At 37.7% G+C, this 72,089-nt stretch overlaps 2 protein-coding genes, 1 long non-coding RNA gene and 1 other non-coding gene across 10 annotated transcripts in view; 1 reads left to right on the top strand and 3 right to left on the bottom strand.

Moving 5' to 3' along the window:
• The first annotated feature begins 32,918 nt into the window (after positions 1–32,918).
• LOC114262437 (uncharacterized) lies at positions 32,919–36,851 on the top strand. Its single transcript, XR_003629352.2, has 3 exons — positions 32,919–33,162; positions 36,061–36,094; positions 36,323–36,851. It is a non-coding gene; the product is annotated as an uncharacterized LOC114262437 (transcript).
• Positions 36,852–37,760: 909 nt separating this feature from the next.
• LOC114262438 (uncharacterized) lies at positions 37,761–48,518 on the bottom strand. The gene is made up of 3 exons (XR_003629356.2): positions 48,062–48,518; positions 40,531–40,588; positions 37,761–38,056 (listed from the first exon to the last, which is right to left on the bottom strand). It is a non-coding gene; the product is annotated as an uncharacterized LOC114262438 (long non-coding RNA).
• Positions 48,519–50,087: 1,569 nt separating this feature from the next.
• On the bottom strand, positions 50,088–59,194 carry LOC114262439 (PWWP domain-containing protein 1). Of its 2 annotated transcripts, none has more exons than XM_028202788.2 (4): positions 58,200–59,194; positions 56,880–57,983; positions 54,493–54,772; positions 50,088–51,568 (listed from the first exon to the last, which is right to left on the bottom strand). In XM_028202788.2, the coding sequence occupies exons 2-4, from the start codon at positions 57,766–57,768 to the stop codon at positions 50,413–50,415; spliced, it is 2,325 nt and encodes a 774-aa protein (XP_028058589.2). In that variant the 5' UTR covers positions 57,769–57,983; positions 58,200–59,194; the 3' UTR covers positions 50,088–50,412. The 2 variants fall into 2 exon arrangements, with proteins under 2 accessions (XP_028058589.2, XP_028058590.2); XM_028202789.2 differs by having other exon boundaries at positions 56,880–57,905.
• Positions 59,195–62,337: 3,143 nt separating this feature from the next.
• The window catches only part of LOC114262440 (uncharacterized), a 15,408-nt gene continuing 5,656 nt past the window's right edge, over positions 62,338–72,089 (bottom strand). For 4 of the 6 annotated variants that reach the window (XR_003629357.2, XR_014333771.1, XR_003629358.2 and 1 more), the window contains one exon: positions 62,338–67,759. Coding sequence is in view for 1 of the 6 variants with exons in the window: in XM_028202792.2 (XP_028058593.2) it covers positions 67,358–67,444; positions 67,560–67,759 (287 nt within the window). In the remaining 5 variants the exon portion in view is untranslated. The remainder of the gene's footprint in view (positions 67,760–72,089) is intronic. The other 2 variants (XR_014333773.1, XM_028202792.2) reach the window with 1 other exon arrangement.

Here is a 72,089-nt window from a genome sequence, read left to right as displayed (position 1 = left end):
ATTAATATGCATTTGTTTTGTCTTTTGCAGGTGAAATTAGTAGTACAAACAAAGTTTGAGTTACAATTGTTGTTTGAGAGAGTGTTTCCCAATTACATTCAACTCTTGGCAACTGCATTAAGAAATCAAAAAATTGAGCTGTTTGATCCTCGATCATAGAAAATAAACAGGTTACAAAAATAGCTTGTAGTATTAACAAATCTGATTATTAATTGTGCTTGGTTCCTTGCAGGAGGAGCATGGCAATGGGACCCTTTCCCTTTCTATGGTTCGACATAGGGTAGCGAATGGGACCCCTTCCCTTTTTACGATTGGACATGTTTAGTGAAGAATATTGTTTTACATAAAATATAGATAAAATGATTGGATTGGACATGTTTTAATTGGATCTGTGTGTATGATTTCTTAGATTCGTTTATATTTTTTGTTTGTTATTTTCTCTTTTACCATTTTTGGTTGTCTCATGGTAGTCATATTTCATGTTATGCTGTTTGCTTACTTTTGTTAATACTTTGTCAACCTTTTGTCTGTTTGCTCTATATGTAGCAACTATTCAAGCTATAAAGTGGGTTCTTTGCAAACCAAACCAAACTTAACCTTGTGTTTTGATCAAGTAAGATCGACTACATGGTCTACTTTGCCTTTTGAACTCAATGACTTGATGTTACAAACATTGAGTCGCATTTTTACCATATAAGTGAACTTAAATACCTATCCTCTTGATGTTTTCCACACCAAATCGTTTGCAACTACAACTCAGATAACTAGTGACTTGGCAGTGTCCTTGCACGCCACCTAGTTTTAGATTATTTCTAAGTGGGAATATTCACACATATAACTTTCACAGACCTGGCTGTCTCCAATCCAAATCTGGATTGGACTGTCTAGATTTTTGGAGCCCGTTTCAATGATCTGAACCATTTACATTTTAAGATTCATTGAGTATATCATCCCTGCAAAAAATCAAGTCGATCAGATAACAGAAACTATGTGTTCAAATTAATTTTGTATGAACAGTTTATTTTCTCACCGTTTATTTTTTTTATATACAAAACTTATCCAAACATGTGGTTGCCTTTATCTGATCAACTTGATTTTTTTTAGGTGTAATGTACTTGATGAATTCTAAAATGTGAACAATTTGGATCATCGAAACGGAGTCCAAAAGTGAGCCTCAATAGGCCCAACTTTACCTCTCCAACTTGATAATCGAACTGGAGAGAAGCCAATCCCAATTTTCACATTCTCTAAAAATTAAGAAGGGAATAAGAAAAGAAATAAAATCAATTAAGTGCATGCAATGAAATGGACAAAGGAAATGAAAAGATTCATGTTGGAGTGAAGCTCACACTACACTTCTTGGACAGAGCTCAATGGACAGGATGTAAAAATTGGGTCTTCACAACCATTGAGTAAGAAGTCAGCCAAAATAATTAGCAAGAATACATGGCATATGGAAAAATTAATGGAAGCACTAAGAAATTATGTTGGGCGTAGAAAGTTAGAAACTATAATAGTTGAAAAATGAATGTACGCTGATTTTACATTGGCAAAAGTTTCATGTGTGACAATGTGAAATAAGATTAGTTATGCACTAGTATAGCCCATTAATAAACAACTCCAAAACCATAATGATCAAGCACATAAACATCAAACAAAAGACCAATTAAGGCTCGTGACAATTGATGGTCCTAAGAAAACTTTTGCAAACCATTTTCAAACTTGTAATCCTTAATTTTGACTTATCTAGTTCAACAACCACTCTTATAACCTTCAGTAGCATTGTGTCATATAAGAATGAAAAGCACAAGCATTGATGACACTAATGGCTAACGCAGAAGCAGAACTAACAATTGGAGCAAATTCATCAATTCCCGAAATAAGAACAATGAACCAACATTTGTTGATATCTTTCACTGAAGAATTAAATTTTTCTTTTTAAATGAATACAATTAAGAAAAATAAAAAAGCAACGCTAAAGAATATATTGGGAAGGGTAGCAAAGTAAAATCTAGCCTGAATTTCTATAGGTACATATTGGAAATTTGTAATACTCTGAAGCCAAGCTATAATAAATTGTTTCAAAGTCCAGTGAAATACATTAACCAAAGGAAAAGAAGTTGAATGCCAATTAACAAAGAGAAAATTTCATTTTGCCTCCCAAACTATCACTTGAAAATCAATTCAACCCCTAAACTTTCAATTATTTCAATTTTACACCTAAACTATTCAATTTTGGATCAATTTCACCCGTTGTCAGTTATAGCTGGCAGTTGTAGCCATCTTCATTTGAGATTTCATTTTACCTCCCAAATTGTCTCAAAATTTTCATTTTACCCCCAAACTACCCCCAAAATATCAATTAGACCTTTAAACAATATGAAGTTTGGGGGTCTAATTGATATTTTTGAAATAATTTGAGGGGAAAAATAAAATTTCATATGAAATTTCGATGCCACGTTAGTAACTTCCATTTGATTATAAATGGCAACTAACAATAGAGGTAAAATATATCCAAAAATCAAATAGCTTAGGTGTGAAATTAAAATTATAAGAAGTACAGAGGTTAAACTGATCATCGAGATATAGTTTGGAGGGTAAAATGAAATTTCCTCATTAACAAAACCCTCGTCAGCTTTATACATAAGATGGCAGTGCTTCTTATTGATGAAACACTTGCAAGACTGCATAACCAAAAAATGTGGAATAAATGGCACACACAAAATTGAATATAAGCCATCCACTTCACCAATTATGAACTTCAGCTCTCCACCTCTCCAATTCTTGTAAATTAGGAACAAAGCTCAGGTCCCATCATGAGCAAAGTGTAAAGCTCATTGGTTCGAAAAAATGAAGAGCAAACTGAAGGTGGAGCTAATTTTGGTGGTGGTGTTGTCGGTTATGGATTAGAAAGAGTCTAGTTGGTATACCATTAAAAGTCTCTTTGGTGATCTGACTATGAACTTTGAAATCCCCAACTAGCTCTGTGAGATCAGGCTCCTCATGCATTATCCCTTTCTTTGCTACACCAAAACAAAATCTCCAAGTTGAGTAAATGTGTATAGGTGAAACTGAACTTAATAGTCATAATTTGAAATAATAATTAAAGAAAAATATAATATACAGACAAACCAAAACTATATGTTTACCCAAACACAATATCTTAGTTCCAACTGAGATAGGGAAAGCAATGGCGGAATACAAAAAATAATCTCTCTTGGTTGCTATTAAGGTTTTGTTATTGGTAATCCCGTTTGACAAAACTCCTTTTACCTATAACTTTATTCGTTCTTTTATTTCAGTGAGACTATGAGTATTTAGATACGAATCCAACCCGAATTGTGTCTATGTAGAGGAGTTTGTGATCTTAATCATATCATGTTTGCTACTTCGCTAACTATGTTGGGGATCGAGAGCTCGAGCGAAGAATCTTTGGTCCCAGAAGTTTTTACTAACTGCAAAAATACTAAGAAGATGCATTTCTTCCTCGAGCGACACTTTGGTGGCTCGAGCGAAGACACTTGGAAAAACACGCGTTTTAGTCTCCTCGCTTGAGCGAGCATCGTGGCCCTGGTCTCTTTAAAGCAATGATTCAGTCTGTTTCTAAGGCACAGCTTCCAAATCTTCTTCTTGGGTATTAGGGTTTTCATCTGGAGCTTCTTTGCTTGTTTCCTTTGATATCTGTGAGAGTTTATATCATGAATTGAATAGATTATATCAAAGAATTTGTTTATTTTGTTTTATTCAAAAAGAGAGATAGTTGTTCTTCAGTGGATTCCAGAGAATTTGGGCCTGAAGCTTTGGTGGATTCCGGAGTGGCTCATCATCATGATTCGACATCGGCGTTGTAGATTCAACGTTGGACAAGACAATTCCAAGGTAAAGACGGTGTTGGAAAAGACACATGGAGGTCGGTTCAATTCGGGCATGGATTTGCTGGGTAATTGAGAGTACACTTGTATAATTCATTTTTGTCTTCTTAGTAGATTGTTTTGTGGCTTTGGCCCATGGTTTTTTTTATCACAATTGGAGGCGCTCCAATTGTGATTTTTCCATGTTAAATCGTTGTGTTGTTTCGTCTTTGATTGTTTGATTAGGACTGTTATTTATTGTTTAAAATTGATACATAATCACAAATCTATATTTCCGGAATTTTAGATTTTTCAGTTGCAATAAACACTATGAGAAGTGAAACTTTACAAAATAAAGCTTCAATGATTTACAAAAATTTCATTGAAAATGTATGAATGAAAACACAGTGAAAAATGTTCACCGTCCACTGTTCTTAACATGACAATTTTGACTGATAAATCAACTAACATATTAACCTCATAAAACCCAACTACCTATTCAAATGACTCAAAATAACAACCTGCCTCATGGCTTTCAAGCTCCAATCCATCCCCCTTTTAAATAGTAACAATATGATTGAAGCTATGGGTGCTGGTAAGTTAACCATGAATTCAAATTTATGCACATGGAGAAGTTTAGCAGGCAATTCGGGATGCACTCCTTACATACTACAGTAATAAGTTTTGATCTAGATTGTCAAATCTTTTAGCTAGACATGGCAACCATACTTAGAATTTACATTAATGATTCAACACAATAGCAAGCCAGTTAATATATTTCTATATTTCTTTGTATTGGAAGAAAGCTAATGGAAATGAAAAGAAACAGAGATGAATGGAAGCCATTTTGTTACAAGTTGTGTTACCTATTTGTCTTCCAGTGAAGATAATTTTTTTCCATCCTAAAAACCAAAAATTAAATAAGATAAATGAATAAGATGCATCCCATTATTAAATGAATATCAACAGAGTCTGCATTGCAAGTTAAGCAGTACTTTTTGTGGTAAGCCTTCTACTTTTCTCTCACATACATGTGGTAGTTGAAAAGCAACATGCTCTTGAGAAACCTTTTTCAACAAGGTGAGGATCTTAATCTTTATGTTGAAAGATGTTTACTTATGGTATTTATGGCTGCCAATCTGATATGTCCTTATCTCACTGGATTGTTTTGAACTACAAACTTCATTCAGAATCTTTTAGTCTAAAATTAAACTTTAATATGAACCACTGGCACTGGTATTGATCCAGGGCCAACTCATACTCAAATCCCCAATCAGGGGTATCCCAATCATTCAAAGCACAATAATATGCCCATTTAGACATTTGTTCCTTTTTAACAATAAGAGATGAACAAATATCAAGTATTCTCCATTATCGTGTAGATAGAGTATGTATGTGTGAAATAGCATGTTTTCAAAATAGAATAACAAAGAGCTATTAAAGCTTTGACAACTAATAAATCTCGTTTCTTTCCTTGAGCTTCAATTTGTAGTTGCAAGTGTCTTTGCACCTAAAAAAGGAAAATTAATATATATATATATATATATATAAATCTTGTTTGATTATCTGTTAGGGAATTTCGAAGACGATGCCTCAGATCGAGTCCTACTCATTCGAATCTATCTCAGCCTAGATTTTTATGTAGAATGAGGGAATTTTATGCCCAAATTGTTAAAAAAATGGAGGAAATAACAAAAAAAGGAAAAGGGGGCAAATTAAGAGCCCACTTATTTAGTTAGGGGATTTTGTATGTTTTTAGACTTATTATTTAATAGGTTCTATAATAATTAATGATATTTTTTATTAAATATTATTAAAAATATTATTAATTATTACAGGGTATATGACACCCTAAATATTTAATTAATGCCACAACAAATCATGATAATAATTACAATAATAATAATAACAATAATAGTGGTAGTACTAGTAGTGAAATAAAATATTTGATGATGGTATGTGATAAAGTATAATTTAAGTTACATTTGGGGTCATTGTGTAAAAAAAAAGAATATATAAAAAATAAAATAAAAAAAGGGGATGATAAGGTAATCCACCTTGGTTTAAGGGCCAAGGTTATGCAAACATCTAGATTTTAGGTAGCCCTAGGTTGTACAATTGGAATAAGAGGGAACTAATAAGAAAAGATGGCAATTGAGTGATACACCACGTGGACTTGATGGAAACAATAGGAAATTGGCAATTCAGTGAGGAAACATGTGGACTTGATAGATGACTCATTAGAAGTAAGCTCGGGTATATTTATAGGAATGGCAATGGGGCGGGGCAGAGCTGGGGATGACACTCTCCGTCCTCGATCCCTGAAGATTAAAAAATTCCCATCCCCGGCCCCAATTCCCGACGGGAAACGCATCATCTCCCCTACCCCCGCCCCTAACGGGGATCGGGTTTTCCCGACCCCGAACAATCCCTGACAGATCTGTTCAACACACATAGATCTGTTCAACACACACACACACAGAGATCTGTTCAACCAAAAAAAAAATTCTATATGTGGACAACAATCAACAACAGATCTAGAACACACAATCAATAACATATCTAAAAAAATTTAATCTATATATTAAACAACAGATTTGGATAGATTTGTGTATATGGACAGATTTGTTCATCAACAACAAGCATCAAAAAATGTAATCTATATATATAAACAACAATCATCAACTTAAAAAAAAAAAAAAAAAAAAACATTTGTTCAACAACAAAATATATATATATATATATATATATAAAGAGAGAGATAGAGAGAGAGTTGTTCAGATCGGTGGCTTGATGGTTCACGGACCACGATCTGTTAGATTGGTGGCTTGAAGGTTCAGATTAGTGGCTTCACGTCGGTGGCTTCACAGTTCAGATTGGTGGCTTCACATCGGTGGCTTCACGGTGGTGGATCTGGATGATGATGATCAGAAGTGAGAGTGAGAGAGTGAAAGAAAGAAATCAGAGTTAGTGAGGGAGGGAGAGGGAGGGGGACAGAGAGAGTGAGAGACGCGGTAGGTGAGTGAGTGTGTGTGTGTGTGAGGGGAGGGTTTGGTTTTTATGTATATATAAAGAGAGGGGTAAAATGATAATTTCAATTTGGGACCAACAAGGACGGGGACGGGGACGGGCCGGGTATGGGGCTTGGACACTTATCCCCGTCCCCAGCCCGAAACTGATCGGGGATTGATTTTTGAATACCATCCCCGTCCCGTCGGGGATATTTTTCAAAAAAAAAAAAAAAAAAAAAAAAAAGCTGCTCAAATCAGGGTCAGGTCTCCGTCGGGCCGGGTTTAAATTGCCATCCCTATATATATATATCATGCTAGGGAACTAACAACAAAAGATGGCAATTGAGTGATGCACACGTGGACTTGATGGAAACAATAGGAAATCGGCAATCCAATGAAGAAACTCATTTTATTATTTTTATGAATTATTTTATGCAAATCATGTTTTCATTAATTTTATGAGCTCTGTTTGTTTAAAATTAAACTCATGGATATGTTTGTTTAAATTTTGAAATTTATTTGACAATAAGTATATAAACGTTTATTTTTATAAATGCCACCACAGAGATCCCATGCTTTGGGAGACTTAAATAATCATTGGCCTCTGAATTGTCACTTTAGTGATCCTCTGACAGTCTCATGCCTTGGGAGACTTAAATAACTATTGACCCTTTGATTAGTCATGTTGTGACCCTTTGTTCTGTTCTGTACTGTGGTTATGATTATTTTGCATATACGATTTTTGTATTATATGTCTATTATTTCAAATAATTTATTCAAACCAAACTATTCATTGTTTAGCCTAAATAATTATTCATGGCGATTTGTATACCTTTATACTCTTAGTATAATATTATTTATTCAGTCATGTGCTTATAGTTGTTAAAACCCCTTTCAGGTGAAGAAACTTAAAGAAGATTGATTTTACCTCACTAATTAAGACCCAGATTTGAGATGAACACCATGTTTCTTTTTTTTTTCTTTTTTTATGTCTACTTGCAATTATTATCTGACTTATGTTAAAATAATTCTCATGTACGCTTCAGATATTTATCTATATATAGCGACCCCGGTCTTTTCCCTTTAGAGTATTGTATCCGGACTTAGGTTCCGTGGATCCTGTCATTATATTGGTTGTTGTTGTCCTTTAATCTCTTTGTATTTTGAGTTATAGGATGTGTTGGGCGGGTCTGTTACAGGTCGGTTGAGTTTAGATGCCAAAACTAGTTGCCCAGATTTTGACCGGTCCGCTCGAGCGGGGAGTTTGACGCTCGAGCGGGGATTCTTTTGTTGCTTGTCCGCTCGAGCGAGGGTTTTGGTGCTCGAGCGGGATTATCACCCATCCAGTATTTCCTGTGCAGTGTTGGACGCTCGAGCGTGGGATTGGACGCTCGAGCGGAAGTGTGTGAGTGCCGCTCGAGCGGGGAGTTAGACGCTCGAGCGGGGACCTGGTTCTGCAAAAGTACTGGGAGTGCGTATTCGACGCTCGAGAGGGAGTTTGGACGCTCGAGCGGGGAGTCGACTACATCAGTCCGAGATTTCACTTTTGGATCACTTTTTGACCTACTTTTTCTTTCTTAACTTTTTAAAAACCGCCCCTTGAGAGTCTCTCTCTCTCTCTCTCTCTATCTCTATCTCTCTCTCTCTCTAAACTTGTCTTCTCTCTAAGAATTGATCTACCTAGGGTGAGTATCTAACCTTGGTCCTTTATTAAAAAGTTAGAGTGGGTTGAGGGCTTCGTTTTAATCTGAGAAACTTGGGATTTGGAGCACGTTGGTCTTTGGTCATCATCTCCATTTGAGTTCCTCACTTCGAGGTAGGGATTTCCTACTCCATATTATAGGTTTTGTTCTAAGTTTTGGTATTTTGATATGTTGGGGGTTGTTTGGTAATTTTAGGAAAAACCCTAGTTGTTGTAATAAATTAATTTATATAATTAATTTAGGGAAAATTGGGGAATTTAGTTGAATTCATGGAATTAATGAATTTATTGATTAAGTAGTGTAGTTGGTAGTTTAATCACTCACCTATGAAAATGTTGGAATTATGTTAGTTGATACATTTATTTCCTGTTTAGAAATAACTGTTTTGGGCTATCAGTGGAGGATAGTCGTGATTGTTGTAGACATTGCATGTGGATTAGGGAAAACTGAAACTAATCGCATTGGTTAAGTCATTAATTTAGACTGTTGAATTAATACAGAAAATACATGTATTGATTGTGTGTTGTATATGACAAGTGTTTAATACATTGTATATGCATTTTTGTTTGGGAGGAGATAGGGGATGTACTCCATGGTTTAGGGGAAGATAGGGGATGGACCTCTAAACCGGATTTTGTTTGGAAGGAGATAGGGGATGGGCTCCATTAGCATCACTATTGTGTGTGCTTATTGATATTGAAGTGTTTTTACATGTTATTGATACAGCACTAAAATGTGTATCAAACGAGAAGTATGAAGTGTTTTGATATGAGCCTGGGCCTCATTTGTTTTGTTGATATTGAAAGTAATGTGAATATGATATATAGTTCACTGTTGTAAGTTTGGCCAGGTTCTAAGCCATGTTGATAATAATGGAAAGTGAAATGTGTCTTAGACATTAGTGTCATGAGACTGTATAATGATAAAATTGATTATCTTGGTTAACCATCTATTGAATGCTATTGCTTTATTCAATGCTTATATTTGGTTTAGTATATTTCTACTGGGCTGTGGCTCACCCTATATGGGAACATCATTTTTCAGGTTCAGGTAATAAGCTACCTCCAAGGACTTAGTTTGGAAGGATTTGACTTTTGGATTTTGAAGACTATCTTCAGTTAGTTGTTTTTATTTGATAGTACATGTAAACATTCAAGCCTAGGGCTTTACTTGTATTTGAGTTAGAACTCATATTTTTGTGTCCAAGTGTTGACTTGGAAAGATGTAAGCCCGTAGGGCATTTAATTTGATGTTACATGTGATGCTTTTATTTAGTAATACTCTGATGAATGAGATAATGAATTGTTTTCTTTAAATATTGCATGTCAATGATAAATATATAATGGGCTTATTTTGAGGACGTGACACTATATCTTTTATTTTATTCCGTTGCATTATTTAATTTAATTACATAAAATTAATCTTGAAAATTTTAGAAATTAACTCGTTGCGAATCCAGCCCTAGGCACAAGGTGGGTTATGATAGGATCGAACTGGGTTGAAAGTATAAATCTCAAACCTAGCCCATTAAAATTAGAAATATATTAACTATCATAAAAATATTATTATTAAAAAAATAAAAAATAAAAAACATTTTAAAACCTCACTCACTCACTCACTTTAAATTTTTTTTTTTTTTTTTGAACTCACTTAAATGATATCTCTATTTTGAAATTGTTCAAATTTATGTTGTATTATATGGGAAAGTCTATAGTACATTTTGTTCAAAAAATGTACGGTACATAGAAAATCAATGGCTAAGATTGAGCCACATCGTTAAAAGTGACCGGCTAAACAGGTCACTTTTATAGTTATGAGCCAAAATCATATTTCTTCATAACTATAATCAAATTGATCATAACTTAGTTATAACCACATCTCATAACCAACACCATTTTGTTCATAACTAATATCACATATTTCATAATCATAATCACATATCTCATAACCAACACCACTTTGATCATAACAAATATCACATATCTCATAACCATTGATCACATATCTCATAACTACTACCCACATAAATCATAACCACATCTCATAACCAACCCCTTTGAGTCATAACCAACATCACATATCTCATAACCTCTAGTCACATATCTCATAACCAACACCTTTTTGTCATAACCAACATCACATATCTCATAACCACTAGTCACATATCTCATAATTAACATCTTTTTGCTCATAACCACACCACTTTAATCATAACTAACATCGCATATCTCATAACCACTAGTCACATATCTCATAATTAACATCTTTTTGTTCATAACCGCACCACTTTGATTTTAACCAACATCACATATCTCATAACCATTGATCACATATCTCATAACTACAACTCACATGAATCATAACTACATCTCATAACCAGCCTCTTTTAATCATAACCAACATCATATATCTCATAACCACTAGTCACATATTTAATAACCAATATCATATATCTCGTAACCACTAGTCACATAACCAATATCTCATAACTCATAACCATTAATACGTATAGCATAACCAAACACCCTTTGACACCACTTTGTTCATAACCATTACCCACATAACTCATAACCATTAATACATATAGCATAACCAAACACCCTTTTACACCACTTTGCTTATAACCATTACCCACATATCTCATAACCACTAACACATACAGCATAACCAAAGACCCTTTGACACCACTTCGCTCATAACCATTACCCACATATCTCATAACCACTAACACATATAGCATAACCAAACACCCTTTGACACCACTTTGCTTATAACCATTACCCATATATCTCATAACCACTAACACATATAGCATAACCAAACATCCTTTGACACCACTTTGCTCATAACCATTACCCACATACCTCATAACCACTAACACGTATAGCATAACCACACACTCTTTGACACCACTTTACTCATAACCATTACCCACATATCTCATAACCAACATCACATATATCATAACTACTAATCACATATCTCATAACGACATCACTTTGATCATAACCAACATTACATATCTCATAACTACTAATCACATATCTCATAACCAAACACCCTTTGACTTATAACTATACCACTCTGCTCATAACCAGAATCATATATCTCATAATCACTAATCATATATCTCATTACCTTTACCCACATATGTTATAACCACATCTCATAACCAGCACCCTTTGTTTCATAATCAATATCACATATATCATAACCACTAATCATATATCTCATAACAACTACCCACATATAGGGGTGTAAATTTGGCCCACGAGCTCGCGGCACACCCCAAGTTCGCTCGTGCCCTGGGTAAGCCCAACCAGGCTCGAGCCTACGCCCAACCTAAGACCCTAGGCTATGTGTTCTAGAGCCCGGCCTGTCCCGGTCCTGGTGTGTTATGGAGTGTGACCCATCCTGTGAGCTCGGCTCGAAATTTTCTTCCCCATCTGGCTCAACCCGACCCCAACGGCTCCCTACCCCCTCTGTTAGTGCAATGGTCAAAAATTTAAAACAAAACAATTTGAAAGAGTCATATAACTATTAATTCCACCAACAACCAACTTTATTTTTTATTTATTTATATATATATATATATATTAACCCTTCTCTCTTAAGTCATATAAATACCACCCTTCTCACATTTTATTTCTCACAAACAAATCTGTCTCTCAAACTCATATTCTCTTTGAACTCTCAACTCTCTCAATTAATTTTGAAGTGTTATCCCTAAGTAACAATTGCAATTGATCACCTGTCTCTATTTTAGATTTATTTTTAGTCATAGTATCTTCATTAAAAATAATACAAATAATAATATACAAATAGTATGCTTTTTAAAATATCTATATACACTTATAGACATATATATATATATATATATAATTTAACTAAATTTTAATAAAAAATATGCTGAAAAAAATTATCTATGACGTGATTTTATTTTATTCTACTAATTAATTTTTCTCCTAAATTTTTTTCTCAATTTTTCTTCATTTTTTTCTCCACTCAATTTTTTGTCCCTTGATTTGTCCTAGTTGTGCCTAAGCTCTCACTACAAGAAAAGTGGGCTTAAAAGATAGAAGCATTTGAGAGGCACAACTTACCATCGCAAAAAAAGTTAGTTTTTGCGACGGCACAACTTGCCGTCGTGAAAAAAGGGAGTTTTTGCAACGACATTATTTACTATCGCAGAAAAATAAAGTATTTGCAACGGCAGAAAATGTTGTCGCGAAAAATGAGAGTATTTGTGACTGCAGAAATTACTGTCGCAAAAAATGACAGTATTTACGACGACAGAGATTGCTGTCATGAAAAAATAAAGTTTTTGTGACGGCACCAACTGCCGTCACAAAAAAAAAAAGAGTTTTCTGCGATTGTAATAGGTACCGTTGCAAAAATAATAATAATAAAATAAAATAAAATATTGTGTCTTTCAGACAGCTTCATAAATATATAGTCACAAAATGGTTTGAATAAAGACAACGGTATTTTTTTGTTGCAATTTTTTTTTAAAAAAACGACGTCGTCTTACTCTTTTGATATAACATTTATCTCTTCACCAATTTTTTCATCTTCTTGTCTCTCTGTCTTTTCACTTTCTCTCTTTCACTCATCACTCTTCTTTCTCTGTCTCTGTGTGTGTTTGTGTGTGTTTTTCGCTCATCTCTCTTCTCTCTATCTCTTTCATCTGTCTTCTCTCTCTCGCTCATCTCTCTATCTCTCTCTCTCTCTCTCACTTATCTCTCTTATTTCTCTTCTCGCTCATCTCTCTTCTCTCTATATCTCTTTCTTTTTCTATGTCTCTCTCTCGTTCATCTCTTTTCGCTCTCTTTCTCTCTCTTTTTGTCTATCTCTTGCTTATCTCTTGTTTCTTTCTATTTCTCTCTCTCTCTCTCTCTCTCTCTCTCTCTCTGTGTCTCACTCTTTTTCACTCATCACACTTCTCTCTCTCTCTTTCTCTCTCTGTCTACTTGTCTATTTGTCTGTCTATTTGTCTATTTGTCTCTCCCTCATTGTGTTCACCTTGCTCACTCTCCCCCTTCCCTTTTTTCTATTTATCAAGCTCTCTTTCGATTTATTGAGACACTACAAGAAAATGCACTTTTAGTGACACTTTGTCTCTTTCTCGCTTATCACTCTATCTCTGTCTCTCTCTTTCTCTATCTCTCTTCTCTGCCTGTCTCTCTCACTCTCTCTCTTACCACCCATATACTTTACCACCTTCACCACTACTACAAATGCCATTCTGCTACCACCACTACTACCACTGTTGCCACTCTACCTCTACGACTATCATTACTACCATAATCGCCACCACTTCACTACCACCATCACTACTACTATTACCTCTCCTCCACCATCGCTACTCTATCTCCTCTACGACTACCACAACTTCACTACTAATCTCCTTCGCCATCACCACCACCACCACCATCACCTCTTATCCACTACTTTCACCACTACTGTCGCTCCCTATCCTCTACCACAAAAAAATTAGTTCCTGATTTTTAGTAACAAAAAAAAATGGGTCGTAGAAAAATATTTTTCATTGACCACAAAAAATTAACTTTATTTTAATAAAAAATATTTTTCATTAAAATATTACCCATACTTCTGCCAAATAAAAATAATAATAATAATTTTTTATTCATTAAAATAAAAATGAAACAAATAAATTTTCAATCTTAGTAACTAAAAAAAAAAATCATTAACTATAAAAAAAAATTATTTTAACAAAAAAATAGATTTTATTGTCGTCTCGTCACCAAAAAAAAGAACCGTTTTACTGTTTAAAAATTCATTTGTGATGGAAATAAAATATATATATATATATATATTCCCATTCCCCCCTTCCCTTTTTTTTCATTCCCGCTCCCAAAAAATCCAAAATCCCCAATCGGGTTCCCCCCGAGAAAGAGTGAGCGAGAGAGAGATGAAGGGTTCGGTTTGTGTATAATTGGTTTCTCTTTTCCTTCTTCTCTATTCTTTGGGTTCAGCGACTCTTTGCATACCATCAAACGCGAGGCGTCCGTCGCTTCAGGGTGAGAAGTTGATCAGAGAGCTCAATTTCTTCCCAAAGGAGTCCATCAACATTGTCGATCCCAATGATGTCTCTGCTGCACCTGTCGCTCCCAGGATCATCGAGAAGCGTTTCAAGTTTTCCAATTTCGCTGACCCCGATGTTTTCGCCGAAGACTTGGGTCACCATGTTGGCTACTACACGATTCAACATTCTCATGCTGCTAGGTATTTTCAAATCCCTCCAATTTCGATTTTTATTACTCATTTTTATGTCAATTTGTTTATATCTATACTATACTATACTAGTGGTGTGTGGTGTGCTATTACAGGTAATAAATTTTGATCTCAATCTGAATTTGGATTTCATTAGTTATAGGACGTTTTGATCTGGGCAATTACATGAAGATATTTTGGAAAGGAAAAAAAAAATGTGGCATCTACCTCAATTTTGGCCTTCCCTTTTAGATATAGATATGTATATACAAAGGAAATTGAAATAGAGAAAGACTCAAACAATTGCAAGAGCCATGCACATGTTATTTTAGAATGGTCAGTTGAACCCTAGGAGGTGCAGAGGCTCTGGCACTATGTGCTACCCCATTTTAGTTGTATTTCTTTGATTTATCTGAAATTTGTGAATTGAACTTGACTCTTTTCTTTTTCTTTTTTTCTCTCTCTCTCTCTTCTTCTATTGAATGAAGATGTATTAAAATTTTTATCAATTGAAAAGTAGTGTTCCTTAATTCAATTTTTATTGACTCAATCGCAAATTTTTTTTTTTTTAATTTACACACGCATCGCGCCTTAACCGCTAGTATTTATTTATTTGTTCTTGTGAACTTCTGTTAATTTTCAAGTTTTGCTTGTGAAAATTCTTTGACTGAAATATGAATTTCTGTGTGGTTCAAATTTTATTCTTTGGGTTTGGTTTGTTACAAATCTATGAAATAAGAATGGGTTTCTATGAAATAGATATGTTATGTTATTATTTGGCTTTATATATTTGGTGGTTTAGCATTATTAGTCCTATTTTGTTCTTAGTTAGTTAATTTTAAATTTTAAGTTGTTATGGGATAGTTTTAAATTTTTCATTATGTGTACATACTTTTTAGTCCTATTTTTCATCCTTTTTGGCCTAGCAATAAATAAATAAATAAAACTTCAATTTACACCTATCAAATGAATTTCAGTTTATTTATTAGTTGAGTTTTATAGGCATGGCAGCATGGGCTAGATTCACGCTAATTGGTAGGCTCCTATTGATTGTGATACATGCTGCTGATTGTGATTTTGAGCAAGTCTCCATGAAGGGGGAATTTTTTTCTTACTTATTTTAGCTCATTTTTTGTATTAATAACTGTTTGTTTACTTTTTAACAAACCATTAATAACTGTTTGTTTACTTTGGTTATGAAGTGTCAGTTTTCATGTGCATAAACCACCCTCCAGCAAACAAACATGGGCAATTAAGCTATATATATTTTACTCTTTTTGTTTTTATTTTCTATTTTTTATCCTCAATATTTGAAATTGCAGAGAAATTTTATGCACTTAATTAGTCTGCTTTTCTAACATCTTGTGCTTTAGTGTTTTCCAAAACTAGCATGGAAGACATTCATAATGTTTACTTGTAGTTTTCATTTTTGGAATGTCAGTATGGGACACTGATTTTCTTGAGGGTTCTGGGGATCTTTGCTTAGCTAATCACAAGAATTGACGATGTGGCCTGCATACCCGAGGTATATTTTGTTATCATTGTGATAATTTGTCCAGAAGGAAATATTATGTAAGCTTTTTTATTTTTATTTTTTAAAAAAATTGTCCGGAAGGAAAAGACACTGGACTAAATTTCTGTGTGATTTAAAAGAGCAAGCTTGATGAGAGGGAAAAATATGGTCTGGATAGGGCCATGGTAATACCAGGCAAATTGTGGGCCGAACACATTTGGGCCGTGGTATCCCGAGTCCACCCAGAAGCAATTTTTGCTCGGCAATGGCAAGGGCATGTGGAACAGGGCTACTTCACCTTGTCGGCACGGAGGCCGGTCAAGTAAGGGTTCCACGGTTTATGCGTTGTGCAGTTAGAAAGCACGCATCCATAGCTCGACGTGAAGGCTCATGTCTGAAGCTCGGCAGGAAGGACTTTGGTTGACCGGTATGACCAATCTCAAGCTTGGCTTTACCGGAATGCAGTTGAGCATGGCTGGAAAGGAGCTCGGTTGTTGGGCACCTGGGCACGAAACGCAGCATGGCCGTTGACAGCCGAGATGCTACAGCCCGACTGCCGAGCTCCCAATGCAGTGGGCTGGCAGTCGGGTTAGGTGATGTTCAGCAAGATTTGTGCTAACATATGGGATAGCAGAACCATATGTCAAGAGATCACTGGAGTAGATTTGGGGTGCAGAAGGTATATAAGCATGTCTGCGGCCCCCATGCTGGAGACACGAACATTCGGTAAGAGAAATACTTACACTCAACCCAGTCCTCTCTCTCTCTATCCCTGTGTGTGTGTCTAACTTGATCATCGGAGGGGTTTTCCGGCCACACACCGCCGGGTAGCTCACTGCTGTTGTGCACGCAGGTGATCGGACTGAAACAGAGCTTAGAAGAAAGGAGTGCGGGCTTGCCTGAATATTTGCTCCCCACACAATTGGCGCCATCTGTGGGAATCTTGCAGATAAAACCTTGTCTTCCAGGCTTGTTTGATCACCGTCCATGGCGAACAACGAAGAGATTCCGCTGTCCGCCGTCGACAGAGTTACCCCAGAGTCGGGCAGACGAAGAGAAGGGCATCCCACCATCGTTCCTCCGATGGCGGACCTGGAGACTTCTCCAGGAGGACATTCAAGAGATACGCGGGATAAGCGCGAAAGAAGTTATGGTCATTCACAGAGTCCAGACGGTCATCGGCGGCGGGGAGAATCACATGCCAGACGTCTGGAACACAAGTTAAGGGACCAGGACGCCGTCATTCGGTGAATGGCGGCGGAGATGGAAGAGCTGAAGCGGCATGTTAAAGGGAAGGGTGTAGCTGGAGTGGCAGACCACAGTGAGCGCACCCAACCCCGCCGTTCAAGCAGTCAGAGTCAGCGACACATTGCATCCATTTCCATCACCAGAAGTTACAAGGTTGGAGAGTCTGACCTGCATGAAGGGAAGTCCAGCGTGCAAGACAGCACCTATCGACCCTCACGTCCGGCGACGACGTCGAGGTATTCTTGTTCCGCTCGTTCAGAGGATTTGTAGGCATTCTTGAAGGAACGAGCTCTTCGGCGAGAGGCTCAGAGGGTGCCGGCGTTTCAGCGGCTATCCTATGGGGTTCACGCCAGTGAGGAGGTCAGAATACCTCTACCCCGCCAAGCAGCGCCACTCCTAGATACAGACTTGGCAAGGCTGAGCGCCACCCCTTTCTCCTCGGAGATAGAAGCGACACCGCTTCCGGCAGGCTTCCATCAGCCTAAATTCACACTCTACGACGGGAAAACCGATCCCTACATGCATGTGAGTCACTTCCGACAGGTCATGGCTGGGCATAGGCGGAATGACGCACTTATGTGCCTTATCTTCCCGTCAAGTTTAGGCGAATTGAGCTTGAAATAGTTCGAAAGGTTGCTGGAGGGGAGCATAGAAAGGTGGCATCAGTTGGCTGAGGCCTTTGTGACGCGCTTCAAAACCAACACGAAAACACCGAAGGAAGTTGACCACCTACTGAGTGTCAAAATGGAGCGGTGCGATACATTGAAGGCATACAACTCCAGATATTGGGAAACCTTCAACAAGATTTTGGATTGCCCGATCAACCTTGCAATCACACAATACAAGCGAGGTCTCCTGGTCGGACATAGACTGCGGGACTCGCTTACCATGTACCAGCCGACATCCATGGGCCAGCTAATGCAGCGCATCAATGAACACATCTGAGTGGAGGATGATGCGTCAGCATCTACCGTGAAGGCAACTCCGGTAGCAACAGACAAGCGGTCAGCTGGTAAAGTGCATGCAGTCGGGCAGGAGTCCGGTCGATCCAGCGATCGCGCTGAGGAATCAGACCGTAGCACTAATCGCAAAAATCGGGGTAGGGGACGTCGAAATGACCGAGATGACTACTCCCGGGATGACGTAGCTGATGCTAACAGAAGGTTGAAAGCAAGGACAGGCATCACCACGGTCTTTAAGATTCCAATCTATTGCATACTTAGTGAAATCCGTAATGAGGAGTATGTCCGGTTTCCTGCTAAGTTAGGCGACGGACAGAAGGGCTTCAATCCGCGGTACCGTTGCACGTTTCACCGAAAGCGAGGCCATCGGACAGAGGATTGTTTGCCTTTGAGGCAACACTTGGAAGAGCTAGTCACAGCCGGACACTTGGACCTTTACATTGATGGCGGCGTGAAGGCCAATCAAGCTCCAGTTGACCCACGGGGACCGGATGACCGAGATACGCCTCCCTAAGGGGTTATTAATGTCATCCACGGCATATTGGAACCGGCGCGTGTATACGAGCTCCGAGGAATGATCAAGAAGGCAGAACACATGAGGGAAGTTTTGTCGGTTCAGCCTGCGATCAAAAGGGGGAAAATCGAAGAGAAAGACATGATCAGTTTCTCCTCAAGAGACCTAGAGCGCATTCAGACGTCGCACAACGATGCCCTTGTGGTAACACTCCGCGTCAAAGAATTTGATGTCAAATGAATCTTGATCGATCAGGGAAGCTCAATCGAGATTATGTACTACGACGCTTTCAAACAGCTCCAGTTCCGAGATACAGATCTGGCCCCGGCAACTTCGCCATTGGTTGGTTTCAACTCACAACCAGAGTGGCCTATGGGAAAAATTATCTTGCCGATCAAAGCGGGATCCATGGTCAAACAAGTGGAGTTCTGGCTGTTACAGGTGCCATCCACTTACAATTTGATCCTTGGAAGGGGATGGCTTCACGCTATGCAAGCCGTAGCGTCAACCTACCACCAGGTGGTGAGATTCCCCTCGATTATGGGGGCAATCGAGGAGGTTTGGGGCGATCAAGTCATGTCGAAGCAATGCTTCGTGGCGGTCAACGGGAGCCGAGCTGCTAAAGGCTTCGTTCAAATGATTGAGGGACCGAAAGACCGGGGAGTCCTTGACGACGTGGGCACCAAGGCCGAGGACAAAGCTGTCGAGGAGTTGGTGGAAGTGCGCATTGATACAGAGCATCCGGACAAGTTCTTCTTGCTCGGCTCAAGTCTTACAGCCCAAGAACGGACAGACATGGTTGAGTTTTTGATGGCCAACATCGAAGTTTTTGTACGGTCACCTTACGACATGCCCGGTCTCGATCCAAGTTTTATATGCCATCATCTCAATGTCTTCCCCAGCGCCAAGCCGGTCATTCAGCGAACAAGGAGATCGGCGCTGCATCACGCCGAGGTAGTTGCGGAGGAAGTAAAGAATTTGCTTGAGGCGCAAGCAATTTAGGACGTGCATTACCCTCGGTGGATTTCAAACACAGTCGTGGTGCCCAAGAAGAATAGGAAGTGGCAAGTTTACGTTGACTACAAGACCGTCAATCAAGCTTGTCCAAAAGACAGCTTCTCTCTGCCTAGAATACACTAGCTTGTGGACTTAACGGCTGGACATAACAGGCTCAGTTTCTTGGACGCCTACCGCGGCTACCATCAGATTGCCATGCATGGGCCCGACCGAGAGATCACCTCGTTTACTACACCAAGGGGACTATTCTGCTACCGAGTCATGCCTTTTGGTTTGAAGAACACCGGGGCAACTTTTCAAAGGATGGTGACCAAGATGTTCGCTCCTCTGCTAGGCCGGGCAATGGAGGCTTATATTGACGATATGGTGGTTAAGAGTCGGCATCAAGCAGACCATTTGTCCGATTTGGCCGAAATGTTCGCCATTCTCAAAAAGCACAAGCTACGCCTGAATGCGTCTAAGTGTGCCTTCGGCGTGGGATCCGGAAAATTTTTGGGTTTCCTAGTCACAAACCGAGGTATTAAAGTAGACCCTACACAAATCCGAGCTGTGCAAAAGCTAAAGCAGCCTAGCTCGGCTAAGGATGTGCAGCATCTGGCTGAATGGCCGCCGCACTTAACCGATTTATAAGCCGGCCATCAGATCGCTGCCGCCTTTTTTTTCAAGCCTTGAAATCAAAGTTCTCATGGGATGAAGAGTGTGACCGGGCTTTGGCCGAGCTCAAGGAGTATTTGTCTTCCGCGTCGTTGTTGGTCACACCGAAACCCGGAGAAGAACTTTACATTTATCTAGCCGTATCACAGCATGCAGTCAGTGCAGTGCTTGTCCGGTCGGAAGGAATCAAACATCTACCCATCTTCTACGTCAGCAAAACCTTGCTACCGGCAGAGTCGAGGTACTTGCCCCTGGAAAAACTTGCGTTAGCATTAATGATGGCTTCAAGGAAGTTGGCACACTATTTCCATGCCCACACCATCATCATCTTGACCGAGTTCCCTCTCAAAGCTTTGTTCGAACGGGCAGACTTTTCTGGTCGGATCCTTAAGTGGGCGGTCAAATTGGGACAGTTTGATGTGAAGTTCTAGCCGCGCACAGCCATAAAAGCCCAGACTCTGGCCGATTTCGTTGCTGAATTCTCACCTGAAACTCATTCGGTATGCCCGGTCGATATTGCCATGGCAGATGACGAGGTGAATGCAAGCTCGACCGAAATACCACAGCTTGGCGGCATTGGCGACGCGGAACTTGCGCGCCCCACCGAAGCCCCTTCAGTTAATATGATACTACAGCCCAGTGATGCGACGACGAAGTTGGCTATCACTGACCAACCCACTTTGTCCAACACCACATCACCGAGGAGGGAAGAAATGGAACCGCTCAGCACAGAGCCTGCGGCCAGCATAATACCGCAACCTGGCGATTCGCCTACGGACTTAAGCATTTTGGGTTAACTTGCTGAGTCCGGCGCCGAATCACCAAGGGGGGCTGAAGTGGAACCGCTCAGCATGGGACCGGAAGCCGAACAACTGAGCAACCGTGTTCCCATCGACCTTCAAGCTTCTCAGGACCCCTCAGAGTGTTGGAAGCTCTTTGTCGGCAAAATGTGGAAACTTTTTGTTGATGGAGCCTCGAACCGTCACGGTGCCGGGCTGGGTATAGTTCTGATTTCGCCAGACGGACTAACTATAGAACATTCTATCACTCTTGGCTTCCCAGCATCCAACAATGAGGCCAAGTACGAGGCGCTATTGGCTGATCTTAAGAGCGCGCTTCAGATGCAAGCATCCAAACTAATGGTTTACAGTGATTCCCAACTTGTGGTTAACCAAGTTTCTGGGGTTTACGAGGTAAAGGATGACAGAATGATGAAGTACCAAGCTCTGGTCAGAGACCACATCAAGTGATTTCAGGCGATCAGGGTCCAACAGATTAGCCGAGAAGAAAACGGCCGAGCAGATGAGTTGGCCGACATTGCTTCTATGTTCGACGGCATATCTCCCAACCCTCTTTTGATTGAATTCCTTCCGAGGCCCAGCATTGAGGAAGCCGGGTAGACAGAAGTACTCTGCGCCGAGCTAGCTCCTTCTTAGATGGACCCCATAATCCTTTTTCTCAGAGAACGGACCCTTCCAGCTGACAAGAAAGAAGCGCATAAAGTGCGGGTGAAGTCTGAGCGGTTTTGGCTCTCTCCATCAGGCGCTTTATACAAGAAGTCTTTCACCGGCCCCTACCTAAAGTGTGTGCACCCTAGCAGCGTGGAAGCCTTCCTTTGCAAGATACACGAAGGCATCTGTGGCAGTCATATAGGGGGCAGGTCCTTGGCCTACCGAGCTATTTCGCAAGGCTACTGGTGGCCGTGCATGCAAGCCGACGCCCAGAAATATGTTCGCAAGTGTAAGAAATGCATAAATTTGCCCACCAGATCCACCAGCAGGCCAGGGCACTCCTTCTTCTCACTAGCCCTTGGCCTTTTGCGATATGGGGGCTAGATATAGTGGGGCCGCTCCCAACAGCACCAGGTAACCGGAAGTTCATCATCGCGGCCACAGACTACTTCACCAAATGGGTTGAAGTGGAGCCTTTGGCAACAATCAAGGAGAAACACGTGAAGCGGTTTGTCTGGCAGAACGTGGTCACGCGGTTTGGCATCCCCAAAATTCTGATCTCTGATAACGGCACCCAGTTTGATGGTCGCCTATTCAGAGGGTTTTGTGAAGATTTAAAGATTGAATTCTATAACTCTACTCCGGCTTACCCACAGTCCAACGGACAAGCCGAGGCTTCGAACAAGACCATTCTTGATGGACTGAAGAAGAGGCTTAAGAAAGCCAAAGGAAAGTGGGCCGAGGAACTCCCCAGTGTCCTTTGGGAATACCGAACAACCCTGCGGCGATCTACCGGGGAAACTCCTTTTGCTTTGGCATATGGCATGGAGGCGGTCATCCCTTTGGAAGTTGGTATGCCCACCCTCAGAAGTGAAAGTTTTGAGCCCGAGCTAAACGCCGAAGCCATTGCCTTGGAATTGGACCTAGTGGAAGAACGCCGGGAAAAGGCTCTTATCTATGTGGCCGCCTACCAACAAGAGCTTTCAAGGAAATACAACAAAACCGTGCACCCCAGACCGTTCAAAGTGGGTGATTGGGTCTTGCGGAAGGTCATGGGCAACACCCTGGTGCCAGGCGAAGGCAAACTTGGGGCAAATTGGGAAAGACCCTACAAGATAACCGGTCTGGCGGGCAAGGGGGCATATCACTTGGAGGACTTGGATGGTAGAGGAATACCCCGGCCATGGAATGCATCCAACCTCAAGTTGTATTATTTCTAGCTTTTGCTCTCTTTTTTGTGCAAAGAAATTTTTTGCTTTACACTTCATGTAATATTCATTTTTGTCAATATATAGAAGTGACTCATCTTTGCCTTAGCATTTTTTGTTGCTTTAAGTTTTGCGTATTCTCAACCGAGATGTTCACTCCGGTTGAAGGAGTTGATGTTTTGTTCAACTTAGGTACTCTCGACCGAGATGTTCACTCCGGTTGAAGGAGTTGATGTTTTGTTCAACTAAGGTATTCTCGACCGAGATGTTTACTCCGGTTGAAGGAGTTGATGTTTTGTTCAACTAAGGTATTCTCGACCGAGATGTTTATTCCGGTTGAAAGAGTTGATGTTTTGTTCAACTTACGTGCTCTCGATCGAGATGTTCACTTCGGTTGAAGGAGTTGATGTTTTGTTCAACTAAGGTATTCTCGACCGAGATGTTTATTCCGGTTGAAGGAGTTCATGTTTTGTTCAACTAAGGTATTCTCGACCGAGATATTTATTCTGGTTGAAAGAGTTGATGTTTTGTTCAACTTAAGTACTCTCGATCGAGATGTTTACTCCGGTTGAAAGAGTTGATGTTTTGTTCAACTTAGGTACTCTCAACTGAGATGTTTACTCTGATTGAAAGAGTTGATGTTTTGTTCAACTAAGGTACTCTCAACCGAGATGTTTACTCCGGTTGAAAGAGATGATGTTGTTCAACTAAGGTACTCTCAACCGAGATGTTTATTCCGGTTGAAGGAGTTGATGTTTTCTTCAAATTAGTTCGCCTCAACCAAAGTGATTATTCCGGTTGAAAAGTTGATGTTTTATTCAACTTAGGTATTCTCAATGGTGATGTTTATTCCAGTTGAAAGATTTGATGTTTTGCTCAGCTCTGGGTGTACTACCGAGATGATTTATTCTGGTTATATGAGTTAATTAATGAAATTTGTCTTGCCGAGATATTTTGTCCGATTGAAGTTATTCAGCTCTAGGACCGTGCAAACACTTGGTGAAACTAGATCTTTTTCATTAATGAAAAAAAAAGAAGTACAAAATGAGGGGCAGAGAGCCCGGTTACATGTGCAAAGCAAAAAATGAAAGAAAATAGAAAACTACACAAGGGGGGAAAGATTAGGGAATTCGTCATCAGCTGCCTCCAGGTTGACCGTTGTTTGCTCTTGGACACCGGTCTCAGTTTCTCCAGGCTGCTCTTGGCTGCTTCCCTTCTTAGCATTGACCTCGGTTTCTTTGGCGAGCTCTTCCTCGGCCTCAGCTTGCAACGCGCTGAAGACGTCGTTGGCATAGGGCACGAGGTACACCAGCAGGGAGGCAGCCGGCGGAGAGGTAAATACGTCGGTCTCCGGACCTCGACCGAGCTGAGCACAGGCAAACTTCCAACCAGCTTTAAAGTAGATGTCTTGGGTGGCAAAGACTTGCTTTTTGTAGCTGTCTTCGACCTCCTTAAAGCCGGCGTTATTGGCATCCTCAAGTTCTTTTTCCCTTGACTTCTTCAATGTATCCAGCTCAGCCTGGAGCTCATCCCTCTTCTTCTCGGCTTCGTCGAGCTGGCCGAGCAACCTATTGTTGTCAGCATTGGCAATTTGCAGTGAAGATTTTGCTCGGTCGAGCTCGGTTTGAAGACTCTGGACTTGGCCGGCAGTGTCATTTGCCTTCTGCCGCAGTCGATGGATTCGCTCCATGACCAAATGTTGCTTCTGGATGGCCTGCAAGAAGAAAGTTTGATCAGAGAGGAAACCGCGCAAACACTTGGTAAAAAAAAAAAATTCATTGAAAGATTGAGACTTACCCTGGCCATGGACTTAACAGACGATTTCACCAACCGGGTGTCAGGAACGTGGTCACTGCCGACCACGTCGCTCGGTAGGAGAAGGGCTTTGGAAAGGTCAAAGGCGAGTAGGTGCTCTTTGTCGCCCTTGATGGAAGCGGTAGCCGGTATGTCCTTTCCTCAGTGCTTTAGCTACGGTCGTCACAGTGGCGTTGGGTCGACAGTGACGGTGGGTTGCTCGGTGGTTAGCTCGGCAACCAGCTCGGCAGATGGGTCTGTGCGAGGCCTTTTGCCAGCCCAGCGAGCTTCTTGTCTGGGTTGCCCGGCACCTGGAGATGCCAAGGCGACCACGGGGCCGCTGGATTGTCTGGCAGCTTGAGAGTGGGTGGTGATGCTCGGCATCTCGGCTGAGGTTGCTGTGAGGAGGTTCTTGATGTGGCTTCGTTTTGTCATCTCTTGTTCTTCGGTCAGCCGGATTAGTGGCACGTCCGGTAGAGTTGGATCCGGAGGAGGTGTTGGAGCACGGAGAAAGTTTGTAACTTTGCTCCGGCGTGGAGCTGAGTATCTGTAGGTTGGAGTGTAACCGAGCAACTCGTTATAATCCCGGTGGCTGTAACGGAGCACGGTCTGGATGGCTTCTACGTCGGGATATCGGTAGTTGGATTGTAAGGCTTGAATTGCTGCAAAAGAAACAGGAAAAATGGTTAAGTACAGAATGTTGAAGGCAGGAAATTGATCGAGCAAATTAGCGCGGCTTACATGTGGAACCAAAGTTCTTGCTGATGAACCAGCCCGGTACATCGGCTGTTTCATAATTGCCAGACACCCAAAAGAAGTCGTCATCATGTAAGTCCTTGTGTGGGGTGCCGGTTACTATTTTCTCTTTGCCCGGTCTTATTTTTAAATAATAGGCCAGGCCGTCGCCGGTGTGACCAAGGGTGTATTGTCGTAGTATCTCGGCTAAACCTAAGTTTATTCCTAGCTGGTTGTTTAGCTCGTGCACGCCATTGATTATTCGGTAAGTATTGGTCGAAACTTGGGTGGGTGCTAGCCCGGTGCGGCGCAGAAACTCGGTCATCAAAGGGTTGACCGGGAAGCGGAGGCCTCTTTCAATTACTGACAGCACGGTGAAGGGGCATTGGTCAAGCCTGCCCCAAGGGGTTGTTTCCATCTCGGCGAGCTCTAAATGGACATCTGCCGGGATATCGTATTCTTCCCTGAAGGTGGCCAAGGCAGCAAGTGTGTCCACAAGGAAGTGAAATTTCCCCATGTGTGGCCGTCCAATTTAGCTCGGCTGAGATGGTTTGGCACAAGCTGGGAATTAATGGCTGCTCGGTCCTTGAGAGCCTCAGAATTGGTCTTTGGTCCCCTTGGACTCTGCAGGAAAACGGAGGGTAATCGTAAGTGGGAGCGTGGTCGCGCAAAACGAGCTAGACTTGAGCTCGGACTTGGATTGTGCCAAACCACCTCGGTCGTAAAGGCTAGCCAAGGAGTTCGGTCGCCCAAGTGGACCAGATATTAGCCCGGTTTGCCTCTTGCAAATTATCAACCGAGGAAGAGTTTATCCCGGTCGGAACAGGTAATCCCGGTCACGCTGGCGCGGACAGAATTAAGGGGCAATTAAGAGGGAAAAATATGGTCTGGATAGGGCCATGGTAATACCAGGCAAATTGTGGGCCGAACACATTTGGGCTGTGGTATCCCGAGTCCACCCAGAAGCGATTTTTGCTCGGCAATGGCAAGGGCATGTGGAACCGGGCTACTTCACCTTGTCAGCACGGAGGCCGGTCAAGTAAGGGTTCCACGGTTTATGCGTTGCGCAGTTGGAAAGCACGCATCCATAGCTTGGCGTGAAGGCTCATGTCTAAAGCTCGGTATGAAGGACTTTGGTTGACCGGTATGACCAATCTCAAGCTTGGCTTCGTCGGAATGCAGTTGAGCATGGCTGGAAAGGAGCTCGGTTGTTGGGCACGTGGGCATGAAACGCAGCATGGCCGTTGACAGCCGAGATGCTACAGCCCGGCTGCCGAGCTCCCAATGCAGTGGGCTGGCAGTCGGGTTAGGTGATGTTCAGCAAGATTTGTGCTGACAGATGGGATAGCAGAACCATGTGTCGAGAGATCACTGGGAGTAGATTTGGGCCGCAGAAGGTATATAAGCAAGTCTGCGCCCCCCATGCTGGAGACACGAACATTCGGTAAGAGAAATATTTACACTCAACCCAGTCCTCTCTCTCTCTCTATCCCTGTGTGTGTGTCTAACTTGATCGTTGGAGGGGTTTTCCGGCCACACACCGCCGGGTAGCTCACTGCTGTTGTGCACGCAGGTGATCGGATAAACTATATTGACAAAGTAGTTTACGATTCTAGTTTTTAGAGGGCAGTTCTAGTTGCGCTATGCAATTATGAATTCCTCATTTATTTGTCAACGTTCTTGTACGCTCACAATTTTGAATTGCTTTTTTTTTTTATACAAGAATTGTATTTGAGGGATAGAACAAAAAAAGTTTGGTCTATGGAGTTGTGAATTTGTTTTGGTCTTTTTATTTTGTTTAAATATGGGACAATGGTGTTTCATCCAATCGCCGAAACATCCCTAACTATTCACACCCCCAAAACATCGCATTCAACTCTCTGTCTCCCACTCGCTGCTCCTCACCTTGCCGATCACCTCCGCCTTTATCACTGTTAGATTTGCCAATCGCTGCCATCGCCGCCATCGCTGCTAGTGGTGCCGATCGTCACCGCCACCGCCACTCGCTGCTCCTCAATTTGGTAAGTTTCTCTCTCTCTCTCTCTCTCTCTCTCTATGTTTTTTGCTATGCTATCTTTGCTTTTGGCACTCTCCCTTTGATTTGGGCTCTCTATCTCATCCTGTTTCTAGTAAGTTTTTTTTTTACTGACTTGATTCTATTATTGTGAAGTTGTGAGAGGTTGAAAATTTCTTATATTTGATAAGCATTTGTGAAATAAATATAAATGTACTGATTTAACTTAAAATATTTGTAAGCTTTTTGGTTAAAATATAAATGTAGGTTATTTGGTTAAAATTTTAATGTAGGGTGTTTGGTTAAAAGATTAAAATATATATATATATATATATATATTTGTAAAAAATACGAAATACAAAAAAAAAAAAAAAGAAGAAAAAAGTATTGATTTAGCTTAAAATATGAATGTAGGGTGTTTGGTTATATTTGATGAGCATTTGTGAAAAAAATATAAATGTACTAAAGTTTAGGAATGTTGCTTTAGTAGTTACTTTGCTATTTTTTTAGATTTTTCTCTTAAAATATCAAATAAAAAAAATGTTATATATGGTGTTGCTTCAATAGTAACTTTGTTTTTGTTAGATTGTGGCTTCACAGCATTGGTTTTTAAATGATGGTTTGCAAATCCTTAGCCACTATATTTCATAGTTTTTGAAGCAGATTTAATGCCTTTGTCTTTGGCTCTTCATGATAGTGTTGAGTTCACTGGTTTTTGTTGTTCTAAATAAACAAATTCTTTTGGTAGCCCTTCTTACAGCTAGGAAGGCACCTCTTTAGGCAAGTAAATTCTTCTCTACTTGGTGAATTAAAGCTTGAATTATGGTTACTATATTTATAACAATTCTTGTGTTTTTTAGATTCTTTGTTATCTTAATTAATTGATGTGTAGTGAAATTTGTAGGTACCAAAAGAGTATTGAGCTCCTGATCTTGAAGCTTCCATTCAAGAGGCTTGTCCATGAAATTGCTCAGGACTTCAAGGTAATTGAATGGTCGCAATAGATAAACATTGTCATATTTATCGTAATTGTTTAGGGTTTTTTTTTTTTTAATGTTTTTGATTAGTAGTGTATGTTAATTTTAATGTTAATGTTTTTTATTTTTGTGTGTGTTGGGTTGTGGATTTGAATAGGTTACATTCTTTGATTGCTGACTAAAATTTTGAATAGTTTGCTTTTGTTTCTGTTTTTTTGTTTTCAAATTATTACCTCTTCTACAATTTGTTGCTAATTTACTTGTGTATATGTGTGTGTGTGTCTGGAAAACTTTTACTTATGATGGACATCACTCTTTAGCAAGTTTGGCCCCTCTCTCTCTATATGTATGTGTGTATTCTTTCTCAGTTTGATCATTGTTGTTGCCTCTATCAGGTAAAGCTTGAATGACTACAGTGACTGTAGTTAGATAAACGCCTATTTTTTTGAATTAAATTGTTGGTCATAGATTTCAAAGCATTGTTGACTATGACTGTTCTGTTTTGACTTTTTATTTGCCAATTTTGTTTTGGTCAAAGTAGTTTGTGGCCCTTTCAAGAGTTTCATATGACAAATTTGAGTGTGGACTTATTGACAGTGTCCAATAAAGCATCTTTCTAATTGTTCCTCTTTGGCACCTATCACTCTCGGCAGAAAATACCAAATGTGATTTAAATAATTTATGGTTTTTAGATAACAAGTTTTGTCTTTGAGTTTTGCCATTTTAATCTGCTTTGAAATTCTGTACTCTTATAAGGAGTAGTGTGCATTAGAGCTATCCTCCATATAATTTTTTCTCTAATTTATACGAATTATGGGCAACTTTCTCATGTCCATCATGGTTTAAAATTTTTCTTATTTCTAGCTACTTGATTTCTTTATGAAATTTCTGACAATGTTGGTTTACTTGAAATATGCATGAAAAACCATGGACAAAGTCATTCAATAGAAAAGAGGCCAGCTATATGCAATAAATCATAGCTCCTTGGGCAAGGATGTGAATGACATACGGACGCGGATATGTCTCCTCTTCAGTTCAGTTGAGTCATGTTGTTTAGTTTAGAGGATAAATTATTTATCATCAAAGAAATTTGTGAAATATAATGGATGGTTTTAAGGCTAAGTTGGTGTAGAAACTTGGTGCTAATGAGTTTCTACTAAAGCAATATAGTGGTTATAGATTGGAGCTTCAGAACATGGTGTTGCATTTGTTTCTTTTTAACTGTAGAAATAGAAATTTGGTTTGAATTTTAAGGTTTGTTAGATGGTGTTTAAAAGACAGATGGCAAAAATTTATAGATTGGAGCTTCTAAGGTATATTTGTTTTTCTACAAAATTTTTTTTGGGGGTTAATATGTTAATGCCTTTTGTTTGGAAAGAAAAAAAAAATAGTTGTATTGGTTGGTTGGTTGGTTCCTAATGTTGCAGGTCATATTGTCCATCTGAATATCACATATGAACTGCTTTTTTACATTTATGAATACTCTGTTAGAATAATGAGGAGTGGGTGAGAGAATTTCTTCTTCTTTTCCCAATCTATTCAATTTTATTAAATAGATTGGGAAAAGAAGAAGAAATGTCATTCCACTACCACCATTATTACCACTGTTACCACTCCACCTCTATGACTACCATTACTACCACCATCGCTACCACTCCACTACCACTACCACCACTGCTACCACCACTACTGCTGTTGCTATTACCTCTCCACCACCGGGTTTACCCTTGTTGTACAGTGATCCGGACATGTGTCCGTGGATGTTGGTTGTTGTTTATTATTGTGTTTGCATCCTTTGTACTTTGTATATTGAGTTATGGGATGTGTTGGGCAGGTTTGCTACAGGTTGGTTGCGTTTGGGAGCCTAGTGTTGCTGCCCAGATTTTTGGTCCTTCGCTCGAGCGAGTAGTTTGTCGCTCGAGCGAGAGTAGTGTTGCACCGGTTCTGGACCTGAGAGCTGTCTTTCTTGGCTCGAGCGAGCTTTTCGTGGCTCGAGCGGTCTGGATTTTTCTTCGCTCGATCGAGAACTTCTTGGCTCGAGCGAGAGTTTTCTGTGTCTGGTCGCTCGAGCGACCAATCCTTCGCTCGAGCGAGCGTGTTTTATATCAGCGGACAGCAGCGTCTAAAACATCACTTTTTCAGTCCTTTTTTTGATTAAACCCTAAATCCGACACCCTCTCTCTCTAAACTTGCACTCTCTCTAAGATTTGATCTCCCTAAGGTGTGAATCTAGCCTAGGGCCTTTGTTAAAAAGATAGAGGGCGTTGAGAGCTTCGATTTAATCTGAAAAAGTTTGGATTTGGAGCTCGTTGATCTTCGAGTCATCATCTCCTTTGTGGCTTAAACTTCGAGGTAGGGATAACCTACTCCTCTCTATGGGTTTTGTCTTTAAATTTTGGTATTTTGAGATGTTGGGCTTGGTTTGGTAATTTTGTGAAAGTTTGGGGCTTTTGTGTAATTTTACAAAAGTTGGGGTTTTATTCATAATAAACCTAGATGCATGTTTGGCATAGAAAAATGGAATGATTGTTGAATCATTGATGAAAATGAAACCTAAGGGTTGAAATAGTAATTATGGAAAAATGGCCTAATTACATTGTTTAATTAATTGGGATAATTAATTGGTGAGAAATGAGGAAATGAAATGTTGATTGAATATCCATTTGTGCATTTATTTTCTGTTTTAGAAATAACTGCTTTGGGCTATCGGTGGAGGATAGTCGAGATTGTTGTAGACAATGCATGATGATTAGGTAAACGGAAACTAATCAATGGAATGTGTCATGGAACTTGACGGTTGATAGAATACATTAATTGTGTGTATTGTGTGATTGTATATAGAACCAATGTGTTTATATACGTTGTGTGTAGAGGAGGAGATAGGGGATGTACTCCGCGGTTTAGGGGAAGATAGGGGATGTACCTCTAAACCGGATAGGTATTGGGAGGAGATAGGGGATGAACTCCGTAGACAGAGCTCATATGCTTGTCTAGAGAAGTGAAGATAGAGCTCATATGCTTATCTTTGTGAAGTGTGGATACAGCTTGTATGCTTATCTGTGGATATTGTTGATATACATATCTGTTGTAGAGTGTGGATACAGCTTGTATGCTTATCTGTGGATATTGTTGATATACAGATCTGTTGAGAATGTGGATATAGTTTTTATGCTTATCTGAATGTGAGATATAGTTTTTATACATATCTGTGGAAATGATGATAGAGCTAGCATGCTTATCTGTTGAAAAAGGGAAAATGAAAAGTAATTGGGACTTGTAAGTCGTTGACATAAATATGTAATTTATGTGATTGTATCAGTGTTGACCAACTATCAATTGCTAATGTTTTAGTCATTGTCCATGGTTGGTTTAGTGTGTTTCTACTGGGCTGTGGCTCACCCTATATGGGAATATCATTTTCAGGTACAGGAAGCATGCCACCTCCAAGGACATAGCTTGGGAGGCTAGAGGCGGACATAGTGTAGTTGTTTTACTTTTGATGTATTACATGTAACTTCAAGCCAAGGGCTTAATGTGTAAACGAGTTAGTACTTTTTTGTTGAAACCAAGTGTTAACTTGGAAAGCTGTAAGCCCGTAGGGCATTTTGTTTGATGTTAACATGTAATACTTATGTAATGAAACTCAATGAAATAAAGGAATGTGGTTAGTTTATATGTAAATGCTTGTCTTATCTGATGGGTTTAATGTTATTATTTTGAAGGCGTTACACCATCTCCTATATCACTACCACAACTTCACCACTAATCTCCTTCGCCATCACCACCATCACCTCTCATCCACCACCTTCACCACTGTTGTCGCTCCCTCTCCTCTACCACAAAAAATTAGCTCTTGATTTTTAGTAACAAAAAAAAATGGGTCACAAAAAAATATTTTTCATTGAACATAAAAAATTAACTTTATTTTAACGAAAAATATTTTTTATTAAAATATTACCCCTACTTCTACCAAATAAAAAAAAATCATTAAAATAAAAATAAAACAAATCTCCCCCCTTTTTTCACTTACTCACCCCACTGCCTGCCCAAACTTAATTTCCCCCATTTTTTCCTTCTTCCTTTTCCCCTTTTTTTTTCATTTCCTTTCAGGTTTGTAGAGCCCTTAATTTCACAACACTGTTTCAAAACAGTGAGCAAACCTTAATCTGAGAGGAGAAGATAGAGGGTTTGAAAAGAGACTGGGGTTGAAGGGGAAGGGTTTCAATCGGCGGCGAGACTAGTTCAGCAACGGTGAGACTAGTTCGGCGGCGAGACGGTACGCTTCTTTTGACACTTTTTTCGACTCTCTCATTCTAGTCGGTTCCTCTATCGACTAGGTTGAAATGGTTCCTCTATATCTCTATGTCACTGTGTATCCTTGGAACAACAATGATGTAGTTTTATAATCCGAACAGATCTTAAACCCTATGGCCAGTCGGTTCGTCTCCACTATGGCCAAAGACAAACCCATCTTCCCTGCGCTCTCATTCTTTTCCTTTTTTTTTTATTTTTATTTTTTTGAACAGCCTTGCACTCTCATTCATGGCTCTCTAACTCAATGCAAATGATCTCAGATCCAAAACACTTAAATCCTCTTCTAATCAGTCAAATTGAAGAGCCGACTGGCCAGAGGATTTCAATTTATGAATAATCAAGCTTTGTGGGCTATATTTGGAAGATACTTTCAATTGATTTTCGCTTAGTACTGCAACTTGTTATTTTTCCCTAATCAGTTGAAAGTTATGAGTATAAATGGGGATGGCTATTGAATTGTGCTTCAACTCTGTGACTCTGCAGATGATAGATGATTATTTATCTAAGATGACTTGAATATATATAGGGTTTATTTATAATTTAAAAGTGAGTTTATAATTTAACAGGGTTTCCAAAGCTTATTTTCTATATAATTGTAGTCTATTGATGCTTTTGGTTAATTAGTGATGGAATTGCTTGGACTTATTCTGATCTATAAATTCTTATTGTTTGATCTGATCTGGGAATACAACTTATGCTAATTGATAGGAATACCAAATCATTCTGACTTACCAAGGCCAGATCATGCAAGTTTTCCCTTAATTAATGACTTGCCAAGGTCACCTTTTTTTTTCTTCTTCTTCTTTTTATTTTTATTTTGCATTCTTCCATTCATGTCCTTGTTTGTTGCTTAGCTCATTTCTATTTCTTAAAGTTGAATATATATTCACTTAGTAACTTTATATTACCTTGTTTCTTGTTTTTGTTGTTTAAAGTATAGATTCATCGAGTAACTTTATATTATCTTACTAAAAGTTTTTACTAAAAAATACAAGAGGCTAAATGTGATTGATTGTCAAAAAATCAGTGACATTTAAACATCTAATGATATTTGGACAAGTACGTTTTTAGTAAGATTGCTACCATAAGATTATATGTTGGCAGCCAAGTAGTTTATCATACAAACTCGTTGTGTTTTCAGTTGATTCTCAACAAGCTTCCTATTGACTAGAATGCTTAAAAGAAATATATTAATTTGAGGAATGGTGTCTGAAGAGAGTAGCAAAACAGGGAAGTTGTGCTGTTGAAACTTAATATTGTTGAGGACTTTTTTGGTGATTATTGATACATATATACTAGCAGTTGGCACATGTGATGTGTACGCAATTTAAATAAGTATTAAAAACATATTTTCACATGTGCTGTGTCACTCAAGTGGTTAGAGTCTTAGTTAATAGACTCAAGGTCATAAGTTGAAGTCCTACTCTTCTCATTCTAATTTTTTTTAATAGAAAAATATGACACTTGACATAGGCGCTGTTTGGGAAGTTTGGTTTTTGGTTTTTTTTGTTTTTTTTTTACTAAAAGACAAATTGGTTACAAAACCAAAAAAAAAACTAATCCAAAGAAAATATCACATCAAACCCTATAATCATTTCACTTTTTATCTCACAAACATCATATTCAACCACAAAAAAACCCAACTATCTTTCCAAACACAAAAAAAAAATTCTCCAATAATATCCTACAAGTAAAAAAACTTACAAAAAAAAACTCACTTCCCAAACACCCACATAAGAAGTAAAGGTTTCAAGACACTAATTGAAGCCTTTATATAATAGTAGAGAAGATATATATCTATATATATATTTGATTGAGGTGTTGTTGTGTATGATGATGAGAAATTGTGAAGCTAGGGTGTAATGATGTTGCTGCTGTACTTATGTTTTTGAGGTTGGTCAGTCAACTTATTTCCATCAAGAGTTGATTAGTGATTGAGAAGACACCAATGAAGCTTTGATAATCAAGTTTTTTGTTCTTGATTGCTCAGTTCCACTGGTATGTAGAGTTGTTTTTGGTTCACTACTTTTTGTAATTTAATCTATTTTGAAACAGAGTAAGTTTATAATGAAATGTACTAATATAGATTCTTGAACTAATTTGTACAATATTATCTGAAACAGGACTTGGTTTACTGTCAAAGAAGTAAAGTTACATTTCCCTTTTAGTAATACTAGCACAATTGTTTGTCTTGTAAGATTACAAGTACAAGATGATGATGAACATAGTAATAATCATTGGAATAGTAACTTCACTACTGGAATCATCAAAACAAATATCACAATTCAAAGTATGTATAAATGAATATTCTTTGTCAAAATTCTCCCTCTCTAAATCCCGTCATTCCTTGTGTAAGTTTTACCAAAAAGCATAAAAAATACACACCCTCTAATGGTAGTAGGTTGCTTTATGTTTTTATAAATTTTTGTCTCATCTCTGTTTTATTTGTATATAACAATTTCTCGACATATATTCATTGCAACTTTAATATATATTTTACGTCACAATTTCTTGACATGTCTCCTCTTCTCCCCTCCAACAATAATGGATTTATATAATGGGCACTAGCAAGCGTGCTTTGCACGCAGCTCTCTCACTAGTACTTATATAAGCATTTATATGTTTATGATGAGAAAGTGAAAATGATGTATTGCATGCTTTGTACAAAAGAAATAAAAATAAATGTACTCTTAGTTTGAATTGTAAAATTTAATTTCTTTTATGTGATGCAAACCAGTGAATGATTTTCTGATTTGCAACGTCCATTATATTAAAGGTTGGGCATGATTTGATACAAGTATATATGGTCATCTATTGGTGTTTTAGCCAATCATACCTTAATTTATTTGTCTTCTTGTAGTTCTTGACAGGAACCTTTGGATATACAGCTCCAGGTGTGGCATGACTTTTCCTCAAATCAACAAGCAATTTTTTTTTATTTACCAACTTTTATGGCATAGTTTTCTCTAAATTGGCATGCAAAGCCTTTTCTACTATTCTTCTTCTTAATTTTCCATGAACAAACTGTCATTTCTTTTTCTTTTTCTTTTTCTTTTTCTTTTTCTTTTTCTATTTTTTTTTCCCATTATCCCTTTATTTTCTTTGGTCTGTTTTTATGTCAGAACTTGCTTACGCTATGGAAGTGAATGAGAAGTTGGATGTATATAGCTTTGGAGTTTCAATACTGGAAGTTTTAATGGGGAAGCATCCGGGCGATCTCATCTCATCTCTTTCCTCATCACCCATTGTTTATGGTGTATTGTTGAAAGATATATTGGATATGCGCCTCCCATCTCCTGGGAATCATGTGGAAGAAGAAGTGATCCTTGTTGTGAAGCTAGCATTGGCATGTTTACACACCAGTCCACAGTGCCGACCAACAATGCGACAAATTTCTGTGGCTCTATCAAAACAGAGACCACCTTTGCAGAATTCATTTCACTTGATTTCATTATGACAACTCGTTGATGTCAAATGTTCAACCTCCTGAGCATTCTCCTCTTCCCTTTATTGTTTTGTGCTTTTGTTTTTCTATTTTTATTTTGAAATTTTGATTTCCGTTCTCTTTGTTATCTATTTCTCTACAATTTTCTGTGTTCAAAGTTGGAAACACATTGTACTGTTGGTAAATAAAAACGTGTTCCTGGGCCATGTGGTGACTCCTCTTTGTTTTCCTTTCCTGTAAATGTTTTGTATGCTTAAGTGAATCAAAGTGATCAATTGATTCAGTAAGTGACTCAACAATTCAATTGAACATATCACCTTATGAGCCATGTGATTTAGATTATTTTTGCAGTTTTTTTATAAGCTGTTAATAATCTATAAGTGGCATCTAAAAGCACACTCACCATTTCAGAATAATAGTTTTTTCTTTTCTTTTTTTTCTACTCATGTAACCTAGTTCTATTGCATGAGTAGAAATTATAACCTAACTAAATATTCCAAAGTAAAAACGAAAATAAGAAGGCATAACCAACTCATTTGAACTGCAACAAATCAATGAAGTAGCAGCTGTTATAATGTACATCTGCAATTGCATATATGTGTCATGATAATTCAAATTAACGCACACTTGAAAGCAGAGCATAACCAGGTTTCTCGTTTATTTCTTTTTCCTTTTGTTCTCTCTTCCTTCTTTGTTTTCTTTTCTATATTTGTTTCTTTCGCAAAGCATGCTCTCACAATAAGAGTCAATACTGCTACAAAATCATAAATTGATCACATTTTTTAAATATGATGTATAAATTTAATCACAAATTTTTATTTTGTCAAAGCATAATTTTTAGGAGTGTGATTGCTAAGGATCATTTTTTATCACACTTTTTACCGTCATTAAAAGATAATTTCATCACGTGTTTTGATTGTGATAATAAACATTTAGATCACAAATTTTAATGTAATCAATAACTAATAAAACCTGAGATTGAATTTAAATAATCTATGATTAATAATGAGATAATATCACAATTATATGCATTTCTCATCACAATTAGTGCGTGTGATAAAAGAAAAAAGTTTGACCACAAAATACGACTATCAATCACAATATATCAACCATGATTAAAATCTAAATAGAACTAACATCTAAAATATAATCAATATTATTTGTACAAAAATTTCCTTTGAATCACAACATTGACCACATATGAATAGCTAATAACTTTATATGTTTCATAAATAAAAGTCTAATGTTGGAAAAATATATACAAAGAAAGTTAAGAAATAAAAGGTTTTTTTATTGTGATTACACAATAAAAATCTCATTAAAAAAATGAGAAAATTTAAGGAGAACTCAAAATTCTTGAATGTTCTATTTTCTTTGACTATATTTTGTATCTCTTTAAGCAATTTCTAACCTGAATAATGAGAACACAAATTAGTTCACAGGTTGCTAGAAGTATAAGAACAAACTTACTCATTCGTTCAAAATTAAAGAAAACAAAAATTGGAAGGAAAAAAAAATCTAAAAGTTCATAAGATTGATTAGAGTTTGAATAAATCAACTAGAGATGAAATTAAATGTAAGGGTAACATCATCACAGATACATTAACTGGATAGACAATGAAAAATAGAAAATTTTTGATAAGGGTCTATTGACTTGGGACCAGAAGAGATAAATAGAATGCTAATACAATTTAACAAATCAAAGCTATCAACTTGCAGATGAACCAAAAAACTAAAAAATAGAAGTATGCAATTGCTTGTATATTTGCAAGAGTATCATACACTTATAAATACATAATAAACAATAAATGCCATATCATAATTCAAATGTATCCGTTTTTTTAATGTATGACTCTACTTTTCTAATCTAACAAATAAATCTACAATTCCTAGGCTTCAATTTACTTTGACTACGTTTCTAAGACATCATTAATTTGCTGAAGTATTCACATAGTCGCATGATCTAGGGTAGTTTGAACTGGGGCAAAGGTTGGGTACATAGACGTAGTGGGTGTTTGGGAAGTGGCTATTTTAGAGGCTTTTTGGCTTTTTGACTATTTTAGTAGGCTATTTTAGTTTTTGTGTTTGGGAAGATGGGATGGATTTTTATTTGAGTTGTTGAATTGAAAAATGCGTTGAAATGATGTTTGAGTTAAAATGACAAATTTGTCCCTAACCTCACATTTTTTTAAATTGATGTAAAGGGGGCAAAATTGTCATTTACCAATAATGGGACAACTTGTCAATGTGATAGTGGTAGGCTGTGCCTACATTGTCACTGACAGCCCACGGTTTCAGCTATTTTTTTTTTTTTTTACTATAAAGTGTTGGTTTAGGGGCTTTTTGACCTTTTTTTAGTTTGAGGCTATTTTAGCCTCAAACTCAGCTTCCCAAACACCCCCGCAATATTTCATGGTTTTGCCCCCCAACAACATTTTTTTCGAGCTCAAGTGTTAGAAAATTACAAATTTCGACCTAGTATTCTCTTATTCCTTCTCTTTTATTATTATTATTAATATTTATTTCTATTGTTTTTTCCTTGAAGTGTGTTAAGGATCACTTTTAAAGTCATTCTGCATAACACTAGGAAAACAGATAACACATAAGACCCAGGGAATCTACAAACTTATAATCAAAAGTCAGAAGGTTGAAACAACCTTAAGCAATTATGTTAAACAAAATACATGCTTACAATTATGTCAAGAACTCACCTGGTATCATTATTGAAGAATTTGCAACGTACAAGTGATAGTAATGTAATAAGTATTTGAAACCACAAATACATTTGCTATGTTACTTAAGAAAATTTACATAACATCAGTTTATGCAACCCATTTATTTATGGCCAGAAAGTTAAACAATAAAGGCGGGGGGGGGGGGGGGGAGAAGAAGATAAGAGAAGGAAGTTATTCACCACCAGGATGTGAACAAGATATAAATCTACTTAGATTGACTAAAGCAATGAATCGAAGACACGATCATAGAATAAGGTCTAATGCAAAATGACAATGAATCTAGAGACATCATTGTTTTGTCCCTCATTGCTCTAATAATACACCAATAAAAAAGAAAATACCACAAGATCAAAATCCCCAATAATAACCAAAACTGAAAATTAGACTAGAACAAGACATTCTAATTTGTGACCTTGCAACTGTCAGGAAAAAAAAAAAAAAAAAAAAAAAACACAAAATGTTTATACAAAGCATCAAAGCAATAACCAATAAGCGTGTGTTTAATGAAGTTCAATCCCAGTTTGATGTGCTGTGAGAGTTGATCAAAGTGCAAACAGTGTGTTTCTTTCACTAAGACATTATAAACTCAAACTCTTGGTTATTGTAGGAAATATGAAGTTAAATACAAACACATGCAAGAAAATCAAAGCCATTACATTGTAGTTCAAAGAAGTAAATAAATAAACATTTAAAGTGCAAAACTACAAGGAAGAAGACCATGTTCGAATGAGCATTCAGTACAAACACATGAATTTCATAGATATTATAAATGGCATTAATAATAAAAAAAAATGGGGAAAAGAAAAACTTAAAATTTATTTAAACTATAGTATAAATCTCTAGAGGCTAGAGAACACTTGCATATTTTAAACCCATTTCAAAATTTAAAGCCCATTTAGACTATAGAAACTCATATAGTAAAAACAGTAACAACTTTAAAGTTTCTGGGTTTACATCCATAAGACTCGTGGAAACATGGTGTTTGTTAAGAATAGGAACATGTTTATATTTTTTTTAAAAAAATGAAAAAGAAAATAGAAGAAACAGGGGAAAAAGCTCACTACCTATACAAACAACCACAATAATTGTTTTTCCATTATACACTAAAAAAAGGGAAAAGAAAAAAAGAGAAGCATTAATTACATGTTACCTTCCTCTTTGATAGTTGGCAATTGCTATGGCAATGTCCATGAAATTGATGGCCAAAACTGAATAACAAAAAACAGAGAAATGGTTATAAATTAGTGATAGAGTTTGTGAATATAACAAATACTGAACCTAATAACAATAATAATAATAATGTTTTCTCAAAGATGAGCTAATAGTTTCTCAAATCCTCAAACATCAAAACTTTTAACTAAAACCTAATAACAATAACAACTATAATAATAATCTGTAAAATCAAATTTACAAAAGGTAAAACAACAATCAGATTAAAAGCAAAGCCTGCACATATGAATATGTTATATATAAATCTCTAAATGTTCCTTCAAATCAGATAAAGAATGGGTCCTATTCTCATATGCAAACAGAGTTTCTCAACAAGTTGACATACCTAAATGACAATATGCTGCATTTTTTTGGAGGACAATCCACCTCAACTACCAAGTCAACACCAATAAGTATAGTTTTGGTTCAAACTTTGCATTAAATTTCATAGCAATTCAAGTTGTTTGACTTGAAGTTAAAACTACAGTCAAAATTCAAAGTTTTGACCTATGACAAGAACAGTACTTCATGCAGTCACTACTGCTCTAAATGCACACATATAACCTGTCATTTCAAGCCTATGAAGATGTAAGAAATAATGTATAGAGAAAGAGAGAGAATAAATTGTATGTATTATTATTGATTGATATATTGATATCTATTACAATGATTCATGATTCCTATATATAGAAGAGGGTGAGTGTGTAGTAGGTAAGGAGTAGGTGAAGTGGAGGTGGTAGTGGTGTAGTGGGTTAGGTTTAGTGGAGTAGGTGAGGTGGTAGTGGTGTAGTGGGTTAGGTTTAGTGGAGTAGGTTTAAGTGGGTGAAGTAGGTGGAGAGTAGGTGGATTTTAACAGCCCCCCGCAAACTCAAGGGGGATAGGAATTAACCAACTTGAGTTTGGAGAGAGTAACAAAACAAGAAAATACATAAAAATAAAAAAGGATAGGAGACACTGTATGGTCGTGTCAGACCGTTGGTGAAGACACTGTATGGTGGTGTCATAACGTTGTAGAGGACACTGTATGGGGGTGTCATAACCATGTAGAGGACACTGTATGGTGGTGTCATAACGGTGTAGAGGACACTGGATGGCGGTGTCAGACCGATGTAGAAGACAGTTTATGGGGTCATGTCGGACCGTTGTAGCAAACAGTTTACGGGGTCATGTCGGACCGTTGTAGCAGACACTGTGTGGTCGTGTCAGACCGTTGTAGAAGACAGTTTATGGGGTCATGTCGGACCGTTATAGCAGGACAGTTTACGGGGTCTTGCTGGACCCTTGTAGAAACTAACCGAAATCAATGTCGGGACAGTTTACAGAGTCTTGTCGGACCCTTGAAGGAGCTAACCGGAATCAATGTCGGGACAGTTTACAGAGTCTTGTCGGACCCATGAAGGAGCTAACCGGAATCAATGTCGGGACAGTTTACAGAGTCTTGTCGGACCCCTAAAAAGTCGCACCCTCAAAAGGTGTGCCCAATCTTTCAAAAGGCGTGCCATCAAAAGGCGTGCCCAATCCATAAAAAGGCGTGCCATCAAAAGGCGAGCCCAAGTCATAAAAAGATGTGCCGGACATGATGGCGAGGCACGTGAGTGCCTTGACTGGCGCGCCCGTTTGTCGTCTGGCGTCAAGTGGCGCGCGATACGCGTGGCTGCCTCGCTATTTAACCAAGGTTGATGCTGAGGCTGAGGCAGACAAAAAAACTTCTGAAAATCCTCTGAAAACAACTCTTCCTTTGCTGAGAAAGAAACTCTGTAATACTCTGTAACCAACCCGTCTCTGAAACACTCAGCAACATGGCCTCTTCTTCCCGTCCAGCTACCCAGAACATGGCCTCCTCTTCCCGTGGTCTGCTCACGCTCTTTCCAGAACTGAACGAGTCCACAAGAGAAATAACTGGTGCGGTGGCCAGTGAACCTCAACCAAACACCTCTGGTTTTGCTCCGTTGAACTTTCCGATGCGGTCGGTGGAGCAAAAAATGGCGGTGCAGTCGGATGTGGAGGCCAATCAGTATACCTTGAAGTCATGTGTGGAAACCATGACTGCGGTTACAAATTTGTCGAACCGGCTGCAGAGTAGGACAAATGAGGTGCAGCAGTTAAACGCCCAACTGGCTCTGCTCCAACGCATGTATAAGGATGCGCGAGCAGAGATAAGTGTGCTAAAGGCGGAAAACAAGGAGCTGAAACGGAAGGCCAGTTTTATGTTCCGATTTGGAGGGCCGCCATATGCTGCAGTGGAGGAGCAGGGAGTAGTGATCATGCCCAGTGGAGTGGGAAACACGGAGGCAACACCGGCAAGGGCCGCCCAAGACGATGGCAAGAAGAAAAGACCGGCGGAATAGGCGAGAAGAAAAATCCCACTGTTCCGATTTGTGTTGGTTGTGTTTTGTTTTGTTTTGTGTTTTTTTATTTTTATTTTTATTTTTTTTTTTTTTATGGTGTAAAATGCTGATCGGGGTTGATCCCCGGCATGAAGAAATGACAAGTTTGTAAAATGTTGTTTTTTTTTTTTTTTTTTTTTGTTTTTGTTTTTGTTTTGGGAGTGTTTTGTTGAAAAAAAAAATAAAATGAAAGAAAACAAGGGAGAAAGAAAATAGATAAAAAATATTTATAGATGGATTATATGAAAAACATCAGTGCGATTGTTTCAAAATAAAGTGGGGTATTTAAAAAAGAGGAAAAGTGACTTGGAAAAAATAAATAAAAATAAGTGATTTTTGAAATCAAATGGAGGAGAGAGAGGGACAAACCCATGTGATAAAGTGGAGAGAGAGTCGGTGAGTGGGGTGCAAAAGGTGAAGGAGAAATGATGGATTGAAAATGGTTTGGGTCAAAAGTGGACACTGTTAGTGGGGAACATGAGTGCATTGATTATTTGATATAATAATAATAATAATAAAAATAAAAAGTTAGAACAGTTGGAGAGAATGAGTGGAGTATGGTAAGGGTTTCATCCAAAGCCAAAATTCCTGCAGCGAATCACTTCGCAAATCCTAGCATGAGCTTTTTCTCTTTCCAGGCTTATTCATGAATTTCCTGGTGATTTCAAGAGCCTCTGGTGGCATTGTGGCAGAGAACACCCCAACCTGGATTTTGGGTGGCAGCAACTGAGAACACCCCAACCTGGATTTTGGGTGGCAGCAACTGGAAAATATCATAGATCTGATTTTTAAAAAACCTCGTGACAGCATTTCATCAGCTTCATCCAAGACAAACATTTTGATGTAAACAGGGCGAAGTGATTGTCTCCGCAACATGTCAAACACACGACCAGGAGTACCAACAACAACATGAACCCCACTGAGAGAATGCGCTGATCTTCGCGCACACTAGTCCCTCCAACACAAGCATGAACCTTCACACTTTGCTGGGCAAGTTCAAGAGTGGGTGGAAGAACCAAAGCTTGGCACTCAACCAAGCTATAATCTAGCTGCTGCAGAATTCCAGAGCAGAATGTTGCAGTGTTTCCAGTTCCAGACTGTCTCGTCATATGAGGTGAAGAATTCTTCTCCATCAGCCTCACACATGACTACAGTTGCACAAATCTTTGTTGATTTTATCAGCGGAATAGGTTGAGGTCCGGCGGACGGCCAAGGCGAGGTTGCCGCCCGCCGGTGAAGCGAAAAATACTAAGTGCTTAACCTTGCTCTGATACCATGTAAGAAATAATGTATAGAGAAAGAGAGAGAATAAATTGTATGTATTATTATTGATTGATATATTGATATCTATTACAATGATTCATGATTCCTATATATAGAAGAGGGTGAGTGTGTAGTAGGTAAGGAGTAGGTGAAGTGGAGGTGGTAGTGGTGTAGTGGGTTAGGTTTAGTGGAGTAGGTGAGGTGGTAGTGGTGTAGTGGGTTAGGTTTAGTGGAGTAGGTTTAAGTGGGTGAAGTAGGTGGAGAGTAGGTGGATTTTAACAGAAGAAAAAAAAAATGAAGGCAAAAAAAGAATAAATTATGGCTATGTTTCAGCATATAGAAATCATCATCAAGCAAATAAACTTAGCCTATATCATTAGGATTAGGTAAATTTGCAACATCACTCTACAAAAATCCTTTCCAGATGTTGGCGAAAACATAACTATTTAACAACCCCCCCAAAAAAAAACGAACGACTACACTCAATAAGATAAAGAAAATCACAGGGATAAATGCAAGAGTACATCAGAGATGTTTCTCAGAACAATGATAAACTAAGAGAATTCTTTAAAACAAAAATTTTGAAAAAAGTAATTGTCACTAAAAATAATTTGCTTACACAAGATTTAGAAGAAATGAAAGAACTAATATAATGCTTTCAACTCAATCAAACATAAAATCAATTTGTAAATGTACCATAGAGGAATCAAATATTTTCATATTTCGATTTCGATTTCGATTTTCGAATACTACACAATTTAAGAATGGTCAAGGTTTCAAAAAAAAAAAAAAAAATAGATTCTAGCTGCAAAACCTTACTAAATCTTCAGTTCTTCCCCCAGTCAATGAGTTCAACGATCGTGAGGAAAAAGGAAAGGAGAAGGGTTGCAGAACCGGTGGTGAAGATAGAGAGAGAGAGAAGAAACGGAAAGAGGGAGGAAAGTGATGCGGGTGTGATTTATTATATAGATAGATTTAAAAACAAAATTAAAAATACGTATACAACCACCATTATATAGAAATTGCGAAGAAGAAGAAGAAGAAGAAGAAAGTATATAGTCACGGGAAAGTATACAGTACATTTTGTCCAAAAAAAAGAGAAGAAGATGAAGATGAAGAAAGTATATAAAAGTTTGGCAAAGATATCCGTTGCCACATCAATTACAAATATACATCAGGAAAAGAAGAAGCAAACAAGGAGGTTAAGATATCCATACTCAACGCAAAGAATATCTACAATCTAATACAGGATATACAGCTTAGGCAATAAAGGTTAAAATGAAACTGTCATTTACAAATTTCTAAGTTCAATCAACAACAAAAAACAATAGCCAATTGTAACTTGCAAAACGTAATGGAAATACCTAAAAATAAAAAAACAATGATGAACAAAGTTAAAAATGAGCAATATACATTTGCTTTCATGTTCATAATGTCAAACCTATTGTCCATGTAAACATATTATTCACTCTATCAAATTTCAGTTGCTTTTAGATGGGCTTCAAGCCATGACCTTTCTTTTGTTCAATTGAAGGGGTTGGATTTTGTTGTAGCTGATGACAATAGGTATGGAATTAAGTTTGCGTTGAGTTTAGTGAGTAACAATCACTAGTTTGGATTAAAGAAACATCATGTGAACTGCTAAGAAATCAAGGTTAGTACCTAACACGTGATAACATGTGCCTACAAATTTGCAAATCTTCATTCTCTTATGGCACTTTTGATCTGCCAATTGGAACCATCAAATTGTAAGTTATATTGATTTTATTCATGCTAAAATGAAGATGTTTTTTTTTAAATTGAACATATTTTTTTTTTAGAAAAAACATTTAAATTGTTATTAAAATATTAAAAAATATTCACTGAAAAATAAAAATGATCTATAAAGGTTAAGTGTTTCTAAACTTGAGTGTACATGGTTAAATGGGGGGTGTAAAGAATTGTTTTTCGGGTATAAATAGAAGCACCCCACACATAATAAAAATAGAGAAGATAATAAAAACTCCAAAGAGATGAGAACAGTGAGGTCCGGTCTCAGAGTACCTGCACAATTTTGTTAGACTTGGCCTAGGCATTTAAAGTAGGCCCATCTCTACAAGAAACACTAAACGTGGTCATTGTATTGATTAGATTAAGTAATTAATAAAGGTTTATTTTGAACCAAAAGGGAAAATCCAATGAAATCATATTGTTGATTAAGAGTGGTACGAAATATTGCAGGCAAGGAAAACAAACTAATAAAAAATAAGTTGTTTTTCCTAATCAATAACAGTAAGTGATCAATGAAAGTATGTTATTATTCGTTTGGGCATATTATCAAACACATGGTGAGCAAAAGACAAAATTGTAGCAAAACAACAAAACAAAAACAATATATAGGCTGAGCCAAATATTAAATAAAATTGGGGCAATAACAAGCATCAATCTAATATAGAAGAATAGAAATCAAGTAATGGCATCTCCATAGAAGACAAAGAATAGCAAAGTGAAAGCAATTAAAGGAATGTGAATATGACTGAGAACCGATGTTAATTTTGAATGAGAACAAATATCAGATATTCATTCTTTACGATTACGGTTTTGAAATCAAAGCCCCAATGGCACAACTATCTTGGGTGGCTATGGATATTAATTTTGACTGATAAAAAAAATTAATAACAGATATTCAATGGTTAGGGTTTTGAAATCAAAGCACCAATGGCCCATTTAGATGAAGCTTAGAGTTAGCAACAAACCTGAACTACGGAAAAGAGTTCTCGGAAAAATTGGATTTGACTGGAAGGGAAGGGAAAAGACGATGACTAGGTCTTTGGTCACAAACCCATGGTGGAGACGTCCAGAGAGTGAGAGCTTGTGAAGAGAGGAGGGAAGAGAAGAGGGGGGAGAAGAGCCAACAAGAGGGCCAAACACGACTGATTCAATTTTGTTTCCCCGTCTAACCGGCTACACCAGTTGCCTATTTGAGAGTTGGTTATGAGGTAATATGGTATAAATAAATAACTGAATATAACTAAGTTATGAGTCAATATGATAGTGGTTATGACTAATATGGTATTAGTTATGACATAAAATCATATAAGTTCAAAACTAAATGTATGGTACATCTAAATGTACCATAGCATCACCCGTATTATATTGTATATGGGCAGAATTTTTTTTCCCAGTAGATTTGTGCAATTAGCTAATGATATTACTGTATATCTTTAAGGATGCACATCAGAAACAAGAACATCAGGCGAGGGCTAACGCTTGTTAAATTAGCAATCAGTAAACCTGTAATCGATTCAGGAGGATCATCATCCATCACAACAAGGTGTCTCTAAATTTAAAACCCATCATAAATGTTTACATAATTGACAAAGTTAAAGCGCATTGCATCCTCATTATGCTTCTAAAGCAAAACCCTATACCCTTAATTTTGCCAAATTTTCAAAAACCCACATAACTACTACCAAAATGTAGGCAAACAACAAGTCAGCATTCTCAAATAACTTTCTTTATTTGGAATGCATTGATTTCTATCTCTTAAAACCCCAAAAAAAGGAATTAAGAAAGCAATCCCAATATGCAAATGAAAACAATGAAAGTTTCAAGAATCTCTGTGTTTGGTTGAGAGATTTAGAAAAGAAAATAAAAAAAGTAAGTAAAATATTAATAAATAATACTTATATTTCACCTAATCCACACCTTTTACCTTTCATTTTCCAAATCTCTCTCAAATCCCCAACCAAACACTTTAAACATGAACATGCAATAGGAAACAGTTTAAACATGAACTTGCAATAGGAAACAGAGAGAGAGAGAGAGAGAGAGAGCACATACCTCCTAACCGGGTTCTTTAATGAAACCACACACATTGCTGCTATGCATTCTGCTTGCTTAAACCCTAAGATTTATGGGTGTATATATACATATATTTACATTTAGAGAGAGAGAGAGAGAAGCAATGGAAAGGGACGAGCTCTGCCTTGCTCTGCTTACTACTAATGGGAAGCAGAGAGTACACACACGCCACCTCAGCCTCGGCGCAATACAGTACTCGCCCATATAGAATGACCCGTGTCCTCAATGGTATTTGTTGTGATCCCCTTTGCAAGCCTGCAACCATGATTTTTACAAAGGAAGTTGTTTGTGCAGTCATCCGATCAGTTTTGAGGACTCATTTCTATTTATGTACCTATGATTTTGTTATATTTTTAAAAATAGTTTCATAGTAATTATACATTTTAAAATAATTTGTTTACTTTTTTGTTAATAATTATAATAAAATTATATGACCCTGTTTAATTATTTAAATTATTAAAATAAAATTTGTCATGAATCTCGCAAAATCAAACTGTATCATGCAATACAGGCTTATTTTGAAAACACGGTCAAAAATCAACTTCTTTTGTTTTTTTTTTTTTTTTGTACATCACTTTTTTATTTTTTTATACGTGTTTTAAAAAAAATTAAAAAATCAATTTTTAACTTACTTCTCAAAATAGACTGCAGTTAATGGACTACATACAAGCTAAACTCATTTTAAAAGGTACAACGAAACGCATTTTGTAATCTTCAATGCAATTTTTGAAATTCCTTATAACATGTTTAGATTTTAGTGTAATTTAGTTTAAGTTTTTAGAAATAAAAATAATTTAAAAAATAATTTATATTTTATTTATATTTCTCTTTTACTTTCTTTTATGTTCATAGTATTTTTTTTAAATTCATAATTCAATGCACAAATATGCATTCACAAGGATTGATTTAACTACCAAAACTTATATTATATGATTTTTATATTATTTTTTTATAAAAACAAATTTTTTAAATATATTTCTAATATTAAAGAGAGAATCACTGTGAGAGGTGGGTGAATTCAATTCTGTTTTCCCTTTTATAAATTGGGTTTGTCATTGGTTTGTTAATCAAAGTGGGTTTGTCTATGAATTGATAAAGTTGATGATGGGTCTATTATGTCTGTATGTGTGTATGCATGTATATATATATATATATATATATGTAGAGAGAGAGAGAGAGAGAGAGATTTTGGAAGGGAGAAGAGAATAGGTGGTGCCCTGTTTCTGTTGCGTGAAGAGGGGTGAAGGAACAGAGCAGAGAGAGAGTGGAGAAGAATAGGTGGGTAGTGGATCTTTTGATTGTAAGAATATGGTGGAATATTTAAGAATAAGTGTAATTTAGGGGTCAAACTTTGCCGACATAACCAATTTCAGTTACTATCTGTAACAGTTAGATGACGGAATATTTGGAAATAAGTGTAATTTAGGGGTCAAAATTTGCCGACATAACCAATTTCAGTTGCTATATTAAACGGATTTATGTTACTATACCTAGCGGTTCGATGACGAGAAAAGTTTGTGTATAAAGGGCTACTAAATACTATAAAAATATTAAGTGCTTTTTATTTTTTCTTCATAAAATTAAGTTTTGAACATTTTCAGAAAACACATTTAAAAACTCAACTAAATAAATGTGACTTTTCAAAAAAACTAAAAAAACAAAAACACAATCAAACAAGTTCAGAATTCTCAATTCTTCACCCTCCATAAATCTTCGAACACAATTTAAGTCAATTATCATGCACACACACTATAAAGCATGAATCCCTTTTATGGTGGAATGAGACACATACAGAGAACAAGAGCTGGATTTAACACTGAATGCATTCAAAATTAACAACATGGCTTGCTAAGACAGACATGCAAAGCCTCACATAAAGACATTGCAAACCCAACAAATCCATGAGTTTGGGTGCATGGATAGTTACACCTCAATCACATAAACATGAAATGGCTCAAGCACATATGTGATACAAATACTCATCAATATGTGATCAACTAAAATCTCCAACAACTAAATTCAAATTTGATATAATGTAGGCCACACCCAAAATAAATTTTATCTACATAATTATTTTCACAGTATTTTTAAGAATACAATGGCCAAAGTTCAAAGGGAGAAAGATAAGAGAAAACTTTTCACATTAATCCTTTTAAAATTTTCAGAATTTTTGTACAGAATTTTCAATACATAATGGTGTGGTTTCTTGTGATCCGCTCGTTTCCAATGAAAACAACTACCATTGTCCTCAAAATTTCACAAATAACACAGCCATATCATTTTTGTCATGAATTAGTAAATAACTCCATCCGAAAATCATGGCAAGCCACTTATCTGGACGAACTCTTCAAATCGGCTACAATCTCACTGCACTTCTTCAAAAGGTATAACATCTCCTGAGAAATGTCAATGCTGTTAGTCGGGGCACTGGCATTCTGATAGCTCTTGCTGCTCGTTGCCTCGCCTTGGGGATATTCCATGTTGATGGCATTGACAATGTGACCAACACTGTGATTCTCATGCATAGCTGGGATTTGGGAAGGGAGAGAAAGCTGAGGCGGCAAAGTTGGGGGCATTACCTGACGAAAGTTCGCAACATTGTCCTTGATGGTTGTACACGAAGATGATATAGGATTCAGATAATTGCCAATAATGGAGCCACTGATTTTGTTAATGCTAGGCAGCATTTTCTCTTCCCTAGAACTTGCATTCCCCTCCAACTTGAATCTGACATGTCGAGTCGCAGTCTTAACACGGTTGATAGACACCATTTCATCACCTGGCGACTTCTTCAAAATTGACTTTAGGGGGACACTTGGGTTCAGAGGCAACTGCTGAATTGCTGCAGTCATTGGTTCAAGAGATCCTTCCATAAGGCACTTGCTTGACTCACCTGATTCAGGCAACTCTGGACCTGAAACATTTAAAACTTGCAAGCAGTAATTTGCCTTGATGTTGCCAAGGAAAGTTCTGTTGAGGACTGCGTGATTATACGCTGCCTCAGCACTAGACTTGTTCTTAAAAACAACCTTGGCAGTTGATGAATTCTGATACACGCGAGTGGCTGACTCATAAAGACTTCCAAAGCGTACGAATTTCGCTTTTAGTTCTGGCACTGATGGCAGTTTTGAATGAAGCGGGAACTTCATCTTCAACATTGCTGGTTCAGAAGGCCCCTCAAGTATTTCTGGCTTTGTCGACACTGATGAACCCACCATTTTTGCATCTCCTTGAATTTTCAAATGCTTCTGGCTGCCTTCCTTCTTTTCTGCAGCCAATGAACTTAGCTTCCTGTATTTTTTTGGTCTCTTCATGGACTTCTCTTCCTGTTTACGAGAGGATTGACTTTTGCTGCCAGCCTTTGCTGGATCATCTGGTCTGAACGGCTTTTTCAATGGTTTTAGAGCAGAAGGTTGGTCCTTCACTTTCTCAATGTGGGGCGTCTCAACAAATAAACCAGTTGGTCCTTCACGTTGCGCAAGTATTTGTTAGAATTTACCAATTTACTCCTCCACCTACCATCTCCACTAGCACCCACTTAACCTACCTCCTCCACTACACTACACCTACTACCACCTTCTCTTCTATATATAGGAGTTGTAATACATAACAAAATATCAATCAATAATAATACATACAATTTATTCTCTCTCTTTCTCTATACATTATTTCTTACATGGTATCAGAGCTGGTTTAAAACCTAGTATTTTCGCTTCCCCGGCGGGCGGCAACCTCACCTTAGCCGCCCGCCGGACCTCAACCTATTCCGCTGATAAAATCAACAAAGATTTGTGCAACTGTAGTCATGTGTGAGGCTGATGGAGAAGAATTCTTCACCTCATATGACGAGACAGTCTGGAATTGGAAACACTGCAACATTCTGCTCTGGAATTCTGCAGCAGCTAGATTATAGCTTGGTTGAGTGCCAAGCTTTGGTTCTTCCACCCACTCTTGAACTTGCCCAGCAAAGTGTGAAGGTTCATGCTTGTGTTGGAGGGACTAGTGTGCGCGAAGATCAGCGCATTCTCTCCAGAGGGGTTCATGTTGTTGTTGGTACTCCTGGTCGTGTGTTTGACATGTTGCGGAGACAATCACTTCGCCCTGTTTACATCAAAATGTTTGTCTTGGATGAAGCTGATGAAATGCTGTCACGAGGTTTTTAAAAATCAGATCTATGATATTTTCCAGTTGCTGCCACCCAAAATCCAGGTTGGGGTGTTCTCAGTTGCTGCCACCCAAAATCCAGGTTGGGGTGTTCTCTGCCACAATGCCACCAAAGGCTCTTGACATCACCAGGAAATTCATGAATAAGCCTGGAAAGAGAAAAAACTCATACTAGGATTTGCGAAGTGATTCGCTGCAGGAATTTTGGCTTTGGATGAAACCCTTACCATACTCCACTCATTCTCTCCAACTGTTCTAACTTTTTATTTTTATTATTATTATTATTATATCAAATAATCAATGCACTCATGTTCCCCACTAACAGTGTCCACTTTTGACCCAAACCATTTTCAATCCATTATTTCTCCTTCACCTTTTGCACCCCACTCACCGACTCTCTCTCCACTTTATCACATGGGTTTGTCCCTCTCTTTCCTCCATTTGATTTCAAAAATCACTTATTTTTATTTATTTTTTCCAAGTCACTTTTCCTCTTTTTTAAATACCCCACTTTATTTTGAAACAATCGCACTGATGTTTTTCATATAATCCATCTATAAATATTTTTTATCTATTTTCTTTCTCCCTTGTTTTCTTTCATTTTATTTTTATTTTTTCAACAAAACACTCCCAAAACAAAAACAAAAAAAAAAAAAAAAACAACATTTTACAAACTTGTCATTTCTTCATGCCGGGGATCAACCCCGATCAGCATTTTACACCATAAAAATAAAAAAATAAAAATAAAAAAAATAAAAATAAAAAAACACAAAACAAAACAAAACACAACCAACACAAATCGGAACAGTGGGATTTTTTCTCTCTACTCTACTGCAGGTCTCTTCTTCTTGCCTCCGTCCTGTGCAGCCCTTGCCGATGTTGTCTCCATATTTCCCACTCCACTGGGCATGATAACTACTCCCTGCTCCTCCACTGCAGCATATGGCGGCCCTCCAAATCGGAACATCACGGTGGCCTTCCGCTTCAGTTCCTTATTTTCTACCTTTAGCACACTGATCTCTGCTCGCGCATCCTTATACATGCGTTGGAGCAGAGCCAGCTGGGAATTTAAATGCTGCACCTCATTTGTCCTACTCTGCAGCCGGTTCGACAAATTTGTGACCGCCGTCATGGTTTCCACGCATGACTTCAGAGTATACTGATTAGCCTCAATATCAGTTTGCACCGCCATTTTTTGCTCCACCGACCGCATCGGAAAGTTCAATGGAGCAAAACCAGAGGTGTTTGGTTGAGGTTCACTGGCCACCGCACCAGTTATTTCTCTTGTGGGCTCGTTCAGTTCTGGAAAGAGCGTGAGCAGGTTCTGGGTAGCTGGACGGGAAGAAGAGGCCATGTTTTTGGATTGCTAAGTGTTTCAGCGAAATAGCAATTTCAGACTGGTAATGTTCGGAAGGGTTGGTGACAGAATGGCAACAAAGAGTTCCACAGTTTCTCTCTCCGCAGAGGCAGAGTTTTTTCAGCGAAGGGTTAGTTTCAGAGGTTTCAGAATGGTATGCCTCAGCCTCAGCCTTCGTCTTGGTTAAATAGCCGAGGCAGCCACGCGTATCGCGCGCCTCTTGCCGCCCGACAAACTGGCACGCCTTTTCATGGCACATCTTTTGACAAAGTGGACACGCCTTTTGATGGCACGCCTTTTTACAAAATTGGGCACACCTTTTGAGGGTGCATTTTTTAAGGGTCCGACAAGACTCTGTAAACTGTCCCGACATTGATTCCGGTTAGTTTCTACAAGGGTCCAGCAAGACTCCGTAAACTGTCACAACATTGTCTTCTACAACGGTCCGACATGACCCCATAAACTGTCTTCTACATCGGTCTGACACCACCATACAGTGTCCTCTACAACGTTATGACACCCCATACAGTGTCTTCACCAACGGTCTGACACGACCATACAGTGTCTCCTATCCTTTTTTATTTTTATGTATTTTCTTGTTTTGTTACTCTCTCCAAACTCAAGTTGGTTAGTTTCTCTCCTCCTTGAGTTTGCGGGGGGCTGTTAGAATTTCCCATCTTTACCTTCACCTACTCCACTACACACTCCACTTCACCTACCTCTACTCCACTACACACTCCACTTCACCTAACCCACTATCACCTCCACTACACCTACTACCACATTCTCTTCTATATATAGGAGTTGTAATACATAACAAAATATCAATCAATAATAATACATACAATTTATTCTCTCTCTTTCTCTATACATTATTTCTTACAGTATTGGATGCTTATCCGTAGTAATAACTTCTTTTCCTTTTCTAACATTCCCATCTGTATCCTGATTTCTCAAAAAATTAGGCTTCATAGAAACTGGTGGAACTCTATTTTCTGAGATACAAATACCAGCCTTGCCAAACTTTGGCACTTTTGAAGTTTTCTGATCATTGCTCTGTCTGGAAAGAGATTTTTTTCTCTTTTGTTGGTCCTTGACTTTTACCCTATCTTCAAAGGCCTTGCGTTTGCCTAGGCTTTCACTGATCATTGGTTGACCACTCAATGGAGCTGTAAACAACAAAAAAAAAGCACTGTAAGTGAGAGAAGTAAAAGGCTACAATGTGAAGTGTTGTTCAATCAAAAACCAACAAAATTCTAGGCAAGTATATGCACAAGATTTGAAGATGAGCCATTACAGGGATTTGGAAGAGGAAAAAAACTTAAAATACAGAGAGTTGTTCATTTAACTTCAGAACATTTTAGTCCCTGCTATTTTGGTTGGGTACAAAAGTCCGATATGGCCATTTGCCCGTAATATGTTCAATTTAAATGCCACAGTGGTTATTCAAATTTTCTGGATTTCAATCACAGAGAATACAAAAAGACCAATAATCCTAAATAATGTTCAGGAAACTTACTGTGGAAACAACAGGATTACCTTGTAGCTAGTACATGTTAAAAAAAGCCATCTAGAATGGCACACGTTCACATTCTCATCATAAATGGCAGAATGAAAACTAATCAACTTGTTTGGTTTGGATGTTTAGGATTCACTTTTTAGAAAATTGAAATTTTTTAGTTTCCGTGTTTTTTTGTTTTTACTAAATTTTTTTAATATTCGAAGAATTTTTAAAATTTTTAGATACACCTAACATAAATACACTTAAAAATCATAATATTTGTAAAAAAAAATCTTTAAAACATTCACTAAATACCAAAAATACAAAAAATACAAAAAAAAAAAAAGAAGAAGAAGAAGAGAGAATTCAATACATTTTTTGTATTCTTGTATATTTATTATTTTTTAAAATATTTTTTTACAAATATTTTACTTTTTAAATACATATAAGTAAGGTGCATTTAAAAAAGTAAAAAAATTGTTTAAAATTTTTAAAATATTCACTAAAAACAAAAAAATACAAAAAATAAAAAGCTCAATTTTCAAAAAATTGAATCCAGAAAATTGAAACCAAACACACTGAATATTATCCTTAGAAATTGATGGCTTTGTTTGTCTATTAGAAAAATGAAAAGCACAAGCAGAGTGAAGGCAGAAAGTCATTCCTTAAACCCTTTCCCAGAATATCTTAGGTTGCGTTTGGTAGAGTTTTAGAATTTTGATTTGAGAATAGAGTTGCATTTTGAGTTTGTAAGTTTTAGAATTATGATTTGAGTGTGAAAAATTTGTTTGGTTATGAGTTTTAAAAAGAGTTTGAATTGAGTGGTGTGACATATAATACTGAAAAGTGAGTATTTTGAAAAATGTTTTGAAAAATGGGTGTGGAATTAATTTTCTAAAGTTGTAACCAAACAACACACTCAAGCTAAGGAGTAGAATTAAACTTCAAAAGCTCTACCAAACAGAGCCTTATTCTTTCCCCCAGGGCCAAACACAGAAACATGACAAACATACAATAAACTCAAATACTCAAACTCAAATCAATAAACTGGTGACAATGAATGCCACAATGTACCACATATAAGCCACATGAGGCACCATCTATGCAAACTATTACAAGCTGCTTATCATGAATCTGTTTGCATTAGAAGTTCAGAGATTGGGATGTCCCAGACACATCCTATGCAATAAGATGCTACAAACATAAGCAAAATTCAATGAATTAGCCCATGCTTCCATCTTTGAAAATGACATTATCCTAATTCTTTAAAACTATGCTATCTAACAAGTACAAAGTAAATATTCTCGCAGTAATTTGAAGCATAAGTCTAAGATCGCAGCTTGTAAAAAAGCCACTAATGTAGTTCAGATAACTGTCACTGTTTAGGGTATTTTAAGGTATGACAGAGAATGAAGACTGCATATAGAATAGATGTATTAACTCTTGCTAACCGCAGCTTGGGCAGGCCAAGAGTAAAATTATCAATCATTTGATCACAATAATAATGATCCTGAATTCTTATAAGTAAAAAAGCTACACACTGTTTCAACAACATAGCGCGATAATGTGGATGAAAATGTTCAATCCCTTAATTCCACAAACCAAGCGTGAAATTTCAAGTTCAATAATGCAAATGCACCTTAGCATTGATTGAAAGATGAAATTCTGTTCACCACCATCTGATTACATAAATTGCATCTTGCAAAATATTCTTTATTCCAAAGCAATGTTTAAAAGAAAATAGAGAAAACATGCATTTCCAAATCAATACATACCTTGCAGTGGTGCTTTTTCTGGGTTAAGTAAACCCACCGCTGAAACTCCAGGGCGTACTGGTTGTACCCCGAATGCCTGAGCATAGGTCTCATCGAACTCCTCAAACACTGCCCTCCGATAAGCAAGAACTAAAGCTACATTATTTGTCCATTCAACATTTCTTTGCACATCATCCTGAGGCATCAATGTCAATTGTTTCACGAAAGAAAGCGTCTTGGATGGCTGGAAAGCATCTCTAGCCCTTTCGATCTGCTTCATTGAATACAGACCACCAGGTTGAAAGCCACTCACATCCACTTCAAAGAACCCCTCAACACTTTTAGGGCGAAATATGTTTGGCTTCCGGCAATGACAAGTCAAGCCAAGTGCAGCTCTCCGCTTCACCTCATCCACAGCCTCCCCAACAGCAGTTAAAAATTCCGGAGTGTTAGTCTGCTTTGATTTCTCTGTATAGTGAAAATCAAAAGGAATGAGTCTACCTGGTTCAAACCATCCATAGGTGTCATCACCATAAAATGCAACCAAAACTTGACCCTCTTTCTCCCTACGACAGATTGATGGAGAAGCTAAAGCATCATCAAATATTTGCCCTGGCCACCACGGATGAGATTTGGCCTTCCCCCATACCATATCGCCAACCTCATATCCTGAATCTTTTAATGCATCAAACTTTTCGACTTCAGTGCCTTCATCCAATGTATTAGATTTGCTTCTATAATCTATACCTTCCTTTTTCTTACCATCACAGACCCTAGATTTCTTACACTGCTCATTCATTGACTTGACATTTTTGGCAGCTGAATTACCATTGGAAGCCCTAGGCTTAAGTCTGCTGTACATGTCCATTGAACTGTGTTCTGAAGAATTCCTTGTTTCCTCAGACCCCATTTTCTCTACAAAATTCCTTAGATCTTTAGTGTATTGAATATCTCGATTTTCTCTCGCCTGAAGAATTTGTAGTTTCTTCCTTTGTTCTGTCAGGTCAAATTTCTTTACTTCTCTCGCTTGCTCTCAAATCCCAAGACCTTTAATGTATTGAACACGAATTGAATCATGAATACGGAAGATTCAGCAAAACCCTAGAGCCTTAAAAGCAATTTTTCCTGTTTTCCGAGCAAACAATTAAATCAAAACAGCTGCTACCAAAATCAAAATCAAATAATACCTTACCATTTTGAAAAGTACTTTCTTGCTTTCAAATCAAACATTGAATTGGTTTTTCTTTAAAAGCCATAGAATTAATCCCAGTGTATATCTATAAGTTTGGAGATAAAATGTATCAAGGGCATAAACATGTATCAAAATCAGAAAACACATACCTTTTAAGCAGATCGTCTAAGCAGGGCTTAAGTCTGCTGTACATGTCCATTGAACTGTGTTCTGAAGAATTCCTTGTTTCCCCAGAACCCATTTTCTCTACAAAATTCCTTAGATCTTTAGTGTATTGAATATCTCGATTTCTCTCGCCTGAAGAATTCCTAGTTTCTTCCTTTGTTCTAGCAGGCCAACTTTCTTGCTTCACTCGGTTGCTCTCAAATCCCTAGAGCTTTAATGTATTGAATACGAATTGAATCATGAATACGGAAGGTGCAGCAAACCCCTAGAGCCTTAAAAACAATTTTTCCTGTTTTCCGAGCAAACAATTAAATCAAAACCACTGCTACCAAAATCAAAATTAAATAATACCTTACCATTTTGAAAATTACTTTCTTGCTTTCAAATCGAACATTGAATTGATTTTTATCCTAATGTATACGCAAAACATTAATCAAGTTTTATAATTTTGGATATGAAATGTACCAAGGGCGTAAACATGTATCAAAACCAGAAAACACATACCTTTTAAGCAGATCGTCTAAGGAAATCATACACATTGACTGCTATACATAACATCTCATTTAAACCCTACGATATCTATCTATATCTAAGCATATAGCGAGGGAGAGCAAGAGGGAAAGGGGAAAAATTGGGAGTATGAGCTTTCAGTGTTGATGTGGACAACGGTACTATGATGTGTTTGCAGCACAATATAATTGCACAAGTCAATGTATACATAAATACCATATATAAGCAAAAATTTACTTTTTGAGCAATGTTAATATTTTGGAATGTCAAAGTAAGATCACTAAAATTGTGTCAACCGATTTTTTTTAAACATAACACAACCTATATCCTTAATTATACATCGTTAATTTTCTATTTAATGCATCATATATTGTGCTCTCTTATGTGTGCTGTTTTGTGATACGACACGACTAACTTTATGAGAGGAAGTGTGGAGGGTTATGTTTGTCGTGGAAAAACGGAAGGTGTTTGACTGTAGAAATTTAATGTATAAAGAGAAATAGAGAATTGTATTGTTGATTGATATAATGTTGTATTACAAGATTGATGAATTACAATTCCTATACAATCTATATATAGAAGAAAATGTGGTAGTAGGTGTAGTGGAGGTGATAGTGGGTTAGGTGAAGTGGAGTGTGTAGTGGAGTAGGTGTAGTGGAGGTGATAGTGGGTTAGGTGAAGTGGAGTGTGAAGTGGAGGTAGGTTAAGGTAAAGATGGGAAATTCTAACAGCCCCCCGCAAACTCAAGGAGGAGAGAAACTAACCAACTTGAGTTTGGAGAGAGTAACAAAACAAGAAAATACATAAAAATAAAAAAGGATAGGAGACACTGTATGGTCGTGTCAGACCGTTGGTGAAGACACTGTATGGGGTGTCATAACGTTGTAGAGGACACTGTATGGTGGTGTCAGACCGATGTAGAAGACAGTTTATGGGGTCATGTCGGACCGTTGTAGAAGACAGTTTATGGGGTCATGTCGGACCGTTGTAGAAGACAGTTTATGGGGTCATGTCGGACCGTTGTAGAAGACAGTTTATGGGGTCATGTCGGACCGTTTGTAGAAGACAGTTTATGGGGTCATGTCGGACCGTTGTAGAAGACAGTTTATGGGGTCATGTCGGACCGTTGTAGAAGACAATGTTGTGACAGTTTACGGAGTCTTGCTGGACCCTTGTAGAAACTAACCGGAATCAATGTCGGGACAGTTTACAGAGTCTTGTCGGACCCATAAAGGAGCTAACCGAAATTAATGTCGGGACAGTTTACAGAGTCTTGTCGGACCCATAAAGGAGCTAACCGGAATCTATGTCGGGACAGTTTACAGAGTCTTGTCGGACCCATAAAGGAGCTAACCGGAATCAATGTCTTGTAAAAGTGGCACCCTCAAAAGGTGTGCCCAATTTTGTCAAAAGGCGTGCCATCAAAAGGCGTGCCCAATTCATCAAAAGGCGTGCCATCAAAAGGCGTGTCCACTTTGTCAAAAGATGTGCCATGAAAAGGCGTGCCAGTTTGTCGGGCGGCAAGAGGCGCGCGATACGCGTGGCTGCCTCGGCTATTTATCCAAGACGAAGGCTGAGGCTGAGGCATACCATTCTGAAACCTCTGAAACCAACCCTTCGCTGAAAAAAAAACTCTGCCTCTGCGGAGAGAGAAACTGTGGAACACTTTGTTGCCATTCTGTCACCAACCCTTCCGAAACACTTAGCAACCCAAAAACATGGCCTCTTCTTCCCGTCCAGCTACCCAGAACCTGCTCACGCTCTTTCCAGAACTGAACGAGCCCACAAGAGAAATAACTGGTGCGGTGGCACTGGAACCTCAACCAAGCGCCCCGGAGTTTGCTCCGTTGAACTTTCCGATGCGGTCGGTGGAGCAAAAAATGGCAGTGCAAACGGATGTGGAGGCTAATCAGTATACTTTGAAGGCATGTGTGGAGTCCATGACGGCGGTCACAAATTTGTCGCACCGGCTGCAGAGTAGGACAAATGAGGTGCAGCAATTAAACTCCCAGCTGGCTCTGCTCCAACGCATGTATAAGGATGCGCGAGCAGAGATAAGTGTGCTAAAGGCGGAAAACAAGGAGCTGAAGCGGAAGGCCAGTTTTATGTTCCGATTTGGAGGGCCGCCATATGCTGCAGTGGAGGAGCAGGGAGTAGTGATCATGCCCAGTAGAGTGGGAAACACGGAGGCAACACCGGCAAGGGCCGCCCAAGACGGTGGCAAGAAGAAAAGACCGGCGGAATAGGCGAGAAGAAAAATCCCACTTTGGGTGTTGGGTGTGTTGTGGTGGTTTGTTTGTTTGTTTGTTTGTTTGTTTGTTTTTTTTTTTTTTTTTTTTTTTTTTTTTTTTTTTTTGGTGTGTAAAATTGTGATCGGGGTTGATCCTGACATGAATAAAATAAGTGTGTTTGGCAAACTCGAATGGTAGGTGTGGTAATGCAGAAAAATCAACTGGAATGAATTTTTTTTTTTTTTTTTTTTTTTTTTTTTTTTTTTGTGAAAATAATAATAATATTAATATGGGTATCATGGAGTGGGCGGTGGTACAAAAAATATTGTGTAGAAAAAGAGGGAGATGGTGGAAAAGGGAGGCCACTCATGTTATTAAAATAAATTAAGGCATGTGTTTTCATCATAAGAAGTGAGTTGGTGATAAAATAAAAGAAAAGAAAATAAAATAAAAAGAAAGTTGGGTGGTGGAAAATTATTGTTTAGACAGAGAGAAGGCATGTGAGGTGTAAAGTGGAGGACAAAATAAAAGAAAAAAAGGTGAGAAATGTGATGATTTCTGTCCCTTCGCACAAAAACAGTACTACTACCACTCTGTATACCATTTGTTGCCGAATTTCAATTCACTGTGATTTCGAGGAGAGAGATTGAGGCTGTGAAGATGATGCCATCGACAACCAATGGTACTACAATGCCAAATACCGAGCAAACTTTCCGCCTAAATTGGGCAACCTTCAGCGCAGGTGCGGCGCCGCCAGCAAGAGTAGGGCGGAAGCAGCAGGAAAGTGAAGGTATGTGTACAAAATTCCAGCGGGCAGCGAAGGCAAGGTTGCCGGCCGGCTGCCCGCCGGTGAGAAAACAAAATACGGGCCTAAATCTTATGGCTCTGATACCATGTAATAATTTAATGTATAAAGAGAAATAGAGAATTGTATTGTTGATTGATATAATGTTGTATTACAAGATTGATGAATTACAATTCCTATACAATCTATATATAGAAGAAAATGTGGTAGTAGGTGTAGTGGAGGTGATAGTGGGTTAGGTGAAGTGGAGTGTGTAGTGGAGTAGGTGTAGTGGAGGTGATAGTGGGTTAGGTGAAGTGGAGTGTGAAGTGGAGGTAGGTTAAGGTAAAGATGGGAAATTCTAACACATTGTACCTGCATACAACTACGCAATTATAAATGAATTAAAATATATATTTATTGCGGCACATAGCACGAAAGTTCAAAAAAAAAAAAAAAAAACTATTAACACATGTTACACATGAGACATAATGTTTCTTTGTAAAATGCAGCAAGTATCAATTTGGCTGTATGGGTAAAACTCATTGATTATTCATAGCCAAAACTCTTGTCTAATAAATTACTCTCTTTTCCATATCGCAGAAGTTTTACATTTTCCTTCTTTCAATGCATCAAGCACTCAATTTTAGTGCTTTCATCTGACATAGAATCTAAAAAAATCAGGAAAATTTGTTTTTGACTTTCCCTCTCTCACTCCTCTATCTCCTTATCTCCCTTAAATTCACAGCCTCCAGTTCTCTCACCTGCATCAAATATACAATCCTAGTGATTTAGTGTGCTGTTCCCTGTTGCCAACCTTCGGTTTTTTCAATAATTCCCTGTTTTCCATACAATTTTATGAAACCTCATAGAATTAATTTCATCACAAACCCTAAATTTCTTAGACCAACCAAAGATTTAACATTTTTTGACATCTGAATTACATGTCTGCCAGCAAAAACCTACCAACCGAAGCCCCAACTTCAACTCTACTTCTATATGTCTGTTTAATTTAATAGAGTTCCGAATAATTCGCAGTTGCCTCAAACCCCAATCTCATTAACAATTCCTCAAACCCCCAAATTCACCACATATGAAGCCCTTCTAGCCATAATATAATATGCTTGATAGGCGTGTGTGTCTTCTAAAAACCCAAACATAGATGTCACATAGGCGACAAAGGTTGAGTTCAATGTATTGCATACTTGTTATCTCATGAATATATGATAAGATTAATATGTAAGCAAATACTAGAAGCTTTATTTAGTTATCATCTTTCAGAGTAGTTTTCTGCATTTAATGCAAATTGTAAAAACAAGACAATTGCTACCAAAATGACAACAAAACAAGATGTAGCATTTTTCTATGTGCATTCTTCCTTCGGAGTCAAATATTGAATTAATTTATAGTCCTGAAAAGCCATAGAAGTAATTTCATAATGTAAATAAAATATTAACTAAGTTCTAAGCATTCGGTGACTGAGATACAAGTGATACTTTCTGAGAGGTAACTATGCATTATAATTATGAATGTGTTACATGCATTCATACTATGTTAGTTGCAATACTAGTGGTAGAAAATACTGTTAGAATGTGTCCCACATCGCTTGGAGTTGCCCCATTTGTACTAGTTATAAGGCTCTGGTTTCCCTCTCCTTAATACCTGGGTTTTAAGGAGAAGTGTGGGCTGGGCTTTTCAACTTGGTATCAGAGCTTGGTTGGGCCTATGACTAGTGGGCTATTTGTCCAGCTAGTGTGTGTTGTGGTCCAGGAGGGTGTGTTGGAATGTGTCCCACATCGCTTGGAGTTGCCCCATCTATGCTAGTTATAAGGCTCTAGTTTCCTACTCCTTAAATACCTGGGTTTTAAGGAGAAGTGTGGGTTGGGCTTTTCAACTACCAATGTAGTGAACATGGCACGTGCATCAAATGTGCAACATCACTAATTTTTGCATGGTCAAATTTTTATCTAATAATTCACCCTCTCATCATGTATCACAAAAAGTTTTTGGAAATCATCTCTATCCCTTTAGATTTGCTTCACTAAATACACACCACCAGCTTCAAGCCCACGCACATCCTCTTCAAAGAATCCTTGAACACTTGTAGGGCAAAATTTATTAAAGTTCCAGTAACAAGTCAAGCCAAATGCAGCTCTCCACTTCACCTCAACCTCAACCTCCCCAATAGCAGTTAAAAATGTCTGAGTGTTACTCTGCTTTGATTTCTTCGTATACTGAAGGTCAAAAGAATTGAGTCTAATTCGTTCAAACCATTCATAGGTGCTATCACCATAAAATGTAACCAACACGTGACCCTCTTCCTCTGTGTTACCAATCGATGGAATCATATCCACCCCATATCCATATCCCAAATCTATCAATTTTTCTTTTATCAATGCATCAAGCATTTCGAGTGTGGTGCCTTCATCCAATGTAGAATCCAAAATATCAAAATCCAATTTGCCACATGCCTCTTACTTCTCCATTTCCCTTTATTTCCCCTGAAGGAATCATTTCTTCCTATTCATAACGGCCATCAAATGTGTCATCTTAGTGCTTCTAGGAGCAAATGTATTGGTGCCCACAATTGCCAATTCCTTAGATTTGATTCTAGAATCTATACCTTCTTTTTATTTACCAATTCCTCTGGAATTAATATCATCACAGATCCTAGATTTCTTACATAACAATTCATTAATTTGACATTTTTGATAGCCGAATTACCATGTACAATTTTACGGTGACGAATTTCTTACCACATACTATTTTACATCAAACAATTTCCTAAATTTCTTACACTAAACAATTTCCTTCTTTCAATGCATCAAGCATAGCCCCCTCGTCCAATGTTGAATCCAAATTGAAGTCTCCCTCCCTCCCTCCCTCCCTCCCTCCCTCTCTCTCTCTCTCTCTCTCTCTCTCTGCCTTCATCCAATCTTAAAGGTAACTATGCATTATAATTGTGAATGTGCTGAGTGCATTCATGCTATGTTAGTTGCAATACTAGTTGTAGCAAATAGCAATAAAGTGTGCATGGGACGCGTATCAAATGTCCAACATCACTAATCTTTGCATAATCAAATTCCTGTTGTATCTCAAAAAGTTTTTGGAACCATATCTATCCTTTTCGATCTGCTTCATTGAATACATACCGCCAAGTTCAAGCCCACTCACATCTAGTTCAACGAACATTAGTGGGGTGAAATTTGTTAAGGTTCCAACAGCAAGAAGTCAAGCCAAGTGCAGCCCTTCAATCACCACAAACAATGTAGAATCAAAACAATTGAAATCCAAATTGCCACATGCCTCTTACATCTCCATTTCCTTTGATCACCATTGAAGAAATCACAACTTCGTTTTCTGTCACGGCCATCAAATGTGCCATCTTTGCGCTTCAAGTAGCAAATCTATTAATGCCCACAATTGCCAACTCAGATTTGGTTATAGAATTCATACCTTCCTTTTCTTACCAATTCCTCTGGAATTAATATCCTTACAGATCCTAAATTTTTTACACCAACAATTCATTGATTTGAAATTTTTGATAGCCGAATTACCATATACAATTTTACACTGAACAATTATTTACCGTGTGCAATTTTACACTGAACAATTTCCTAAATTTCTTATACTAAACAATTTTCCTTCTTTCAATGCATCAAGCATTTCAAGCATGAAGCCTTTATCCAATGTAGAATCCAAAACATCAAAATCAAAATTGACATCTCAGCCTTTGCCTTCATCTAATGTGAAACGTAACTATGCATTATAATTATGAATATGTTATGTGCATTCATGCTATGTTAGTTGCAATACTAGTGGCAGAAAATACTAATATAGCGAACACGGCACATGCATCAATGTCCAACATCACTGATTTTTGCATAGTCAAATTTCTATCTAATAATTCACCCTCTCGTCGTGTATCAAAAAAAGTTTTTAGAAACCATCTCTAGCCCTTTCAATTTGCTTCACTAAATACACACCACCAGCTTCAAGCCCATGCACATCATCTTCAAAGAACCCTTGAAAACTTATAGGGCAAAATTTAGGTGGTGTTTGGGAACTTGGTTTTTTGGTTTTTTTTTTTTGTCTTTTCACTAAAAGACAAATTGGTTACAAAATCAAAAAAAACAAATCCAAACAAAATATCACATCAAACCCCATAATCATTTCACTTTTTCTCTCACAAACATCACATCTCACCACAAAAAAACTCAACTATCTTTCCAAACACAAAAAAAAATTAATCCAAAAATATCCTACAACTAAAAAAACCTGCAAAAAAAACTCACTTCCCAAACACCCGCTTAATAAGGTTCTAGCAACAAGTCAAGCCAAATGTAACTCTCCACTTCACCTCAACCTCAGCCTCTCCAACAGCAGTTAAAAATGTCTTGAGTGTTAGTCTGCTTTGATTTCTTTGTATAGTGAAGATCAAAAAAATTGAGTCTAATTCGTTCAAACCATTCATAGGTGCTATTACCATAAAATGTAACCAACACGTGGCCCTCTTCCTTTGTGTTACAAACTAATGGAATCACATCCACGTCATATCTATATCCCAAATCTATCAATTTTTCTTTTATCAACGCATATCCAATGTAGAATCTAAAATATCAAAATCCAAATTGCCACGTGCCTCTTACTTCTCCATTTCCCTTTATCACCCTTGAAGGAATCATTTCTTCCTATTCCATCATGGCCATCAAATGTGCCATTTTAGTGCTTCTAGGAGCAAATATATTGGTGCCCCCAATTGCCAATTCCCTAGATTTGATTCTAGAATCTATACCTTCTTTTTTCTTACCAATTCCTTTGGAATTAATATCATCACAGATCCTAAATTTATTACACAACAATTCATTAATTTGACATTTGTGATAGCCGAATAACCATGTACAATTTTACATTGAACAATTTCTTACCACGTATTATTTTACATTGAGCAATTTCATATGCTGAACAATTTCCTAAAATTCTTACACTAAACAATTTCCTTCTTTCAATGCATCAAGCATGGCGCCTTTGTCCAATGTAGAATCCAAAAAATCAAAATCCAAAGTGACGTCTCCCTCTCTCTGCCTTCATTCAATCTTAAAAGTAACTATGCATTATAATTGTGAATGTGTTGAGTGCATTCACGCTATGTTAGTTGCAATACTAGTAGCAAATAGCAATAAAGCGTGCATGGTATGTGTATCAAATATGCAACATCACTAATTTTTGCATAGTCAAATTCTTGTTGTATCTCAAAAAGTTTTTAGAAACCATAACTATCCCTTTTGGTCAGCTTCACTAAATACACACTGCCAGGTTCAAGCCCACTCACATCCACTTCAACGAACGTTAGTAGGGCAATATTTGTTAAGGTTCCAGCAATAAAAAGTCAAGCCAAGTGCAGCTCTTCAATTACCTCAAACAATGTAGAATCAAAAACACAACTTGACACAACTTGAAAACAACTTAGGTTTGGAAAATAAGTTCAAAAACAGCTTGTATTTGGGAAATTTGTTTTAAAATGGCATGAGTTTAGTAAATAATTCCATTCGAAAATCATGGCAAGCCACTTATCTGGATGAACTCTTCAAATTGGCTACAATCTCACTGCACTTCTTCAGAAGGTATAACATTTGCTAAGAAATGTCGATGCTGTTGGTCGAGGCACTGTCATTCTGATAGCTCTTGCTGCTCGTTGCCTTGCCTTGGGGATATTCCATGTTGAAGGCATTGACAATGTGACCAACACTGCAATTCTAACGCATAGCCGGGATTTGGGAAGGGAGAGAAAGCTAAGGCGGCAAAGTTGAGAGCATTACCTGATAAAAGTTCACAACATTGTCGTTGATGGTTGTGCACGAAGGTGATACAGGATTCAGATAATTGCCAATAATGGAGCCACTGGTTTTGTTAATGCTAGGCAGCATTTTCTCTAACCTAGAACTTGCATTCCCCTCCAACTTGAATCCGACATGTCGAGTTGCAGTCTTAACACTGTTGATAGACACCATTTCATCACCTGGCAACAAAGGTTGAGTTCAATGTATTGCATTCTTTTTATCTCATGAATATATCATAAGATTAAAATATAAGCAAAAGCTAGAAGCTTTATTTAGTTATCATCTTTCAGAGTAGTTTTCTACATTTAATACAAATTGTAAAAACAAGACAACTGCTACCAAAATGCCAACAAAACAAGATGTAGCATTTTTCAATGTGCATTCTTGCTTCAGAGTCAAATATTGAATTAATTTATATTCCTGAAAAGCCATAGAAATAATTTCATTATGTAAAGAAAATATTAACTAAGTTCTAACCATTCAATGACTGAGATACAAGTGATACTTTGTAAGAGGTAACTATGCATTATAATTGTGAATGTGTTAGGTGCATTCATACTATGTTAGTTGCAATACTAGTGGTAGAAAATACCAATATAGTGAACATGGTACGTGCATCAAATGTGCAACATCGCTAATTTTGCATAGTCAAATTTCTATCTAATAATTCACCTACTCGTCATGTATCACAAAAAGTTCTTGAAAACCATCTCTAGTCCTTTCGATTTGCTTCACTAAATACACACCACCAGCTTCAAGTGCATACAAATTCTCTTCAAAGAACCCTTGAACACTTGTAGGGCAAAATTTATTAAGGTTCTAGCAACAAGTCAAAGCAAATGTAGCTCTCCACTTCACCTCAACCTCAGCCTCTGCTTCGATTTCTTTGTATAGTGAAGATCAAAAGAAATGAGTTTAATTGGTTCAAACCATTCATAGGTGCTATTACCATAAAATGTAACCAACATGAGACCCTCTCCCTTTGTGTTACAAACTGATGGAAGCATATCCACCTCATATCTATATCCCAAATCTATCCATTTTTCTTTTATCAATGCATCAAGCATTTCGAGTGCGGTGCCTTCATCCAATGTAGAATCTAAAATATCAAAATCCAAATTGCCACATGCCTCCATTTCCCTTTATCACCCTTGAAGAAATCATTTCTTCCTATTCCATCACGGCCATCAAATGTGCCATCTTAGTGCTTCTAGGAGAAAATCCATCGGTGCCCCCTATTGCCAATTCCTTAGATTTGATTCTAGAATCTATACCTTCTTTTTTCTTACCAATTCATCCGGAATTAATATCATCACAGACCCTAAATTTGTTACACAACAATTCATTAATTTGACATTTTTGATAGCCGAATTACCATGTATAATTTTACGGTTAACAATTTCTTACCACGTACTATTTTACATTGAACAATTTCTTCCGCTGAATAATTTCCTAAATTTCTTACACTAAACAATTTCCTTCTTTCAATGCATCAAGCATGGCGCCTTTGTCCAATGTAGAATTCAAAAAATCAAAATCCAAATTGACGTCTCCATCTCTCAGCCTTCATTCAATCTTAAAAGTAACTATGCATTATAATTGTGAATGTGTTGAGTGCATTCTTGCTATGTTAGTTGCAATATTAGTTGTAGCAAATAGCAATAAAGCGTGCATGGCACGTGTATCAAATGTGCAACATCACTAAATTTTTCATAGTCAAATTCTTGTTGTATCTCAAAAAGTTTTTTGAAACCATATCTATCCCTTTCGATCTACTTCACTGAATATACACTGCCAAGTTCAAGCCTACTCACATCCACTTCAACGAACGTTAGTCAAATTCCTATTCTATCTCAAAAAGTTTTTTGGAAACCATATCTATCCCTTTCGATCTACTTCATTGAATATACACTGTCAGGTTCAAGCCTCACATCCACTTCAACGAACGTTAGTAGGGCGAAATTTGTTAAGGTTCCAGCTACAAGAAGTCAAGCCAAGTGCAGCTCTTCAATCACTTCAAACAATGTAAAATGAAGATAATTGAAATCCAAATTGCCACACACCTCTTACATCTCCATTTCCCTTGATCACTATTGAAGAAATCACAACTTTGTTTTCCTTTGCGGCCATCAAATGTGCCATCTTAGTACTTCTAACAGCAAATCTATTGATGCCCACAATTGCCAACTCCCTAGATTTGATTGTAGAATTCAAATCTTCCTTTTCTTACCAATTCCTCCAGAATTAATATCCTCACAGATCCTAAATTTTTTACAACAACAATTCATTGATTTGAAATTTTTTATAGCCGAACTACCATATACAATTTTACATTGAACAATTACATACTCTGTACAATTTTACACCGAATGATTTCCTAAATTTCTTACTCTAAACAAATTTCCTTCTTTTAATGCATCAAGTATTTCAAGCATGGGGCCTTCATTCAATGTAGAATCCAAAACATCAAAATCCAAATTGACATCTCAGTCTTTGCTTTCATCCAATGTGAAACGTAACTACACATTATAATTATGAATGTGTTATGTGCATTCATGCTATGTTAGTTGCAATACTAGGTGTAGCAAATAGCAATAGAGGGTGCGTAGCACATGCATCAAATGTGCAACATCACTAATTTTTGCAAAGTCAAAATTCTTTGTAATATTCTTTCTAACCTTGAATTGCTAAAAGTTGTTGGAAACCATCTCTAGCACTTTCAATCTGCTTCACTGAATATACAGCGCCAGGTTCGAGCCCACTCACATCCACTTCAAAGAACACTTGTAGGGCAAAATTTGTTAGTGTTCTGCCAACAAGAAGTCAAGGCAAGTGCAACTCGCTAATTCACATCATCCCCAACCTCCCCAACAACAGTAAAAAATGTCTGATTATTAGTTTGCTTCGATTTCTTTGTGAGGGAACAAATCTAACTGGTTCAAACCATAAAATGCAACAAACACATGACCCTCTTCCTTTGTATTATAGATTGATGGAGAAGCTAAAGCTTCATCAAATATTTTCCCTAGCCACCAAAAATGTTAATTGACCTTTCCCCAAATCATATCTCCCACCTCATGTCCATATCCCAAATTTTTCAGTTTTCCTTTTTTCAATGCATCAAGCATTTAAATTGCGGTGCCTTCATCCAATGTGGAATCTAAATCAAAATCTAATCTAAATTGTCATCTAGCTTCTCCATTTCCCTTCATCACCATTGAAGAAATCACAAATTCCATTTCCATTGCGGCCATCAAATGTGCCATCTTAGTTGCACATCTAATTGCCAACTCCATAGATTTGATTATAGAATCCTTACCTTCCTTTTCTTACCAATTCCTCTGGCATTCATATCATCACAAATCCTAAATTTCTTACACTAAACATTCATTGATATGATATTTTTGATAAACGAACTATCACATACTATTTTACACTAAACAAATTCTTATGTTGAACAAATTTCCTTATTTCAATGCATCAAGCATTTCAAGCGTGGTGCCTTCATCCTATTTAAAAACAAAATCAAAATTGATGTCTCCCTCTCTGCCTTCATCTAATGTTATGCATTATAATTGTAAATGTGTTGTGTGCATTCATGATGTGTAAGTTGCAATACTAGTTTTAGCAAATAGTAATAAAGCGTGGATGGCTAGTGCATCACATGTGTGACGTCACTAATTTTTGCATAGTCAAATTTCTATTTAATACTTCACTCTCTCATCTCGATTGGTTTTTGGAAACCATCTCTAGCCCTTCCGAGTTGTTTCACTGAATACACATTGCCAAGTTCAAGCCCACTCACATCCACTTCAAAGAACACTTGTAGAGCGAAATTTGTTGAGGTTCCACAACAAGAAGTCAAAACAAGTGCAACTCTCGTGTTCACCTCATCCTTAACCTCCCTAATAACAATTAAAAATGTCTATGTTAGCGTACTTCAATTTCTTTGTATAGTGAATATCAAAAGGAACGAGTTATACTAGTTCAAACCATTCACAAGTGCTATCGCCATAAAATGCAACCAACACAGGACCTTATTCCTTGGTATTACAGACTGATGAAGAAGCTAAAGTTTCATCAAATATTTTCCTTGGCCATTACAAATGTGACTCGATTTTTTCCCAAACCATATCTCCCACCTCATAACCATTCCCCAAATCTTTCTATTTTCTTTCTTTCAATGCATCAAGCATTTCAAGTGTGACGCCTTCATCCAATGTACAATCAAAAAAATAAAATCCAAATTGCCATGTGCCTTTTGCTTCTACATTTCTTTTGATCATCCTTGAAGAAATCACAATTTCCTTTTCCATTGCGGTCATCAAATGTGCCACTTCAGTGCTTTTAGCAACAAACCTGTTAGAATTTACCATCACCTACCACCACTACCACCTCACCTACTCCACTAAACCACTCCACTAAACCTAACCCACTACACCACTACCACCTCAACTACTCCACTAAACCTAACCCACTACACCACTATCACCATCCACTACACCTACA

The sequence above is a fragment of the Camellia sinensis genome, chromosome 6 (genome assembly GCF_055761805.1).
Source record: "Camellia sinensis isolate YWXY chromosome 6, ASM5576180v1, whole genome shotgun sequence".
Taxonomy (NCBI): Eukaryota; Viridiplantae; Streptophyta; class Magnoliopsida; order Ericales; family Theaceae; genus Camellia; species Camellia sinensis.
This window is presented reverse-complemented; position numbering and strand designations above follow the sequence as displayed.

Excerpts from the sequence above, each read along its gene's own strand:
- LOC114262439 (XM_028202788.2), bottom strand. The coding sequence starts at position 57,768 with ATGGGGTCTGAGGAAACAAGGAATTCTTCAGAACACAGTTCAATGGAC. Across the intron at positions 54,773-56,879 it reads AGAAAAAGCACCACTGCAAG|CTCCATTGAGTGGTCAACCA; the intron begins GTATGTATTGAT and ends TGTTGTTTACAG. Across the intron at positions 51,569-54,492 it reads ATTACTACGGATAAGCATCC|AATACTTGCGCAACGTGAAG; the intron begins AATACTGTAAGA and ends TAAATTCTAACA.